At 28.8% G+C, this 72089-nt stretch overlaps 2 protein-coding genes across 2 annotated transcripts; both read left to right on the top strand.

Moving 5' to 3' along the window:
• Positions 1–9328: 9328 nt before the first annotated feature.
• On the top strand, positions 9329–18577 carry LOC123305933. The gene is made up of 3 exons (XM_044887775.1): positions 9329–9410; positions 11432–11789; positions 18058–18577. Exons 1-3 carry the CDS (start codon positions 9335–9337, stop codon positions 18575–18577), a joined length of 954 nt encoding a protein of 317 aa, XP_044743710.1. The 5' UTR covers positions 9329–9334.
• Positions 18578–29210: 10633 nt separating this feature from the next.
• On the top strand, positions 29211–56072 carry LOC123305118. The gene is made up of 6 exons (XM_044886742.1): positions 29211–29265; positions 37809–37933; positions 38284–38432; positions 42085–42234; positions 43715–43856; positions 55169–56072. Exons 2-6 carry the CDS (start codon positions 37810–37812, stop codon positions 55627–55629), a joined length of 1026 nt encoding a protein of 341 aa, XP_044742677.1. The 5' UTR covers positions 29211–29265; position 37809; the 3' UTR covers positions 55630–56072.
• Positions 56073–72089: the final 16017 nt, after the last annotated feature.

Below are 72089 nucleotides of genomic sequence, written 5' to 3'. Positions count from 1 at the left end.
ATGCTCCATCAGAATTTTTCGACTGATATTACACGGTAAAATAGATTAAATTCATTATTACTAAAGTTTTTAAAGTTTACGAAAATATTTATAATTCTAATGCTCTGGAATCTCGATTAAGATGTAAATAGAAACATTTACTTTAATTCATTTACAAAGCTATTGGTCGGGCCTAAACTTCATATTTGCGACGATTTTTAATGTATTCATTTCAAAATTAGTATGCCAATATTATTTATACCCGCATATCTGTTATTTTTGTGTTTAAGTGTTTAGAAACATACTTTAACATCGTGAGAGCGGATACCCAGATAGAGTCAATCATTAAGTAAAGCCTTATTGAAAAATTAAAAATCAGCTTATGAAATAATTTGTACTAAAAAGGAGATTTTTCGATTTGGTGCTGCGTATTTTCAATTTTTTTGAACATTTGCACTCAAATTCTTTCACGGATCTTATTTAGTATTTACTCGTAATATTTACTCCTTCACCGTCTGGCCTAGCGGGGTTCTCACCTATTATGATGCACAATTCCTCTTTATACTACAAATCCTGTAATTGAAAAAATGAGCAAATTTTAGTCATCAGGTTTCTGTTAAGAAAAGTCATTTTCCTTTAATATTAATAATCATTCAAAATATTCAATTCACTGATCCTTCAATGTCAATTTCAAGAGCAAATCTTTTTACATTTTTGTGATTGACACTAATAAATATTGTCAACAACATTAAGTATAAAAAATGACTTTAAAAAGGAGAAAAAAGTGTATATATTTATATAGATTCATATCAATTTACATAATATTTTATAGAATACAGGAAATAAATACGTGTATATTACTTAGAATGTGTTTTTCCCAAATAATGTTATTTCCTATTTGTACGAGACTTTTCTTTGTAGATTTTTTCGTATAAAAATTTACCTTTCTTATAAGTTTCTTACGAAAATTGCAAGGTAATGAGTTTGTAATGAGTCCCTTATGACATATTGTAGATTTCAGTCCCAATATTTCTTTTTAGTATTACATTGATGAGTATATTTTTGATTGACATTGATACATTTCGATCAGAGGAAATGCATTCATGTATATTCAATACTTCAAATCTCATGATTCATATTCATTGAATCGCATTGAAAAGTATTACTTAGACACTCAAAGAAAGGTTATTGAAACTTATTTTAAAAGTTTGTCTTTCAAAAACTGGTTTATTACCTATGTAGGAAATAATAAAATAAGCCTAGATGCAAGAAAAAATAATTTTATTTTCATATTTGCTATGGTATCATGGTTGCTTTTTACCTAGATTTTACGCGTGCTTCAAAATTCTAAGATTTATAAATATTATTACACATTATACAAAATAATATAATTTAACAACAAATTGGGTTCATCAACCTTGTCAAAGGCTGGGGAAAAGATGGGATGTCGAGGCTTGGCAAAAAATGCTGACTCAACCTTGGGTAAGGGCTGAATTTATTAGCCTTATCAACGTATGGGGAAATGTGGGCTCAAATTCGATTTTTTGATAACATTGGAAAATTTGATCCGAATTTGTTGGAATTTTTTTGAAACCCACTAGTTTTGGGTCATAATTTTCAGCTGTGATGTCAATTTTTCGCTAGCTATCACTCATGTGCTTACTTCCGGGACCAGGACTCCACATTCTTGAAACCTATTAGAGCTAGGTTAATTTTATTCACAAATTTGAAAAGTATGACCCAAATTTAGTAGGATTACATACTTGGTTTATCAAATTTGGATAAAATTTGGATGTGATAGAGACAAATTAATTTTTTGGATTCTGATGACGTCATTAAGTTAAAAAATTCGATTTTTTTGACTATACAGGTAAATTTGATCCGATATTATTATTATTATTAAATATTTATTGACATAAATCAATTATATTACATTTACATAATATTAATAGAATTTTTTTGGAAATCCCCTAATTTTGGGTCAGTCTTTTCAGCTACGATATCAGTTTTTCGCCAGCTTTTACTTTTATGCTTAATTCCCTTACCAGGACTCCTAATTCTTGAAAATCAATATATCTAGGTTAATTTTGGTCACAAATTTGAAAAGTATGACCCAAATTTAGTAGGATTACATACTTGGTTTATCAAAATTGCCAATATTTTAGTTTTTGATACCTTTTAATGAACAGCGAATATATTAATAATAATGGCAACTTAAATCCAATTTTGTTTGTATTACTCTGTATTATTTACTTTATTTATTATCATCAAAATTTCGATATTGGATGTTTATCAGTTCTATATGCAAAATATCCCAGTATCATTTAGGAGATTAATGAGTTCCTTTTTTTTTGCTCGGAAACGTAGATAGAAATCAACTTTAATAAGACACTCTATCATTTCAATAAATTTAAAAAGTTTATCAATTAAATGTACAGACTCTTTAAGGTAAAATGACACGATGATAGCGATTTCCCCCATTTTGCCTTTACTCTTATGTTAAATACTACCAGTATACGAAGTTTTATCAAAATAGTTAGGCCGATTCCGATATATACAAGGCGCAACATTAATTCTTGGCAAAGGCGCTATAGACCTCATTAATCTACTACAACTGTAACCACCGAAAACATTAAATGTAACACTTTGTGTCCCTCAAATGACTGAACATCAAAGGGCATGACCCTCGACAAGATAGATAGTTTATAAGAGTTTAAGAAAATATTTATTTTCAGGTAAAAAACATTATTAATTTTGTAAATTATGATAATTTATAATATAATTTTATTTATGATATTAAGGTCATTTTTGCCATTTACCTGTATTGATGTATTCTATCTTGTCTACATATTTGTTGTTATAAATATTATCATTACAATTTATTAACATTGATGTGTTTCAATTAGTTTCATTGATTATAACCTATACATACATAATAAATATTAAAATTATATTTGTATTTTTTATAGATAATAAATACTCATAGGTATAAATATTATATGAACTGTGATCAGTTATTTTAAAATATATGAATATATATAATTTTATTATGGTTTTAAAATATGGGTTGCAAATAAATAGACCATTTGTATTTTAAATTTTATAATAATTATACAGTGAATGGTCAGTAAACTTTGTTGATATTCATATTTTGTTGTAATTCGTTGATGTATAAGTTACAAATTTTATTTAACTATGTTAGATATTTGACATTCAGTTTTTTATCATTATACAGCGACTAGTCAAATTATTATAAGCCTAGGGCCATATTCGGATGGAATAATTTGATGTCATCCTGTTTGCAAATACAGTATTTGTGTACCAGACTGTGAGCCCATGATGAATCGACATTTCAATGATTATTTTTGTCTGCCTTTTAGAAGATTGATAAAGGTAAACTTGATAATAAAGAAATCTTTAATAAAGAAGTTAAAGAAGTTCTGTGGTTCAAGTATCGGATTTATGGCAATCGAGTTTTTCCATTTTAGTTTTTTTTTTGTACGCTGCCTATGTTAACAGAAAGTTATTGACACCAGAATATATGGGAAACAAGTGAAAATAAACAATTGACTAAGTTAATTGTATAAATTAGATAAATTTAAAAAACAAACACATTTATTTAGAATAAAATGTCGACCCTCCAGCTACTTTTTCGAAATTTCGAAATGTTTTCTATTTGATCCTTTTAATATTATCTGAAGGCTTTGTATGAAAGTATGGATAATAGACTCACTATTTGAAGCTATCTACAAATCAACCTTCCATCTTGTATAGTTAGTGAAATAAGAAACAAAAGTGTTGCCCTACTTTGCGCCCTTGCGGGAAAACTATGATGATTACAAAGAAATGTTTGAACCAAAACTTGTATATTTTTGTATAAAAATTCTTTTTTATATTTAAACTTTTGCGGTATCTCTTACGGTTTACTAGATGGATCCTACAGTCCAAGACTCGATTGCCCTATGTTGTTTATTTACGAGCTCAACCTCATTTTTTATATCCTGAGCATTCATTTAAAATTTCTGCTCGATATCTCTTTTCGTTCTTGATTTATCGTGCCGATATACAAACGGAAATGGACTAATGAACACTTACACCAAAATTTTGCTCGTGTCATCAATATTTCTGAGCGTTACAAACTTGATTCTAAAATTAGCATACCTTGATATATATTTCATATATACGGGGTATAAGAACGACAGGAAATTTTGAGCTATGAAAAGTGTTGAAAAATGAAGGGCACTTGTATAAACCGAAACCATTTAATCATTTTCTCATTACGTACAATTAAATTAATTTATTCTATTTTATTTTATTCTATTTTTTTCGAATCACGTAGAGGAGAACGTTCCACACGGTAAGAAATGCATGGCGTTTACTACAAAGCTGGTATGGTATAGAGACAGATACTATAGGTAGTACCTATGTTAGCATAAAGAATATTACAGCATTGAATTGGACTTTACCAGGAGTATAGTGGGATCCGCTATAACTATTGCTAAAGTTACTATTCCCTCAATACAGTACCCAGTATGGCGTTCACACCGATACTGACATAGTGATATCCACCAAAAATTTCTTATCGTGCACTTAAAAAACGCTTGATGATTATCATCTCGATAAAACCATTTAGTCTCCTGGATAAAATTTGTTTTCATAAAATTATTTGATTTCAAGCATGCCGATTAAATTCGCATCACTAAGCAAAATTGAATTTTTAATGATTGTAATTAACAAACACAAAAAAGTTATATGTATCTAATATAAATACACACCTAATGTAAGCCCGGTAATTTAAACCACATTAGTGACTATAAGCTATCCGTTTTCTTATGTACTGACGTGATGCAAGGAAATAATAATTAATTTATCATATAAATTTTACTAATATTGTATTTTAATGTTAGAACCATGATATAAAGATAATGGCTAGGCATTTTATCGGATATATCTGGATTGGACTGCAATATTAGTTAACTGCTAGCATGTCAAGTGTATTTTGAACATCACAGTCTTTCAATTACTATTAATATTTTTTCTTTACACAATGGCGCAAAATATAAAGACAAATAACCTGTCGGATTAATCTTAATTAAAGAGAATTGAAAAAAACACACATACTAATAGTCGAGCGCGGGTTTCTTGAACTCACGTTAAGTCATTTTACCAACTGGTCCATATGTGCTCTAGACATAGTGTGTTTAGTAAAATTTAAGAAACAAACAAAAATAATTAATTAATAAGTTAATGAAATGCGGATTAGACTTTCCACAGTGGAAATTTTCTTGAATTTAAAACATACTTACTTTTATAATTGGAGAAACTTCCAAAAAATAGTTGTTTTGTTCTGAGACACTACGGTCTTTTCAGCTCTAATAAAATTTTCGTAAATATAAGAAACAAATGAAATATCTAAAATAGCATACCTTTTGTCTTTTTCTTGTGGACAGTGTGTAGTGAAGGAGAGAAACTTTTAAATAATATATAGAATTTCATTATAAACCATTTAAATTATTCAATGAAGAAAGATATTTTAAATGTTGTATAATTTAAATTTTCTGAGGAAAATAATGTTATAATGTTTATAACCACAAAATGTTATGAAAGTAATATTTAGGACTTTTTAATTTGTATTCCCATGCTGTGACTGTCATTAAATACATTCATCTTTTTCTACTACAGAATGTTAAAAAAACCATGGAATCGCTGTAATGTTTTATTCTTAATTTAACACTCACTATAAATAATAGGGGTTCCGTTACAGACTACTTAGTATTAATTAATTAACCAAATCGATACATGTTTAAGTAATGAAAATACTTGCTTAAAATCGCTGAGTAGTTTCTGATTAAACTACTCAGCAATAGTTTAACCTAGACGTTACTTGATTATATTGAATATTTTGAATTTGCTGACAAATAAACAGATATTACTTATCTGATCATGGAATTCGACTCTCAAAAAATAGTAATATGATGGCAGCGTCGAAAAAACTTAATAAAACTCAAAAAATAGGGTCATTAGTATCGCAAACTTTTATTTATTTATACAATGGTGTATGTAATTGTTAGAGGATTAAAAACTCAAAATTTTCTCCAGCGTTATCACATAAATGTAACCTATTTTATAAAAATTAGAGAGGCTCAACCTGTTTAAGTGATTATTTACTAATAAATCCAAGCCAGGAGCAATTGATTGTGCTTGCTACATCTGGACTTCTAAACTAGCAAGTACGAAAGCTGAGTACAATTCTAAGATATACAGTAGAATCTCGATAACTTAAACCTCGGTAACATAAAAACCTCTGTTACTTCAAAAAATACTATGTTCCCTTCCCATCAGAGCCCAAAACCTTTATAACTTAAAAGACGCAACCTCTATAACTTAAATAAATAATCTCTGTATAGGCCCTCAGTAACTACATAGAAACATGTACATACCTCTATATTAACTAGGGTACATAGAAACATGTACATACCTCTATATTAACCTTTACCTAACATAGACACTTGATAACTTAAAACCTCTATAACTTAAAATATTTTGTGTTTCCCTTGGACTTTAACTTATCGAGATTCTACTGTATATGTTGATGTGTTTTATTTTGATTTTTTTTTTTTATTCATTTTATTTAAAGTCTCTTTTAACAACTAGGTCATTAGTGACCGCAGAGATTTATACATTATATTTTGATCTTATTTCATATTTTTAAACTATTTTGTAAATTAACCCACCTGTATCCCTCTATTGTCAGTAACTGGTTCCTGTGAAGCTATTATTTATTAAATAAAAATGATAAAAGTTTTTTTGCTTAGGCATTAAAAAATTGATAGTCTGAATATCAAAAAAAATTATTATTAAATTATTCAATATTCTTGTTGCGAATTTACCATCGGTGCCTTGAATTTGAAGAAAAATGCACGTAAGCGGAGTTCCAACCTTTGGATCAAATGCTCTAAGTAACTGAGCTATGTAGTTGCAACGTATTTTTCTACTAAAAAAAATAATACTCAAATTTCTCTAAACGTTTTCCTGAACACTGGTTTCGGTCGTAACATTGATAAAATCATTCTATTGTAGCATCTTGTAGTTTTTTTAGTTGTGTTTTGTATTTTAAATGTTTAATTTAGTTTCTGTTTTTAGATGATATTTATATTAATTTTATTATTGTTCTTATAATATTATATGAACAATTAAAAGCCACCCGTTTAATTTAATTAAATTTAATAGTGTAATAATAATTTTATTATAACGATAGCATTGTTTTAGTTTGTACTGACTGCCTGATTTATGATACAATATTTTGAACTTTTAAATTAGTTATTTGCTATTACAATCATACTTGAGTCTTGTAAAATACTTCAAATAGTTTTGAATCATCTTTTCGAAGCGTAATGTCTGTACACAGTACAGAGCGGTATTCAACCCAAGTCATAAAGTACTTCAAATTTCGAATGCCTTTTAATAAAGTGAAAGCATTGGAAAACGATTGGTATAATGGTTGCAAGTAGCATAAAGGTTTAAATAGCTTGATTTTCTGAGAAAACAAAGCAATTTTGTTTGTTTTAGAAGTGTTACTTATCCTACTTACTTATCCTTATCCTACGGTCTGAGTGATCTACATGTTTTGAAGTCATAGCTTCCAAACTATAGTCTACCCACTTATACTAGTTACTGATTAGTTAACCATGTTAACCATATTATAATGTTTTTTCATGATTTCCTTGTGTTTCACCAAACTCAACACAACTATAACAGCTGCCAAATTATCAAATAATTACAGTAGAGTTAAATCAAAACAAAATGGCACCGAGCAAGAGAGAGTGTATGATGTATATGTATGTGCACTCGTATCTATACTCTCTCTTGTTCAGTGCCACTTAGTTTTGATAGAACTCTAGTATCCAGAGCCTCGCTTTTTTAAAGGAAACGTAATGAATGCCAGATTTGAAAAAGGCAAAAAAAAATTTTATTTTGTCAAAGCAATCTGTATTTCTGAAATCTTGGTACCACCATATTATGGCTTGACCAGTCGTTAACTGTAAGGTGTAAGTCTAAGAAAAGCAACCTTTACTTTGTTTTGGTTAGTGGCCACATTCCAAACAGTTATCAGCCTGGTACTTAGTACATCACATGGAAAAGCTCTGGTTTCTAGAACAAACAAGCTGTACATTATGTAAAATGTATTTGTGCAGAAGGGCGTTAATTTCAACTGGTGTTACAACACATTGAACCGTGTACCTAACGAGCGTTAGGTTCACTATTGAATCGACGCCGATGCTTGTGTGCCCGAAAATAAAGACTTCAAATTACGAGAAATGGTTAGAAAATAGCCCATATAAAGACTGGTAACTCACAAATTACCAAAACATGTGTTCCTACAATTTGGTAAATTATGTTGGTAAATTCTGTTCTGAAAAGTCGGATTTTACACTTAGATTCATGACTTCTACAGTCAACTTATCTGACTGCAGTCTGCACGCAGCTATCTGCAAAACTGCAGTCAAGCACATTCGACTGTAAACAATGAAATATGACGATATATTCACATTTTTACTATAATTAATATATTATCTGCATATAGCTAAAGTCATGGCATGATATGTATATAGTCCATTTGATAATAGCTTTAACCTTTCTAAATATTTTGAGCTAAATAAATTTGCCTTTATTATAAATTACATTTACTGAATCATTGTAAAAATTGTGCTTACAATATATGCTTGAATTTCTTTACAGATTTCGAAAATGACCAATAATTTTTATTTGATGTTAGAAAATAGTTATTTGACAAAAATTTGCAAATAGTATTTACCATAAAGTTAATGTCATTTTTATTTTGTTTCAGGAAATACATATTAAATCAATATGATCCTTCAATGACATATATTCACATAGAATCCAAAACACCAATTAACGGACCATCACTCTAGCAAAATATACAAAAATGGCCAGAAAATATGATGAAATATTTATAAAATTTTCAATATTTATACTATTCATTCTAGTCTGTACAATACAGTTCATTAATACAGAATCACTAAATGAACAAATAAGTCAACATAACAATAATAATTTAACAATATTAGAAAATAAAATTAATACGAATTATACGCAAACAATCGAAAGATCGAAAGAAGAAATTAATATAACAAATGCGGACCTAACATCATTACAAGCTGAATTAATTGAATTATTAGAAGAATGTGTAAAAAATGATCATGTTTCATTATTTAATGGAACAATTACAATTGATAAAATTAATGAGACAAGTACGTCGTCGAATAGTTCAGAAGCAACAACAGCTTTGAAGAGTAACGAAAAACGTAGTACAAAATCATTTCAAGATATTGTTATGAGTATTTATAAGAAATATATTAAAAACCATGTGGTACGCGTGCGTGGTAAACAAGTATCCCGATTTTTTAAGTGTAAGTATAAAGGAATTTAGCATATAAGAAAACAGCTTTAAATCACTTGCGCACATAATGTATAAATCGCTGCAAAATTCATTCTTCCATTGTTTGCTTTTATCCATCACGCATTGCATATGCTTTAAATAAATGCACTTTAAAAGATATTCTGTTGTGTTTTAAAAAAATGAGCCTAAATTAGCCAACCATAAAGTTCTACTTGAGATTTGCTTTGTGTAAATTACATATACCAAGAATTGTTTGGTCCTTAAAGAGAGAGCCGCTGATAATTAGTTCAGAATTTTGTACATGGATTACCCGGAAGCATATTGAGATGCGCAAAAAGTTTGAACGTTTAAAATTACACTTAATTTAACAAACCTCTTACATTACCAATGCCCGATCGCACTTCTCGAATTCGTATAGAAATTAATATGATGGTACTTCACGAAAATGGGAATCCTAAAGAGACAGTGCTGTAAACCTTATAAATTAAGGTAGTACCAGCATGAAATCACTTTTCGACAGATTTGGCCGAATTTTTTTTCTCGGGTTTATAATAGCTTTATTTATGAATTCCTAAAATTTCATAATTTTTGACCGTTTAGATCGCGAGATATTTAAAGACAAAGTTCGCGATTTTGAGGGTCATGTCCCATTTAAAGCATGTAAAATGTCCGGTCTCTCCAACTATTTTTTATGATATTATTATATATTGAAGGAAAAGTAGAAAAAAATGTTTATACAATACAATTCTAAAAAAAAAATTTAGAAATTAATTTTCACTTTCGAGATATTAATTTTGACGTAAATTGATCGAAATTGGGACGTTGGCATAATTATTTCCCATTTGAAACGGTCAAAATTTCTGAAACTTTGGGAATTAATAGTAAGCATTATTAAATTCTTAAATTTAATTTTTCGTTAAATTCTGTCGAAAAAAAAATTGTACCATTGCTTTAACATAGAAACTGCAAATACCATGCTGGAACATCGTTAAGCAGCTAAAAGTAATTTTGTTAGCTTTGTAAATTCATTTTAAATATTTCAAGCAATACTTACGTTAGTTTTTTATATATAATGAATTTTCTCGTACAAAATATTCTATTTAATATTACTTTGAACATTATGAGTAGATTTTTAAATGAATTTTAAAGTCAAGTTCAAATTGAAGGTCCCCGTAATATGTTCCTCGAATTTAAACATTGGAGCATTTTCCTAAAAGTAATTGTTTATGAGTGTGCAATTAAAATCGAACAAGTAAGTAAGTAAACTACATCTGTTGATATAAATGTCGAACAACACTCATGTATATACGTTGATGTACTCTAATGTACACAGATGAACTACTGTACATCAAATAGTAGATGTAAGCAGATATAAATAAATCTACAGAGACGAAAAATTGTACATCTACAAAAATAGAACATGATCTAATATGATCTCAGTTTTACCATTTTTTTTATCAAAACAAATCATAGGAGATATCCTGATATATAATCCAGATTTTCCCGAATACACGCAATTTTCATACCCAAAAAATGATAACTTTCAGTCTGATGATAAATTTCAGACCAAACGCATGTGTATACTGCTTAACTATGAAAAATTTATTCAATCGATTAATAATTCAATATTCAACGAAGTAAGGATACTTATGGTTCGCTAATTATGATAAAATATTCTTGTATAGAAAAAATGATAAAAAACAGAATTTCTGAAAATACTTTATTCACGCACTTAACCTCACAAATTCATGCCTAAACATGTGTATATGTTTGAACCCAAAAGTAGTAGTAACTAACGAAAATTATATTTCCCGATCGAAATAAATTCTGGCGGTAGCACCAAAAATTCACAGTTTCGATTGGAAAAATATATTTTTGTGAATAAATAAATAATTTTATCGCAGCGTGATCCAAGTTGACATATGGGACAAACAAACACATAAAATTTCACCTTGCACCATTAACCCATTTTTCACCTTTCAGTACGTACCGGTAATTCATTTATGACGGGTTTCGGCCTGGGATTTTTAGCATTCGGTCTCAAGAAACTTCTGCTGCCTGTGTTCATAGGGGCGCAAATTGTCAAATCCGTTATAATTGCCATGTTCTTACCAAGCATTCTTGGTGGTCTTGGTAAATTAGTTGGAAAAGGTTTATCAAGTTTCTCTGGTGCATCTGGCAGTTCAAATCATGGGCAACCAATGGATGAATTTGATTTTAAAGATCCAGCAAATACAGATTTCCCACCTGATGAGCCGACGGGTACTGGTGATAATAGCTTACAAGATTATACAGCTGCTGGAGATTCCAGCTTTGGCTATCCACAACAAAGTATGAATAAAATGCAAACAGCAATGGCAATGTCTGGCTTACAACAAGCAATGAACAGGTATATAATTATAGCATGAAGTTAGTTCTAGGAAAATCATCGTATCATGACTCCCAAGAGATACAGATCATTTTCACAACCACTGGCTGAAAAAGTGATTTTTCTATACCTTTTTCTTTACTCCACTTAATAATTAAAAATTAAATATACATAAACATTCCAGATTTCTAGTAAATGAATAGACTATTTATTACGTTAAGTGAATTGATTTTCTTTCTAAAGTAGAGGGTTAGAGCTAAAACGGGGTGGTACAGAAGAACAAGTTACAGAAAAAATTTCATTGTTTTGTGAAGTACCTACTTTCATAAATGCTGTGTATTGCAGAAAATAACATTTTGTATCTACACGCACCGGGTATTCCATAAGTTTTTTCTTCCATTCTTATTTTATATATTCTTCTTTTTTGAAGATTTCCTTCCTCATTTCCAAACGAAAGAAATTATTTCCAAATCAAGACAATTCTACTTGAAATATTTCTTTAAAAATAGATTTCCGTGAGTTTTCAAAAAAAATCAATTCTAAAAGTTGTTCGAAATATTGTAAATTAAAGCAACAGAGTGTTACTTTGAATCCTACCAGTTTTTTTGGCACTAAAATTTCCACTGCCAAGAGTACTGGATTTTTTTTGCTATTTAGAAGAGAAATATGTCAGAGAAAGATAATATTTAATTGTTTACTAAGGGGCCATCCATAAATTACATCACACCAATTTTACGGATCGATATCTGACAACTCTATTGTATACCCGTTTGTGTACCCATGCGTTGGTCACAGCCTATTTTTGTCAAAATGTTTGAACGAATAAATAGTGTAACGCACGGCGAAGAAAATAATTTTAAGTGTATCACATGAAGCAGTAAATAAATTGTGTTTTTGTGAACAATAGAAATATACAAGTTATTTCCTAAGTAAGATAAAAATTTAAGAGGATATTCTTGAGCAAATAATATGAAAAAAGTTCCAATGAACAAATAATGTCCGCAAAGAATTCGTTTCCGAGTTATAGGGTGGAAGTTTTCAAAAAAAGAAAAAAAAAATGAATTTCTATAATATCTTTCAATGTGCGATAATTTTTTTATTTTTCTTTCGAACCTTTCGATTTTCTTCCAGTAACCATAGTTTGGAGCGTTTCTGATCACGTGTTCATAATAACTTCTTTTTATAAAATAAGCTCAAAGAGTATATGAAAATAGAGCATTCCCCTGATCTCCGACACTATTCAGTAAAATTTTGGGAAAATTGTGGAGTATAAGACCCGGTCCTCTAATACTTTATACGAAAACATCCCAATCCCTACTGTAAAGGGAACTTATTCACATAGAGTTACGAGTAACTTGCCCTTGAGCAATAATTTGAGAAAGAGAGAGAGTTGCACAGAGAGAGAAGAGAGAGAGAGTGGCTATTTTAATCGACCCAGAAATTTTTCTGTTGTAAAGCGCGCATTTAAAAAAAATATGTTTTGTACAAAAGTTTGGTCATTTGGAGGGGGAAAATTCTTAAGGGTTTTTATAAGTAGGCCCCGGTTTTATGATCAACTGAGTGTCAAGCTTCGTTTTTTAAATGAACACCCATTTTTTCAGATTTGTTTCGTTCATACATATAAAGAACGTACATGCGTAAGTACATACATTTCTGATCAAATAATTCAATATTTCTTATCAAAAATATTTAAGGATCTGATCACATGTTTGTATTTATTGATTTGATCATGAATATGCTCCTTAAATTTAGACTATAGGACATGATGTCCACCAATTAAATATTCTTTTTTAAATGCGAACAGTGATTAGTTTAGTCAAGTCACTTAGAGAGAGGAAAGCAGTTCACTCAGTTGACACAGTACCTGATACAACACCAGCCTTAGGTTAGGTTAGGTTAGGTTAGAGTGGCTGTCCAGGGATGGAACACACTTAGACCATACGGTCCGTTGTGATATCGAAAAAGGGTTGGCCCATCCCCGGCCACTACTCCATGAACCATTTGCAGTTGTTTAAGAACAGCAAGAGAGCTTTGACATCGACGGACTTTAGGTCGGACTTTAGGTTCGCAACAACTTTGCGAACAGAAGCCCTTGGAAGTGATATAAGATCTTCCGAACGCCTACGATTGTACTCAGACCATATTTGTAAACACCAACCTTAAAGTTGATTTCTTTATTGGTTCTGGTTATTGGAATTCTTTGTTAATAAAAAGATTTGACGATGGTGTCGTCGTAGTCATTTAGATTATATCGCGATGTTGCGATTTTTATAATTTAATTGAAAATCTTTATTGAAATTAATGGCAGCCTTATTGGAATCTGCAAACAAATTTTGTACGCTTTTAGAATGCTCGGTATAATTAAGAAAAAAACAACTGCTTCGGATTTATACGATGAAGGTAAACAAAAGACTATATACATATTATACACGCAGTTCTCTACTACTACTCTACTCTCATTGAAACTAATACTCCCACATCGGTTCATGTGTACACAACATACACCTTCATTTTATAAATACACGAAGCATATTGTTATAGTAAAACATATAACATAAAAAAAGTAAGTGTGACTTCGACTTCTTCATAGAAGATTCTGTAGCACGGTTCTGATTAAAAATTTAGTAATGAAGAAATAGCGAAATAAGTTGTAAGGTCATCTCGCAATTCTGTCACAACTCATCACCAGTTTAAAAAAAAATTAAACTTCATCAGTTTTTTTTTTAATGTGAGTTACCTCAGAACTTTCACTGGGTGAACCGACTGGGTGAGACGATGGTGATGATTCTTCATCTATTTGAAAGCTAGTGCTTCTCGTGTGGTCCCATTTCATTTTGGTCGAGTTCTGACAACGGCATCCATGTGAAAACCATAAAAGTCTTAAATTTGCATTAAGTATGCACGACAATAAGAAGACGAATAACTCAATATCACGCCAACCGATTTCGATGATTTTTTTTTTAGTAATAAATTAGTTTCAGATTAACTAAATCAGATTTACTAAAAATCACAAAATAAAAAAATACTTTTAGCAAAAAGAAAACCGACTTCAAAAGAAAAACTTTTCCAAAACAAATTAATATCAAATAAATATTGTTATTTTTGGAGTCGGTGATATCTTTTTTGAGTTGACAGACGGACAACCAAAAATGAACTAATTAGGTGATATATCAAAATTTTTTAGTAGCATCAATATTTTTAAGCGTTACAAACTTGGGACTAAATTTAATATACTATGTATATTTCATATATACATAGTATAAAAAGTAACATTTTAATAAGACATTGCAATAGCAAACATTATTGGTAATTAAGGTACAAAATCCTAGCACGAAGGTTGAAAACAATACACAACTCAGATGAAATCAGTAAAACAGAATGATAGATTACAAAATCTGAGACCAATAATAATCGAAATATACAATTTTAAAATACATTAATGTTTGCTTGTTTATTATTGACATTATTGTTGTTTATGTAAGAAAAATTCAATTCCGACAAACTGATTGTTGTAATGAAATTTTAGTTTGACCTCCAACCATATTTTATTTATTTTTCAAGCGTGTAATCAATTTTTGCTAAAAAGAATTTGACTAGAAGCAAACTATTTATGTGAGTGCTATAAAACCAGCAACTAATGGTATATACTTGTTGCTATCGGATTCCTACATAAGAAATCCCCAATAGATACGCAAATTTTAAAAGCTGATTTCTTGAACAATGTTAGGCTGACAATGTCTTGTACTTCTTTTGTTAAAGCTTCAATTATTAAGGAGCTGAGAGCGATTAAAATTGAATAGGGAATATTCATGATTTGTTTTCCGCATTTTTTCAACAAAAACGAAAATAAACGGTCCGAAACATCGGGCAAGACTTTATTATATTTTAAAATTAATATATTTTTATAAAAATGATATAATAAATTTTTTTATATAAATAATTTATTTTATATCAGCTATAGATATAAGCATGGCGGTATATTTGAAATCTTACGGTAATGAGTAGGTTTGGTAAGGGTGAGGTTAAGCAAAGATTATCAAGTTACAAAAGTTACTTAAAAAGACATTTTAAATAATATTTGATCAATTTTGTTGGGTAGGGATGATTTAACCACTTTTGACGATTTCATCCCCTCCAGCTCCACGGGTCCAGATGGGAGTTATATCAAACCTAAGACCTTGTTTATATAAACCCTGATACGAAGTTTGGAAAGGTTTTCCTTAAGGTGTGGGCCTTCTCAAATTTTCACACTTTGTTCAGAATATTGATTAATTTTTTCTGAACATTGCATTTAGATCTGATGCCCTTAACTCCTAAAAAGTTTGGCTTTGGAGAAAAAAGTATAGGGTGTGTTCTACTTCTTGTTCAAGGAATACGCTCATAAAGACTAAGTTTTAATTTTCGGGAAACCCTGTATGTATGCCCAAAGAATATAAATGATGACTAAGGATATACATGAGAATTACATTTCTTTTTATTCAACGCCACTGTCAGTTGATGTGAATCAGTGGATCACTGATCATGTTGTGTGGTAAATACAGCAGCCTTACAGTTGCATCAAAGTTTTATTTGTCTCTTTGTACTTAAACACAAATTTTTTTTAAAATTGTATTGAAGAGTGCTTATTTTTCAATGAAAATGGTTATGTTATTCAAGATACTTGTGAGACACTAAGCTAAATTTATTATGCTTAACTCAATATTCGTCATACTTAAGGCATTTATTCACAGTCTAACCTAGTTCACCGTCCAACCATAGTAGCTTTTAAAATTTTAACTCGGGCCGATGGATTTATTACTGTATGAAAGAATTGCTTCGTACAATTACGATAATATATTTTAGAACGTATTTATTTAACATGTTTAACATGTATAGTAGAGTCCCATCTCATGGGCGCTAATCACCATAACATAAGTCATAATATATACAGCAATGATTTGTAGTCGTGAACGCAACGGAAGAATTAAAAAAACTTTAAACCAATATATGAATGCCAATAACTGCAAAATTCTAGCCAAATAATGATTTGTCTGAAATTTCTTTGGCATACATTTATATCGATAGCAAATTTGACATTAAATATAATAACTTTTAAAATCAATATTTACCCATATTTTTTCTTTACTGTTTATCTCAATAAATTGCACATTATTTTTACGTTATGAACAACAAAATGATTTTATGGTGCAATTATTATTATATTACTGCTACAGAAGAATATTAGAAATCAATGGCTTAGGGATAAATTGATGTTTTCTTTATTCAGTTATCATCTTTTGTTTTTTCAGATTTTGATATTTTCTTTTCAGTAATATTATTTAATTTAACTGTTAATACAAAAAATTGAATATCTGGTTAATGTCATAGATCGAAAAGTTGGTGTATTCAAAGTAAATACACATCAGACTGTACATATCTAAGGCACAAAATAAAGTATACGTACCTCATTTTTTTTAATAAATGCGTGACAAGTCAGTTACACCATTTCTACTTTCATATCCATTACTTATATGAACTATTTAGAAACTTATTTTCAGTCAATCTAGCATTCATTACATTTCCAAGTATGTACTCCTAAAATTTTTGCAGATATCTAAATTTCAAAAAAAAATGAAAATGCATAGATCTTATAGCATAAAATATGGCAAGAAAATAAATTGATTAAAAACAGTTCACGGTTTTTGAATGGAAATTGAATTTTACTCAAAGCTTTTGAAATCATAGGTAGTTTTTAATACCAAAAACTTATTGGGTAAATGAAAAGTCAAAATTTTTGAAAATCAAGGATTCTTAGATATGAAAAATATAAGCTTTAAAATCTACACTCTTTCAATCCTGTCAACAACTTCGAAATACCTTAAAGTAAAGTAGGATGGATTGAAAATAGTTGGGGAATGGCTAATATAAAAGACCAACTAGTAGGAACAGAATTAACACGTTAAGTATTTATGAAAGGAATAAGGTACGTAGTTCCATTTACGATCTCATAGTGATTAATAAGCTTATTTCACCCTCTCGGAAAGTTCATTCAATTTTTTTTAATATAATTTTGCAATATTTTCAATATCCTTTAGAAAAATTTGATTTTCAAATCGTTTGACTATGAATCGCGTAAGGTAAGGCGTGATGCTGATCTATACAATATTCTGGAGCATGTAGATTCGAAAATGCTGTAGATTCTCAAGATGCACTTTATTAACATGATATTCATTTTGCCAATCTGTTATTTAGAGTATGTTTTAGTACGAAGATATTCAATTAATTAAATTTGTTTATGTTTCTGCTTTAGGTACAGTGCTGGCGGGCATAAAGTCCAATATTTACCTCAACAAAACGAAAATTACTACATCCATAAACCAATACGAAATACTCAACAAAATTTCAAAGTATTCCACAAAATACCATCATCTTCGCTTTTACTGACGTCATACGATCCATTCTATAGTCCATTACTATCCCGACTGGATGCGATCTTCAAGCAAATGGGTATAGGACACCATAGTGAAAAATGTCGTGAACGTATGGTATGCTTAATGTACGCGAATCCTGCAAAATATGCACCATACAGTAATTTGATATCAGCTCAACTTAGTCGAGAATTAAACGAACTTCGAAAACCAACATCGGATAACCCAGATATATTACGATTCTTCAAATATATGAAGGCGGCAAAAGATGGTCAGGATGGTAATCCTGATTGTCCACAGCATTTAGGATGTCCAGAATTAACAGTAGCAAAATCGAGTCCAGCAATGGTTACAACATACAATGAAATTAATAAACTTGTATTAGCAAGAAGTTTGAAATAACCTGGAAGTCTTACCATTTTTACTAATAATTAATAAATGACAAATTTTTTAATGGTTGGTGTTGGAATCACTGATTTCTAAAAACACCGATGTAACTGAAGTGGTATAATGGAATAAAGTTTACAGCCAGAAATATATAATGTAAATTTTGATTTTAAATATTACCACAATATTTTAGTAAAACTTAAACTAATTTTTTCTATTTGTGGCATATTGTAAATAATATTTTTTCCAAAATTTTGTTTTTGGTGTCTGTTTTTTGTACGGTTTTTTTTCAATTTTACTCTTTTTTTAAATACATTTTTCCTTAGTATTTTCTAAAGATATACTCAAATAATAATTACTCAAAAGTATATATAAAATTGCTAACTTTTACTAAAGGCTCATTTCTGAAAAATCATAGTAACATCTTCAAAATCATATACATATACAGAAAAAATCATAAAATTCCAGCCAAAAACAGCAATAGTGTCAAAATACATAATAATAATAAAACGAGCGCTTTTATCAGAAATGGCAGAATACAGTCAGCTCTATTGAATATTTAAGATAAAGATAATACAGATTGCGAAATTTTCTGCGTAATAGGTGTTTCAAAATTGTAACCAAGTATGTTTTAGGTCGAGGTTAAAAAATATCTCATGTTAGTAACTGAGGTATTATTGATAACAGATAAATAACTCCTACGACCACATACTTCTGAGCATTCAATAGAGTAGGCTGTCTCCTAACATTCAAAATTAGCCCCTAACATTAAATAGGTTTGTATTAATTTTCCAAAAGTATTATTTGTGTATATCAATTTCAATTACTTTGAGTTGAAAATGTGTCAAAAAAAGTCGTATTTTAAATTTATAATTGGGGTAGCTACTATTTAATAAATGTGACAATGCTTATTTATTTGTCCAATAATTTAATATTTTGTCTTCTGATTCTTTTAAAAATGTAAAAATTTTCAAACCGTCCTCTCTGCTTCTATTTTTGGAACAAACGATTTCCACTGATTCAAAACGAAGCAATCTTAATTTCAAATAAAAATTAAATAAATATCAATTAAACAAAACTTTTGTCCCTTGAAAGAAAGTTTATAGAAAATACTTAAATATTAAATTTCAGTTGTAAATTCGTAAAATAAACAAATTAAATAGATTCTAAACTACATTACTAAATGTGTTATGAGTCCGAAGTCTCAATTGCTGAGTTTGACAAAATTTTTTCTATGATTTTAAATTTTTATTTTTAAGTGGAGAATAATTTGGTGGAAGAGCCTTATCCAATTTCTAACTTTGTTACATTATGGATCGAAATATGGATACAGGCTTGTAATAAAGGCACTGGATTCTAGACAATAACTTTACCTCAATTTTTACTCCATTGTGATATTTTGGCAAAGGTTTTTGTCCACTTTACAGATATTAAAAATGCAGTTTTTTTCACTGTTGTTTTAAACGCAGATTAAATGGTAATTTAGTGTTATCAGGGAGGACTAAGTTTGACACTTTGACATAAAACTACTTGGAATGAGTGCGTAATTTTTTTGTATTTTTAATAGAAAGAATGTATTTATATAATTTTAAGACTGTGTATGTTTCATATGATGCTCAATAGTTTAAAACAAACTGTTATTTAAAAAATGTATGTAAATTATTTACAATTTATTTATTTATTTATTATTTTTAAGTTATTTATTTATGTAGAATGTTAATATATTAAATTTTACCTCACTTAATAAAATAATAGAAATAAAATTATTTAATTTTTATTTTATATCAAGAACCAACCAGAAGAAGAAACTAAAATTTAGATAATATTTTTGTTCACTGATTTTTAAGGCTAATTCTACGTATATCTCCGATTCTAAAATGTGGTATCTTCGGATGACCTTAAAGCCTTTTACAATTAAAGTTGTATGTATCTTGAATATCAGACTTAATAATAAATAATAGAAGGACTTTTTTGAGCTTTACATTTTTTGTCCAACAAAAGGCATTCAACTGACTTGTAGAACAGGCTTTAGATATCATATTGTCAACATACAACAAAAACTACCTACCTGTTTTAATATGGTAGAATATTTTGGTTTATTAAATGTGTAACTATAGAAATGAAAATAAGAAAAATAAATTATCTAAAAAAGTATACAAATTTGTGTGTGTGTGTGTTTTTTTTTTCTAAATTCCAGGTACCTATTGTGTTTACCAGCTAAAAGATACCCTGTCGTTTCAATAAAACCGTAAATCGTCGATAAAGAATTTTTTGTTCAAAAATCAGCGTCAATACACGTCAGTAGTTTTTAGATACTAACGTGGTATACGTTTTATGTTTCAATGTTTGTTCAAACCAGTATTTTATAGACCAACAACAAGGAAAATCATCAGTAGTTCTAAAATCTCCCAAGCAACCAGAAACTTTAAGAATTTACTAATTAATTGTTCACACGTAGGTATTTTCTTACAAGCCTTCCACAGTTTTTATTTTAAGCTATGATCTAACAATTTTGAGAGATATTGCATTTTCTGCCACTACGTCGAATTTCTTGAGAATGTTTTGTGCTTTGGAAATGTTTCTAAGCCTACCGGAAAGAATAAGTAGTTTATATAAACCTATAGTTTAACAACAGCAGCACGTAATGCATTTGAAGGACGGGTGTAAGTAAAATTAATAGAGAGTAAGGAAACAATCTATTTAAAAACTATTAATATCGAAATATTTGCTTTCATTCCTTTTGCTTTTTAATAAGTCGTTCAGTCGTCTTCTCTTGCACTTTTATCAATCGTTAGATAATTTCACAGTAAGAAAACAATTTGATGATCTACGCCTAAATCAATTTTCTTAAAGGTAAGTTAATCCGAAAGCAATCAACATTAAATTGAAAAACCTTGCAGTATAGGACCTCTTTATAATGAATCGGTAAGTTTGTGGCCATCTTGCATTTTGCTATTTCTAAAATTTTGAAATACTTTTTTAACTATGAGAGGTATTTCAATAATTTTATAAGAACTCCAAACGTAAGGTATTTTATAATATCCAAAGGAAACCTTTTCCTTATTACTGCATATAAAAAATGCTGGGGTAAAACGACTGTGAATAATGTTTAGTAGTGTTTTGGTCATTAAAATCACAATGATAGTTTGGCATGTGCTGAAAAAATGCACATGCGTAGCAATTGTCAAAATCAGTTTACATGAAAACGTCGAGAAAACGACCATTGATACTATGAGCAGTATTTGTACTCCTACTTCTTCTGCATTGTTGAGACATGGCAGAAGAAATTCAAGTTGGTATGTTTTTTAATAGCACGGGGCGGACTTTTAGATGGAACATTAATCAATATAATTTGAAAAGTCAGTTTGTTGTGTCATCATAATATTAATACTTTCTCATAAAATATTAAAAACCCACTTTGGTTTTTCATTGAAATTGATTAAAATATGTGACATATTTTATGACCATAAATTGGGTCATAGAATGTATTTGTTTCCTTTGTCATAATTTTATTATAACAACCACTGATCGATTTTAGAATCAAAAATGAAATATATTTAATGGCATAACGAGAAGTTAACGATTTTCAACAGTATGTCAAGTCAGTCGTATTATTATTGAACATAAATTTTTATATTTTATGTCATAAAATATCTCCGGGTGAAAGCAGTTTACATTACAACCACACACATATAAAGTCATAACTGATACAAATCAAAGAAAATATTATATATTTATAGTCTAAAAGCTATAAGGTAAAGCTATAAGCAAGCCATTTCTATCCCAAATTTTGAACGCAAAACATCTCTAGACCGTTTTAAAAATAACGTTTTAGATTTTTATTAAGTTTTTCTTTAAAAGAACTTAGTTTGGCAAAAAATATTTTTCAAACTATTACATGTGGATATTCTAAAAACTATATTCCCGACGATATTGGCAATGGAATCGGTTTCTCGACTTTTACCGCCCTTTAAGAAGTTACACAGAAAATGACTAATACAGTAATTAATCCACGAAAGAATAGAATGGGAAATAAAAATTAGTTCGTTTCGTTTGGGACTCCATTTTATGGTCTCGTTGAATAGGTGTATACAAATATATAAAAAAATTTCCTGCGATTTTTACCCTTTTGCAAATGCCTGAGAGGTTCTCGAAGAAGTCTATCATACATAGTCTATGATAGTCTATGTTTGCACTTTGATCCACTTTTTAAAAAACCCAATTTTTGTTTATTTATATTCTCTTTTCGAATTTGTTATCTAATTATTAAAGACTGCCAGAATTCATGGTTTCAAAAAGTTTGATTTGACTGCCAGAATTCATGGTTTCAAAAAGTCATTTTCTATTTGGATCATTCGGGACTTTTCCATACAAAAATATTTACAATGTTTTGCTACAGATATAATTTTCAAAGTCGGAAGTACGGAATATTTTTATTTTCATTTAAAGTTTGATTTTTAATTTCCAGAGAAGAATTTTTTGGTCTTTTATCTCCAAGACTATATAGTTTGTACATAACAGATTTAATGATGATTCATAGTTTGTTGTATAAATCTTACAAGTGGGTTTTTACGCTTGTCTTCAAACGTGTCGCATGTGTGTATCGTTTGTCTTGATGCCGATGAACTTTCATTCAGTTATCAACAAACACTAATCATGACAAATGATTGTTTTTTCTAATGAAAAGTCCAATTTTCTATATCTATTATTTTTTGAAATTTTCATATCGACTTTATTTGTCAATCAAAGTATCTCTTATCGATTGACCACGTACAATTTATCCTTAAATGATTGGATGAAGTAGAAGGTAGAAGAAAAGTAGAAGGTATTTCATCATTTCAGGATAAATAGGTAATTCCTTCTCATGATATTTACAGCTTATATTTTATACAGTCGGTTTTATTAATGACTTAATATACTCGGTGTTTTTAATGATTTGAAATTGGCCAGGTTTTCGAAGCCCAACTTTCGTTGTAACTGAGAACGACGAATTATTTATTTATATTAGAGTCATTCTTTATAAAATAAACAACTTTCATTGGAAACATTTATTCTTTATGCTAATAAATTCGGCTTAAATCAAATGCAAATATCTAACAACTGGTGGTTTTGCATTCAATTTCTAAGCAATGTACTTAAAAAAGTTGTAGCACAAGTCATTGCCAAGTCAAATGCGTATTTTAATGTTTCATTGGAAACAATTGAATACATCACTGACTTTCAAATAATAATCCATAGATTAAAATTTTTCTTTCGATGTGCGCCAAATTAACATGGCTTTCGAAAAATGTTTCTGATGAAAGTTTGTGATTTCACAAAGAAAAACTTCCTAATTTTAAAAATTGCCTTTACCTCCTTTCAGTTATGAACTTAAATTGAGTAAAGGATCCTTTCTTTGAGTTTTGCCAATCTGAATAAGGTAACTTTTACTAGCTTTTATAGGTTGATTAAAATGGGGCAATTGGTTTAGTAAGGATCAGAAAATACACAGAAAACGACATAGCTTTGCTCACCGTAATATAATTTTTTCTTTTTATAATTTTCTTTAACCATCTATGAGATTTCCATACAATATAATTACAAAAATGAAAAATTGAAAGACATATTTTTCTACGATGTTTTTTTAATTTCTTTGATGTTGAAAATATTTTTTTACATTGAGAAACTGAAAATAATTTATTTAAATTCGTTAAAAAATTTTATTGTGAAAATTGTAATGAGCCTAAAAAAAAAACAACTTGATGATTGTACATACATATTAACGTACCATTTGTAAAGATGCTTTGGCATTCATTAAAAATTTAAATTAGGTAAAATAACAAAAACTAAAATTATTATGGCAGTAACCAAAGCAGTTGTTTATTATTCCATTATCTTCTATAAATATATACAGATATCACATAAATAAAAATAGGTACACTCACTGTCAGAAAAAGTGCCACAGTTAAAACATTCTAAGCGTACGCATCATATGTTATGTTATAATAGTAACACTTAGAATGTTTTAAAACGAGCATTTTTTGTGACATTGAGTATACCTACGAAAACTTTTGAAATTCATAAGATAGTTCTAGTTATCACTTCTGAACTCGTAAACTATCTGTGACGTATTGATTTTTATATTTTGTCTCTTTTTGTTATACATGTTAACATTATTTATTTACATTATGCTGCGTTCCAGTTTTACCTTTGCTGTAATTTTAATGATTCACATTATTTTCTCACCAAATTTATAAAGCCGAATGGCACACATTACTCAATAAAATACTGGGAAAATTTACCTATACGGGAACTAAATGCAAGGATCTCTACCTCCTTTGTGGGGAGGTAGTTTCAGAAAACAGTAGGATGTGGTGCAAACTACGGAAAATATTCATGAGTTTGCTAGTGACTTTGTCTAGTTCATTGAGCTTCTGTTTTGCCCATTTGATGGAATCAAAAGAAAATAGATTTGTCTAAGAAGGTGCCTATACCTGCCGCAAAGAGCTTCCTTCACAGTAGACACCTTCTGGATTGAGTTTTCACTGACATCTAGATAATATGTTTAAAGCTTTGCTTTATCGGCATGTTTCACGTATCTTCCATCTCAGAAGAAGCAAAGCAAGGGAAGGGACATTAATTAATAATTACTTGTTAGGGATAATTTGATATTATTTAAATAAATAATATTAAAAGCTCATAAATATCCAATTACTGCTAGGGAACTATTATAGTAGGCTATCTGAAATCTGTAACAATATATGGCATAAGGGTAGGAAGGTTATAAATTTTGTGATATCACAAAGTGAAATAAAAATATGTTTTTCAAATGTACCAATAATTCAACTCGTCATTTTTATGCATTCCAAAAATATTTTCTCATTTAAGTTTTAAAAATTGCAAACATTAAATTATACTATTCGCTCCGTGCGTGAGTTTCGTTTCCATGGTAACGATACACTACTCTAATTATAGAATTGTATGGATGCATATATAATTGTATGGATTGCATTTAAGACTTACATTTAAAATTTAATATTCTTGTCGCACAAATTTAAATAAATAATTATGATAATTTACATTTGAAAAATAATATTTGTTCAATTTGATTTCTTATTTTCACAATTTTTAATGCATTAAGTTTAATTAATTAGTTTTTTTCAATAATTTTAATTTGACATTTCTATTACATTAACATGTAAAGAATTGCAAATTAGTCATAACAGCCCCCTTTAACTCCAAAATTTTTCACTTAAAGCGCTGGCATCGATTTTATTGTCCCTACCATGACTACGCACACAACGAATAAAGTATTTACCACAATGTGACTTCGCAGGGCTAGGGAACAAAAGGAAATGCAACAAAAGAGGAGTGAATATCCGAAAAATCTTTAAAATCGTTTGAAGTAATCTATGAAAGACTTTGTGGTGTGAGGGTAGGTATAAATATTTCTGCAATACAACATTTATTTTGGTTCTGTATTGAGCGAATAGAATAATTAAAATTAAAAAGAAAATTTTATTTGAAGCATTGATATAAAGTATTATACAGAGTTGTTCATTAAGATGTTACGGCTTATATGGTGGCAAGTAATAACAAATTTTCTATCATCTAAGTACAGTTATCCGTCAAACTTTACACGATATAAGAAGGATACTTTATTCTTCCTATCTACATTTTTTTTTATATATCTTAATATCCTGCGGTCTGATAAAACTATGCTGTTAATTTCTTATAGAAAAAAATTGTAAAAGAGCTCTTATACTGTAGAAAATTTTCTACATAGTCCGAGTAATCCGACACTCTAAGTTTAAATAATTGGAGAGAGACTGTAGTTATGTACCTAATAATCTCTTTTCCGAAATGTTGAAAACGAATGTAAATTTTATTTAACGCACATGCTAGTTAGATTTTGAAACTTGCAAGACATTTTTGAAATTGGATTTTTAAATACAAAACCAAAATTATTAATATAATAATCGATACGATAACAATTTTGGATATCCAATTCAAAGTCAATATGATTTCTAAGGTCAATAACATTATATTATTAATTTAATTCATAAACGAATTTATTATTATTTAATATATTATTTAAGGTTCATTTAATGGAACTATCTCATTTATACATATATTACATATACATAAATACTATTGAAAGTGAAATCTCACATCGTATACTTCCCACTATAATTTCAAAGTGTGAGAATACCCTTACACCTTCTATCGTTTCAAAAAAAAACTTTCAATAGTAATACCGTAACCTTGTCATCTGAAAGTACGGGGTAGTTTGCGTCAAATTCGGTAGATTTTTTGCAGACTTGTTTATCATGTTCATACAATGAATAACCCAAGTTTGTGACCTAGAGCGCAGAAAGTAACTTTGGAAAAAGTCGAAAAACCGTGAAAATTTCGTTTTTTTCCTCAGATTTTGGTGATTGTAAACCTAAAGGGCCAGTTTTTGATACCTCATTTCAGACCGTTTTTCAAGAAGACTAAATTTGCTACAATATGAGAGCAAAATGGACTCTGAAGACCCAATACTTTCCGAAATAAAGTTTTTCAAAGTGTATCAACGTAACTTTATACATAGTAGCTTACGTCAAATCCGATTGTTCTGATTTTTCGCAGACTTGTTTATGATGTTTTCCCGATAGACAATATAAGGCTGTGCCCTCGGCTCTTTTCAGATTTTGGCGATTATAACCCGAAAATTCTAGCTAGTATTTTATGGAAAAAAATAAATTTTTTGAAATTTTTAGTAGACTAAATTTGCTACAATATGAAACTAAAATCGCCTCTGTAGACCCAATAGTTTCCGAGATAAAGCTGTTCAATGAATCTTTTTTTTTTGAAGTTCGATTAGAATGTTAATGGTATTTTTAATGTAGACAATTTAGAGCAGATAAGGGAAACGGTTCATAAAATCACTACCGAGATATGCAGAAGTGTATTTTAAAATTTTTCTAAAAGAACAATTATATGTATGGAACGCGGGGTGGATACGTTGAGACAAAAACGAACTGAAGATGACAATTGTAGTTACTTATGTCAACAATAGTTTTACTACATACTTAAGGTTTGCTTATTTCAGTATCACTCGATTTATTACGTAATTTTTTCATCATTGTATTGAAGAACTAGATAACAGCTTTATGATTCTGATTCATCACAATAAGGACACTGGAGAACATTAAAATTTGAAAAACATTTACTCAAGAAAAATATGAAAATACCAACTAACCCGAGGACAGTCTATCGATATCATCTGACCGCCACCAATCAACTTTCGCCGAAATCTAGGCGACAGATACTGCACCATAATCCGCTATATATCCTTATTTGTACATGCTAAATATATCACTCAAAAGTTATAATCAACTAGTAAGTACATCTTAACAACAGGTCAAATAGTACAGGCGCTAGTTTTTTGCCTGCTACATGTAATAATATGATTTAATAAGCTAGATAGTCAGAAAAAACTAGCAAAAAAATGATGATATTTACACAAATAATCAGGAATTGGGGCTGACAGATATTTTAATAATCTTCAATTAAAGATATTTTACGATTTTAAAAACTACAACTATGGTTGTATAATAATCAATCATTCATTTTTTTTTCTTTTCGTTCACCACAATAAATCGTAGCCACTATAAGAAGTAAGGTTCCATCATTAAGGTTGTTTGGCTTTGTTGGTAGGGTACTAAACTAAATCTCGCAATTTGGGAAACGGCTCAAATGATTTCATGAAAATTAGTATGTAGGGATTTTTGGGGCAAAAAATCGATCTAGTTTGGTCTTTTTTTAGACAATGTAGTTTAAATTGTGTGTTGACGAAAAACTGAAAAATGTCATTTACTGCCATTTTTGGCGAGTAGTTACACTATTATTTTTTTTATTGGGAGCAACTAACTGCCTTATCGACATTGAAACATTAAAGATAGGTTTAAGTAAAAGGCGTTGTTACTCGATTATTATGCAGGAGATTTTTGGGACGATCTACCCAGATTTATTTTTATGAAAACGTCGTTTTTTCTCGGAAACTTTAATCTAGGAAACGGCTCCAACCACATTTGATATTTAATGCTCATGAGATCTAAGATGTAGGGAAATTTGGGAGCGAAAAATCATTTTAGCTAGATTTCATTTAAAACAAATAACGATCAAAGCTCGGTCATCCAGGTACCAAATTTTATAGACAGTAATTAATTTTAAAATCGCTTTCGGTTATTCAGCAATATCTTACATAAATAAGATCGTTTGGATTTTTGATATTTGATAATTATTTAGTAAACATTATTTGGATTCTATTAGTTTGTCACTTGAAAAACTCGTGTTTGACTCTTATACTGCAGTTATTTAAACATCTTTAAAAAAATGTCTATAACGCTTCGTCTAAAATAAAAGTAGTATAAAAAACATAACAAATGAAAGTGAAAGTCAAGAACATTATTATAATTTCTTTTAACAATAAAAATAGACATCATTTACAATCATTTATTTACAAGATCCTGTTCATTAAACTATTAACCAAACAAAAAATCCACTGTTTCATAATAAAATGGGAATCTCCCAATATTCATGTAATAATATAATGCCCCTACTTCAATTTTTTAGTTTAATATATAAACATTATTTCATTTTTTGGAGCTCATTGTTGTATAATATTAGTTCATTGGTGTTTGGTGTAACTTGGTGATTGAATATTGACATTAATCAATGTAAGTTTGAAAATAACTATTTTTACAATGAATCGTATAATCATAATTTGAAGATCAAACAATTAAATAGCTTCTTATACTTTGTTAGAAGTAACACTGTTAAATTATAATTATTGACACAAATATTTATACTTAGAAAGTGAATTCTAAATGTGTGATTTGTAAATATCATGTGTGATAAGAGAATTGAAAACTAACAGTTAACCATCCACCTCGTTGGAAAATTTCAATTTTTAAAACAAAGTCTACTGTGGTATAGCCTATATGCATTTGCTTGGTTTATACAGTACACGAATGGTGACTAAGAAGTAAATCGCAGTCGATCGATTTACCATCAAGAACACACGAAAAGTTTTTGCAAATTTTGTTAAACAAGCGATATGGCTATACATTTACTTAGTACAATTGTATAATAATAGAAAACTTCCTTACTTATATAATAATAGATATTGTGACTATATTCTAAAAACATCAACTTGCAAAAATCTTATAAAAAATGTTCAGTGAATATCTAAGAACCTAAGCTTTCAAAAACCTCATTAATGTTCAAAAATTTTAAAATTAATTTTTTTGTTAAAATTAAAACTTCATCTAGTTTTGCGAATTAGATATATATTAAAATTCATTATGAAACTAGGAAATCACATGCTTAAATGGGTGTTCTCTCATAGACATCCTCTGTGGGGGAAACTATCTAAAAAATACACATTAATTTAAAATAAACATTTCCTGATCAAAATTGGAAACCGTATTCAAAAGTAGATAAATTCTTTTATCGTGATAGACTACAGAGCAGATGGAAGTTATCCATCCTTAATAACTTTTAAAACAACCTTAAAGCTAGACATCTTCTGAAATGGCTGTCTAGTACAATATCACATCCTGGATCAAATAAGTCTCTACAATGTAGAAGTTCATTTGATTATACAACCCACATTAATAAGCTTCAGAACCTTAACTTAACCTTTTACAAACTCTTTCATTACTATGTTAAAATACCCTTAGTTTATTTTACATATTAGTATACGATATTTTTCAACCACATATTATATAAAATGGTAGCCGTCATACAATATTATATAATAATTTAATTATAAATTGAACAAAATCATTGAACGATAATAATTATCATCTATAAATATTTATAACTATGTTCTTATGAGCAAGGAACGAATAAAGTGTGTATTATATATTTATAATAAAATATATTTATATAATATATGTACATAACACGGGGTGTTTCAGAATTGCAAGGCACTAATTTAGCTCTGTGTTCAATGAAGTCTTTTACTAATTCTATGTCTATCAGTACGTAAAATCTTGGAAATCAGATCTTGAAAGCCACTGTAACAGCACTTTTATTGCTAGATTCCTAAATTAAAATCTTTAAATCTCAATTATCTTTTATCTTGGTCATAAACCAATTTGATACGTATGTATATATATGACTCTTTTTTTGTTTATTGTATCCTAGAGAGTACATACCTTTAATAGTGCCGTACAATACTGAAACATCCTATATGGGATATACAATACTGAAAATCCAAAAAGCCACCACTCTATCCGTATATACGTTTAAGCTCCCACGTGTCAAATATTAATGATATTAAATAAACTTTAACAAGAAAATAGAGCTTAAGATAGAAGGAAAAATGCAATTAATGTCTCCGACTTTTGATGGAAAAACATTTTGCAAAATGCACTTTTTTAATAAATATTTAATAAAGATCTGGAACTAAAGATGCAGAGTAATAAAACCCAAATATTCAATCTGGAAAATAAAGTTAATACTTCTGTCATTCATGATTTATTTTGAAAAATTTAATGTACAGTTAGAGTATCACAATTAATACTAGAAGCATTAGCATTTGTGAGGTTCTGCAACTTTAATTAATTATTATGTTACAAATTTCAAATATATATATATATAAAATAATTTAACCATCTTTTTGATTTCTAGTTTATGCATAATTTAGCTGAAAAAATGTTTATAAAACTATTGAATGTGCAATATGATTTTTTGAATCAAAATAATAATATCTCCACCAAAGTTAATAATTTCATGGTTGTTTTGAAACAATATTGGAAGAAGTTATTTACTTGTTTTAAGTATTAAGGGCTTAGCTATACATTAAGCCTTGGACTGTGTGTATAAATAACTGGACCAAGTAAATGAATCTACTCAAGTTATACTTTTTTTACTTGAGGAAAAAGGAAGGAAATGAAATTTGAAAAAAAAAGTTTTGTAGCAGCAAAATCCTTACCTTCTTTAATAAAGTATTAAGTTCGTGGACTCAAAAATATATTGACTTGTTAGTTATAAGTTCTTTACAGCGAACAATTTTTAAAAGCACTCTACATACGACATCATTATAACAATATATGTATGTATTTATTATTAAATCAAATACGTCTGTCTACCCACTTTATATCTGAGTGAACGCTATATGATTTTAATGTTTTACTATAGTACAGAGAAATTGAACAAACGATAATCGCCTTTTGCTTAAAGTTTTAGTACACATTTTCCAGACAATTTAAAGCTCACACAGGTTACCAAGGAAGTTACAGAAAGTCCGCCAGTTAAGTGGAAGAAAGTCAGAAACAATTCGACAGTGATTCAGTTATTTTGTTTCTGTGCTCTATATGGCTTTTGTTATATTTGAGTAGAAAAGGGGGCTGGAGTCATTAAATTTCAGTATAGAACTCCGATAGCAACTATTCATGCATGCGTGTATGTATGGGCTATGGAATTAAATGATGAATTTGCATGTTTTTTGGGGACACTGAATCCAATAAAACAGTCCCGAACTCCAAGTATCACCGAGGAGCCAAAAATTCTTAAATTATTTGTATATCGTTTTAAAAGTTTCGGTTTCTGTTATAGCCAGCTGGATAAGTTTATTGATATAATACTTCTGTCAGGCATGTATTTTGCATAATTTAGTGTCCAGTTAGAGTAACGGAAATAATACTAGAAGCATTAGCATTTGTGAATTTCTGCAACTTTAATTAATACTTTTGGATAAGCGAAGCTGACAAAAGCTGAAACAATAACAAAATAATGAAAGTCTTCATATATGAAATGGACATAAACCATACTCTGAACTGTGGAAGTAATTTTGGTCATTGTGTCCACACCACAAACAAATCAAATTGCTTACAGTGGTGATTTTTTTTCAAATACTCTTGAATGGGTATAAGATCAGATTTTATATTTAACTAATTCGTTTTGATTTTTCATTTTCTATTTATATTTAACTACAAAAATCGTCCACGCTCAATTATATTACTGCTTACGTGAAAGACTTGATTGTCATCAATAAAATACTACAACGTATGCATCACATTCTTATCTTATTGCATATTATAAGCTCTTTAATATTAAACATAGCTCTATCATCTAACTCATTTTATATCTACTTAGTATTAATTTAAATTGGATTTCTGTTTCGTATAATATGACAATAAAAAGAACAGTGTAGATAGTACATTTTAGTTTATAGAGTGCAAATTTTGTCAGTGAGTAGCATTGTCAGTGAAGCACTGCTATCAATATAATCACACATAGTAAAATTTCGAGCTAATTGCTTATTTTTAACCGACTTCCAACAGAAAGGAAGAGGTTCTCAATTCGACTGTATTTTTTTATGTTTGTTTCTTTTGACTGGGTGAACCGATTTTGATGGTTTTTTATCTATTTGAAAGCTGGTGCTTCCCGTGAGGTCCATTTTTAATTTGTTCCAGTTTTGACAATGACATTCATGTGAAAACCATATAAGTCTTAAATTCGCATTAAGTATGTGCGCGACAAATGGACGAATAACTTAGTATCACGCCAACCGATTTCGATGATTCTTTGTTTAGTGAAAAATTAGTGAGTGTACTTCAGATTTACTAAAAATCATAAATAAATAAAAAACTTTAAACAAAAAAAAACAACCGATTTCAAAAGAAAACCTATAATATCATGTAGATACAATTATTGTTATTTTTGGAGTCGGTGTCAGCCAAGTTAAAGTAGTAAACTGTTCTGTCACAGTTATTTCCTTGACTGACATCGACTCCAAAAAAACAATAATTGCAACGACATTATTTTATCGTTATTTTTTTACTTTTTAGTGCATATTGCTTTGTTTTGGAATATTTTTTATTTTGAAATCGGTACATTTTTTGTTAAAAGTTTTTCGCAGATCAGATGATGGCATAAGTTATTATGACAAGTTTTAGTAGTAACAGTGTTATTCTGAAAATTTAATTCATCAACAAATAATAATGTTATATCTGAAGGTGAATCTGAATTAGTGTCTGGATTTAATGTAGAATATAGAGCTGCTGGATTTGCATTGATTTTTTTAGCTGAATATGCCAGTATTTTATTTATAAGAATATTATTTTCTGTTTTATTTTTAGGTTCTAATTTATTTAGAATTTTATTTTTTTTTAAATTGGTATTTATTTCTTTTTTATTTATTTGAGTTCGAGGTACTTTACCTCGATATCGTTATGATAAGTTAATATATTTATGTTGAAAGAGATATTTACCAGTATCTTTAAATTATTTGATATTTGGGCTTTAAATACATCAAATAAAAAAACAGTTTTCCAACATATTTTTTAGTTTTCAAAGTAGAGAAGGAGTAGTAGTGTTACAGTTTTATAAGACTCTCTTTTGCTACTATTTACACTGAGAGTAGCAACAAATTTGTTACACAATTAAATTGCCTTTACAGTGTTTTTAATATTTTAAAGGTGTTTTCACAACAGCACAAATCGAAAGTAGAACTGTCTAACTTGTGTAGAATTGCGCGATAAAAAAGTCTTAATCATATGTATTTTGTAGAACCATTTTACATCAATAGAACTATGAAACAAGTTTCCTATAATTGTAAAATATGACGTAAGAATAGTCAGATTCGAATGAGATAAGTAGACTGTATAGTTATCAGTTATTGGTTGGTGCATCTCACTTGAGATCTTTGTATTTCTATAGTCTATTCATTTTGTTAAATTGCACTAGGTTTATGAATTGCAACAAATCTATTCAATGCTATGATGTTATGTTTTATTCGTTGGTACTTACAAAATTTATAGATATACAGAATGGTCAGAATATAAAGTTTTAACAAACAAAATTCAACGATTTTGAAAATTCAGGTTCCAATTAGTTATATGTGTGTTCATTTTTAGAGATTAATTTCGGTCTATGTACATATAATTATGTACGTAATATTTAGGTATACATTCAACAGATAATAAATGCGTATTGTATGGACTGAATACTGATTTCAAACATATTCGGAACATTATTATTTTTAAAAGCTTTTATTTAACTTGCAATGTATGTATGTATGTATGTTACGGTGGATTCTTTGAACTCAATTTTGAAGTAGATATCTTCAACCGACTGAGCTGAAATTTTGCATGCACATTTAGTTTGGAATGCATGGTATTCCTGTCCTGATTTTCCCATCGCTTACACCAATTTTATATGAATACATTTTTTTAGTCTTAAATTAAAAATTTTAATATAAAATACGTTTTAAGGGACAAGCTTTTAGTGTACTAAAAAGTAGAAAATAATTTTATCTATAAGTCACTCATACCCGAATATTTGGAGTAATTAGGCATGTGAACTAGATAAAGCGTTCCGATTCATTTTTGATACTTTAAATTAACCGCCTCAAGCTTTTACTAATAGTCAGGTATGAGTGACTTATAGATAAAATTATTTTCTACTTTTTAGTAAAATAAAAGCTTGTCCCTTAAAAAGTATTTTGAATTAAAATTGTTTTATAAGAACTTCTTTTAATAAACCCTATTTTCAAAGTTTTAGTAGTAAGTAAGTAGTAGACCGGTAGTGGTAAGATAGTAATACAGATCATAATATATTAGGGTACTTGATTTCTCGCATTTTCCTCCTCCTCAATATTTCAAAATTTTGGGTTTTTTTTTTCATGGCATTTTTTCATTTCATGGCATTAATCTTCATACTTTCGATTTCTAAGGGTTTCTTAGAAAATCAGGTCTTTATTATAATCCTTGAACTACTTGCAAAGTTTATGCCTACTGATTTCAAATGCTATCCTTCATTCGGTAAAATTAAAATTCATTCGATAAACAAATGTGTGTCCCAAAAAAACGTGGCTTTTTCTATGACGCAAGAATCTCGGAAATGTGTTATACTGGTAAATTCTGTGACACGTCTTCAAGGCAGAACTAAAAAATGGGGCACTTTGAACTATCCTCATCTTACAGTCTTTAAGAGACTGATAAATTTCGAGTTTCACTTTTTAGATAGCTGTGAAATAATAAACTTTGTATGTTTGTTCAACCAGTAGCTATACTTATTTATAAACAGTGCCTACCAATACAAATTATCAAGGGAACAAATATTTTGAAACGCAGAATGTTTCAATGAAAACTTAAAGTACCTACTCAAACATACTTTAAGTTTATTTAAAAACATATTTTATATATTAGTTGATTATTTCGAAAATAAAAAACCGGGAAAACTCGTATAAGCATATTTATAAGGGTAACGAAATTGCAGTGTTAATTTTCTTATATGGAAAATCTTCGTTTTTACACCATTTATAAATAAAATATACCAAGTTTAGTCTCAAGTTTGTAACGCTTAAAAATATTGATGCGACGAACAAAATTTTGGTACATGTGTTCATATATAATCATCTAATTAGTCCATTTTCGGTTGTTCGTCTGTCTGTCAACACGATAACCCAAAAACAAAAGGAGATATCAAGCTGAAATTTTATAGTGTGCTTAGGACGTAAAAAGTAAGGTCGAGTTCGTAAATGAGCAACATTGATGTATTGGGTCTAAGGTCCGTAGGGCCCATTTTTTTAGCAGTTAGATATATAATAAAAGTTTAAATATAAAAAATGTTCCTTGTCAAAAAATAAACAACTATTGCTTGAAACATTTTTCCGTAAAATTCACTGTTTACCCGCAAGGGCGCAAATTAGGGACATTTTTATAGTAAGTATTATAGGGGAATATCAGTTATGTGTGTTTGGTTATCTAAGATTGAATTGTCTTTTAACGTGACGAAAAAAAAAAACAAACAAACGATTCCATCATCAACACTGTCTATGGTATTTCAACAATTAACTCATCCAATTGTTGTTTTCACTTGTTTTAAATGGAATTACGTATTTTTTGTAGCAGATTATTGATATTTCCAAAAAAGCGAAGCTTTTGTTAGAAAAAATTTGACTTAATTTTTTCCTAGGCGTTAGTTTTTGCCACCTGCTTTTAAAGTTTTCATGGCGAACAAATTTATTTCAGTGAAGTTAATAACACAAAAAAATTGTGCCTCCCCCTCTGCAATTTATTGGTCGATACTTGTTAATGGAATGAAATGTAGAACAACAAAATTGGCCATACCTAAAAATTGCAGCCATTTAAACCACCGATCCAAAAAGCGTGGTACAAATTTGACCGCTATGTGTGTCTGCCTGCCTGTATGTGGCATCGTAGCGCTTAAATGGATGAACTGATATTTATTTATTTTGTTTCGTTTGAAACGTAATATAATGGGGAGTGTTCTTAGTTATGTTTCAAGTGTGAATTTAGCGTTCCTTACTTGAAACAACTAAAAAATAGGCGTTGATCTTCAAAATCGGTCCAGTTTGGAGAAGGCAAAAGGTAATTTAATGAGGAGATATGTGACAAGTGCGTGTTTAGGGTTCCGTAACCAAAAAATTTGTCGAGGATTTTTGAAATTTTGTATTTTAGTTTCGGAAAAAAGCTTTAATATCGAAAACTGCGTACATTTGAGAAAATTTTTGTATTGCATGTTCCAATTTTCTCTTTTTTGTTGGAAACCTCAAATTTGAGGGAGAAGGATAAACCAATTTTTCTAGTTCGATTACATAATCTTTCAAAAATCATTTTTTGTAAAAGAGGATATGAAAACGAATATACATGAAGATCGAAAACTTAATTGCGATATTAGAAATATTACACTTTTTTATGTATGGAAAGGTAAATTGAAAATTGAAAACAATAATAATATTTTCAAAAAAATGAAAGTTTCCCATGTGAAAAGAAATAAAGCATTGAAAAACTAATAATACAAAAATCTACACCAAGAGTGAAGGCATGAAAGATCATTTTCTACTTTATATCGTCTTCCGTGATGAAGAATACCTACGTGCTATAAGTAACATATGTGATTTGTGAAGAATGTGTAACTTATATTACCTGGGTAGGTCAAGTAACCAACAGCAGCGGCAGTTGGTTTCATTCTTATAAGTAATATAATTTACCGGTGTAAATAAAAAAAAAAAATTAACGGTACCAATGAAATAATAAAAATATTTCATTTAAAATTAACTTCCACCAGCTGACAACGATACACAAACGCGTCTTCTTCATTGTTGGTGTTGTAAAAGTTCTCGTTATTTACTTAGTTTTTGTAATGACAACTTTAAAGAGTTCTAACAAAAAATTTGAGTGTTCATTGTTGATAATTTATTTAAAACGAATCAAATAGAAATTTCGAATTTGTTTGTTAACAGAATGTTCGAGACAAAATGGTTATTTTTAGTGATAGCAACAATCCTTGCAACTTCGGTCGGACAAAATTTCAATTTCCATTCAACGTCACAAGATACTGATGATTTTGGTTCAGGTCAACGTTTAGGTAAGTTTTAATTTTTAATTAATAACTTTGCCACTTACCCTAGAGATTAAGATATGTTTGGAAAAATATTACCTTTCGGACAAATATATAAGGGCGATAAAATCACATGGTTTATGAAAACAAATAACATAACGAATTTATAATAAACTTAGAGAATTTTTAGCAGTTTAGGCCGAGCCTTAAAATAAAATCAATAAACCATGATAATGACCTAGATCCATTTTTTTATACACAAATTGTGTAAATATTTTTCAATATTATTATTGTGAAAGCGATCTCTAATTGAAAAAGAAAAAGTATAAAGGAAGAAAGATTATTTTGCATAATTGATTTTATTGTTTGTTCTATAGGTAAAAATTTATTGGATTGGGTTGGTTTGGGCACTGGACCACATGAAGATCCATATAAAGCTCGTACAAATTCAGCGTGTTTACAAGGAGATTTAGCTGAATGCTTTAAATCGCATGCATTAAATTCTTTTGAAGAATTCTTTTCAAAGGTATTATATTTTTAACATGTTTTTATTAGCTTGACCTGTATGTATGAAATGTAACGGAATCTTTCAACGTAATTTTCTCCAACTTGTAGACGTCAGATTGGCTTGAATTGAATTTGATAATACAATAATTCAATTTAGTTTAATTTAATATCCAAGTATCATGACCAGGATAGCCAGGATGAATATTATCTTAATTACTTTTATAATATTATCTTATTCTGGAAGGCTTGAGATCGAATCCCACCCAGTTTAAAAGTTTTTTAAAACAAATACTATTTTGATACCGAAACATTATTCAATACTTTACTTAGCGAGACTAAAAAATAAGAAAATCAATTATAGTTTTATAAAAAATAAGCTTCATTGAACAAAAAAGTGCATAATAATATTAAGAGGTCGATATCATTTTTCGTTCGTGCGATATAGATCAGGAAAAGAATGACCACAAAAGTCTTCTTCTTCTCGAAATTTGTGTTAATGCCTTGTTCTAAACATAAAACGAAAAGATATGCTGAAAATTTCGTTTTCGAAAATCGGACAAATTACAATAAATTCCTATACTGGGAATAAGTTGGTGCAACTAAAGACGTTTTTATACTTAGATTAGAAACTTTTTTCTATGCACAAGCATTCACTGTATTTCGATAAAACGCCCTTACAAAGTTAAAATATCGGAATTTTTCATAATATAGAAGTAAAACATTTTCGTATGAAGAAAATTGCATTGCTCTATCACGTGTAAGGCCTAAGCCGTGAGAGATTATTTCTGCACGTTCACACAAAAAGGTTCGGCCATCACAACAGTGTCCAATTTATTTGCTAGATAAAATGAGTTGCCTAAAAAAAGCCCTTGACTTGTATTTTCTAAAAAACACAATATTTTAAATGCCGTTAGTAGTTGGTGCGGATCTCAATGGGACTTTCGATTGGAAGATAAGAATGAAGTAGGATAAGATACTAATTTAAAATATTGACCAATTTATCAATTTTCAATTGAGACCGCACGTATTCAGATTCAAATAAGTAGGACATACCAGTTTTGTTCTGATATAAGAAACTCGATGCATTTCTCTATTTGTTTCTAAAAGAGTCCAAATATTTAAACCCCTTACTTTCAAATTCCTAGCCGCAATAGTATTTTATTTTACTTGCAATACAAAAGAAACTATTTTTTAGAGAATTTACAACTCGAGTTAAATCAGACAAATATACAACCTGTCGTTCTATATTTGGGTACAAAAAATATTAGTTTTTTTTATCATTTAATATTTATCATAAAATGTCCACAAATTTCCTAGTAAAGTTTGTTTCTTCGAAATTAAATACTGTATAATTCACAAACAAAATGGTCAAATCTCACAAAATACAATTTAATCCCTCCTAGATATACATATCCAAATAAAAAAGGGTTTATGAAAATAGGTATACAATAAAATTTATTCAAATAAATATTTCGAAGTAAGTTTTAGAATATATGTTTTAGAAAAATAATATTTAGGTTTGCATACAACAGCTGTCACACTACCTACTACGGTTATTTAAAGTTTTTACACATATATAAAAGATTAAATGTAAATGAAAAACTTTTCTGTTACACAAACTTTTATATAGATGACATTATTTAAAAAAACCACGACCGCATTTATACGTTTACACGTGAAAAGTCGAATTGTAAGTCGTGGCTTAGATTATTCATTAACATTTGTATAGTCAGTTATAATGCCTTTAATGTGTAAATGTTTAAATTGTTTCTGTATCATGTACGACGACTTTCGGTTATATCGTACAAGTTTTGAGCTAGGCTCACGGGCGTAGCTACCGCCGTATCAGCCGGTTCAATGATACGGGGCCCCCGGGCTACAAAGGTCCCTTACGTGTGTAAGCAAAATTTGAAAAATGCTACTAGGCTTGTCACAGTTGTCTATAGAGGCAGAAATTTTCCAATAACTGAAATCATCAGCTATAGATGATTTAATAAATCAATTTACCGAAAAAGGCAAGAAAAGTGTGTATTTAATTTGAATTGATTGGCTAGTTTAATTTCTAAGAGGAAGTGATAATCAATAAATATTTATTAACACGCTTTTATAAGCTTGGGCTGTATGTCTGTTTGTTTGTATGTATGTATGTATGTAACTATGTAACGGAATCTTTGAGCACGATTTTCACCGGTTTCTAAACATCTGATTAACTTGAAACTTTGCATACGTCTCAAGAACCGGTGACAATGCAATAATTCGTTAATAATTTCCCATTATCCTTGTTAGGGCCGCCAGGATAAATATATTATTTTCATATATCCTCTATGAGAGAAAGGGACAGAGCTAGTGCGCGATACATTTTAATACCACATATCCACAAAAACTAATTGATAAATCGTACTAAAAAGTATAAAATAAATAATAGTTTAAAAAAACTAAAAAACACGCTTTTATAGCAAATCGAACTAAAAACTTAAAAATAATTTTTAATAACAAAGAGTTTATATTACCGTAGCAGAAGGTTATACAATCAATCATAATTAATTACTTAAAAATAAAAATATAATAAAATTTAAGTTACAAACAGAATTATTAAATTCAGAGTTAAAAGCGTGGGGTGCATTTCTCTACATTTCCATAACTCTCCACTCATAGATAGTTGCCAATAGAATGATTGTACAACCTTTAATATGTCAAGCACCCCACGACTTTTCACTCTGAATTTAATAATTCTGTTTGTAACTTAAATTTTATTATATTTTTATTTTTAAGTAATTAATTATGATTGATTGTATAACCTTCTGCTACGGTAATATAAACTCTTTGTTATTAAAAATTATTTTTAAGTTTTTAGTTCGATTTGCTATAAAAGCGTGTTTTTTTAGTTTTTTTAAACTATTATTTATTTTAATTTAATGCAAGCATTTGGTTTTTCTTTGTGAGAAATATTTACTTATCATATGAGCCCCACAACTAATTTTGATACAGGGCTTCTCCAAGGCTAGACTCGAATAATTAGTTTGGAATGAAAGTCTTCTAAGGTTTATGTTCCTTGTTACTGATATTTGATGCCAAATATCTCCGAAATTTTTTTAATGTCATTTAATGTTTGTAGTTATTTGGACAGCATAACCAGATTCGTTAAGTATAATTGTGTTTCTGCATTTAAAAGTAAGATGTAGCAAGCAGATAAAAATTTGTCTCCGTGTTTCTTTGGCGTGGACCTTTAGACAAATCTCTCTGACCTTTCTTCTTTTAATGATATTAAATCTCTGACGCAAATTTTTAATTTTCATTGTTGTATTCTGATAAAAAAATTAAATAGAAAGTCAAATCTTGTGAATTTGTGTACACATGTTTAAATTAGTAAAATTTTTAATAAAAAAAGTTCTATTTTGGTCTTGAAACTTTTAGGCTAATATATAATTTTTATGATACACCAAGTATAGGATTTTTACCAAAAAAACCAAAAAAAGACAACATATTGAAGATATATTTTTATAAAAAGGATAAAGAAATAAATATGTCACAAACTATTTATTTTGCCTTCTTATTTATATAAATATTTTCTATATTCCTTCTTTCGTTTTGTACAAAAACAAGAAAAAGGAAGAAGTAAAAAAACAAAAAAAAAAAAAAAAAACTAACCCAAGATATTAAATTTATTATAGGAACGTTACGACTTAACAGAAAATGCTCGTGTTGTACGTATGCCCGTAGAACAATTACGCTCTATAGCTCAAGAACCATATGAGTATTCTTCAGAACCACGAGCTGATGATAGTGAATGGGATCATCTTGTCAAGTTTGCAATGAGAAAAGTAAGTATTATTTTTATATGATATAATCCAATATAACCAACTTTTTTGTTTGTTTTTTTAGCATTCAGTGTCATTTTTAGAACTTGATAATCATTGTATTCGGATGCTTTATCTGGCAATAAAGTAAGGTTTTCGGTATTTCATGTTCAAAAATATATATAGATATAAATCCTCTATTGAACTTAGGTATTCATTAAGAGAGTCAAATTTACAACATGATATATATTAATATCAAACTATCTCTATCAGAGCAACTATTATTGTAAAAATATCCCGAAGGAATATTCTGTATGAATTGCTAACATTCATTTTCATGAAAGTGTAAATACCTTAGAGACTTTTCACATTAATTGTAGAATACTATATATTTTTATTTCCATTTTCTAGTTCAGTTTATTAAAAGCATGAAAATGATAAAATAAGCACTGCAAAGACATGTACGTTTTTTGTACATCCCTTGAAAGAAAAATCTAGTCTACGCGCCAGAAATTGCGTACACTAATTAGTATTCATGTTGTTTTTTACAACAATTATTGCGTGGAGAAATAGTTAACAGAGTTTTTCCCTATTTGCCTTGCCTCATGTTTTCTCTCTTCACAGAACCCGAATTTAGTCTTAGTATCTTTGTTTGTTTCTAAGTTGTTTTCTGAACTAATAAATTTTCGCTTCACTGAAATAGTCATTCTTTATGAATGCAAATTCAATGCGTTCCATATATTTTTGATCAGTATAGTGTCTTCAAAATAACCGTAAGTTTGGAACTAAATTTAAATAGAAAAAGACTCAACATTTGAAAATGTTAATACCTATTTCATGAGCTTTATTTTTACATTCGATTTTGGCACCTATTCTATAACTGTGTGATTTTGCTTTTTATTGGTTTGACAGCTCTTTGATTCCGTTTTATCGATTGGTGAAAAATGCGAAACATTTGTGAGAATTTTTTTGTCGTGTTTTGCAAAAGTAGAAGACGAAAGTTGGATAATTTTCAGCTATTTTTATTACATGACCATGAAGTTGGATTAGTCTTATCGTAAACTTAAATATTTCTTAATTCCTTATCCTTTAAATATTCCTTAAATTAAAAAAGAGAGAGCCGTAATAGAACCCAAAAAATACCGCAAAGTTGAGTTCTATGCACACAAAAATGTTTTTTTTAATGAAAAAAGGGTTTTTTGTTCAAGGTTTTACAAATAGCGGCATAGTTCACCATATGACATAGATTGGACTATACCCTTAACAATTTCTCTTTATTATTTGTACATCGATATTACTTTTTTTTCATGTAAAAACAACATATTATTTACTTAATAATCTTTCTGACCAATGAAAATAAATACCGTTTGAGATCCTTTAAAAACAATGTGGCTACTTTGATATTACACAGAACCTAACATTATATCATTTTGAAGTCTGGTTTATGTTAAATTGTTTGCTCATATATATATATTTTAATAAGAAACTTTTTTTATATTGTCAGGTTGAAAAATTCTTAAAATCAACAGCATTAGAAGTGAAATTCTCTGATGAAGTAACCGAACATGGACGTTATTCACCACGTTTTGTTGATGAAATAGCTGATGAAATTGATATTATTGAAGATAAAAAGGATACATTATTTTGTAAGTTAATATGTTGGTTGGTGTTTTTAACTATTATTTTTTCAATGATTTTATAAATTGAATACAATAATCTCAGGTATTTTTTATGCGGATTTATATTGCATCATTACATTTTTAAATCTCGTTGCAGGATAAGTTTCATGCTTTAAAATATCGAATTATTATTTGATCCAAAAAGCTGACTATGGCTTTTATACCTTACAAAAATTGATTACATGTAAGGGAAAGTAAATTTATAAATTAAAATAGCATAGCAACAAGTGGAAATCATATTTTACTAAAATGCATTTTTTGCGCAGTATTTATAATACTAAATTTTTAAACGTAATACTGGCCCAACAATGATTTGTCAATATTATTTCAATAATTTTCAAAAATCAAATATTTGAGTGGGTGTGGTTTTCTTACTACACCAACAAAATTTTGATGCATATCTACTTTTTTATTATGAAAAACAGAAGACAATTGATTGACTCGACGGCACAGTTGACTTTTATAAACTTACGTATTTGTAGTTCGAAACTTTAAAATATGAATTATATAATTTTTCGGATCACGGAGATCCTCTTCTGCGTATCGGACGAATTTCGACAGTGCAGAGAATCTTGTTATTGAACTAAGAAAAAAGCAAGTATTCACCAATTTAAAGGTATAGTATTCATCCCCCAATATTGCCCATCACCTGGCATAAGTAACCATAATTTTAATTCAATAAAATCATAATAACATTATGATAATGAGTGCTAGGAATTTGGTTTTTCAAAATCAAAAAAGTTATATTAAGCTTAAAGGACTTGGAATACTGTACATAAGAGACAATTTCTTTTATTTTCAATTGTTGCATGTACCTAATAGCTGTTATAAAGACAACATTACTTTTATCTTTACATTTTTTAAATCTATGTGATTACAGAACGGATAAAGGAATGAACTTTATGGAACTGATATGTAAGAGATGTTGTTTTAACTCTTCTCTTGAACTGATTAGAATTTAAATTATGTTTTAAACAAGCAATTTTAAAAATTTCAAATTTAGGCTTTAAACAAGTAATGATAAACTGTACAGACATATTGACTACGCATATCAAACTTGCGTTTTAGAATACATGTTGATGATGTCAAATTTAGAGGAATTAAATTTCGTGCTGGGCAGTATGCTTGCGTTTATTTAAGAACAGAAAGACGTTTCATATTTTGTGCATTTCATAAATTTGGAATCACTAGGTATGCACTCTTTTTGTTAATGTGCGATTAATTAACCGGTAGATAAATAAAGAACACCAGCAAAATGTAAATTGATGAGGTAATATCTATATATCTGCTTGTTCCTAAAAGCAAACTGTCAAACAATTTGGCTCCAAATAATGTCATCAATGTAGGTACGCTGTACAAATTTAGATTAATGATTTCATGTCATGCCAATTGGCATGACAGTTTGTGTATAGCAACTGAAAGTAAATATCTTATCAGTGTATTCAGCCCTTACACATCCACCAAACCTTTGAATACCGATATTTTGTTTCATTATTTTCATCTTTGTATTGATAACTTAACAAATCATAATTAACCGAAAGTGGCATAGATTTTTGAATCCTGCCAATTTCAGCTATTAAATTTACGTTTTCAGTTCTTATATAATTACGGTTTTTTGATTTTTTAAATTTGATTCTTTATTTTACAATTTTTAGCTAGGATTCTCAATACCTAATCTATCATGCTGCACTTAACATAGTTTGTCGACCTTCAGTTTTTTCTTTTTCACAAAATAGTTACTTGAGATCCCGATATTCAATTTTCATTAATGCCATATCTTCAGTGACCCTCGCAAGATAATCGATTGATGTAAGAATAATCACATTATTTGAGAACTTTAAACTCAGCCTACAACAAATTGACAAATAAGGCCGATTCTTAATATTTTGCCTAGCGTCAGAGATGGTTAGAGTTTATACCGTTTATACCCATATTTTCATGAAAAAATTCGCATTTTTACCTTTGTCATTATTTTGATCATGAAAATGCGAATTTTGTCATGAAATTTGGTATATAGGTATAAAAAGTATTCCATACAACTTTTTTAAGCAGCTTTTTTTCGATATCTCTAACCATTTCTGACGCTAGGCAAAATATTTAGAATCGGTCCTATTTGCCAATTTGTAGTAGGCTGAGTTTGAAATTCTGATTTCGGTTAAGTATCTTAAAAAATGTGAGTTATCATCCTATATAACTGTGCAAAATTTCATTTCGATATTCCTATGCGACACACTGTATATAGACTGGTAAACACATTACCTCTCCTTTGTGTCACGCACTCGAGAAAAATTGATAATTTACTTTAGAGATACACCAATTTGAACCATTGTCCTGATTTTATCTTACTAATGGATTCAAATATTAGACTTTGATATGGCAGTCAATCACTCAAACGGACATTGATGAATGCGTATTGAAATACGAGATTGAAAAAGTTAAATTATTAAAAACTTGTGACATAAAACCCTTTTTCTATTCTACAAACATACATATTCAATTTTATAATGGTTTTGTTCCTGCCAAAAATATTCATTCACATTTGGCTTAAACTTATTTATAATTTCAAACACATTTTCTTGTGTGCGTAGCTACGTTAAAAACTTTTTATCAATGCTTCTTGCTGCTTATTTACATAAAAATAACATTATTTGATGATGTTGTAAAGTTTTTTACGTACATTTTATTCAAGATCAGTCAAAGGTGAGTGAATGGAACATGAAAATCCATTATATCATTTTATGTTCGTAAGTTCAAACAAAGCAATATTTTAAATTTTAAATTAGTGTTAAGCACGGGAAAATAAGTATAATGAAAGGAATATATTTTGATATTTTAGAGGAATAATATTTGGATTTCAAAAATACATTATATAATGAAAAATTTATTCTTTTATTTTGCAATGTACAGCTTTTGTTTTCCAGTTTTGTTTGACAACAAAACGAATGACTGTTTTGTCGTTTTTTTAATCCTCATATTCATTGTATGCAAAACTACTACTTTTACATACTACTACTTTTATGATTTTTTGAAATTATAGAAAATGCAATATTACCTCTATAAACATGCGTAATTTTTTCTGTTTTCCACAATGTTCTCAAAATTATATTACTTATATGTGTATATGTATATTCTACATAGTGGGAAATAACAGCTAAATGTTTTTTGCTCTTTTTACTTCACACCTCTAATAATAGAATTGAGTCATCGCCATCAACGTTAGAAGAAAGCATATTCGCGGACGATTGTTTTGTTCAGAATGACAATTTTTTTTTTACTTATCAATAGAAATGACTTTGTTCACTCCAAGGATATTATGTAATATTCTTCTTTTTCCTTCTTCTGTTTCTGTTTCTGTTTCTAATGATATTGTGCTTTTCGACAAAAACAAAAAAAAACACTTATTATATACTCCTCTTTATATTCTAGTTATAAAAGCCATGTATACTCCAATGAACGAAAAAAATCTAAATATAAACTTTCACGTCTAAGCACAAATCTTTCTTAATCAAATAAATTGATATTTCTAATAGTAAAAAACTTATGCACACTTTTAAATAAGAAACAGTAAAAAGTTTCGATCAAGTTACACTACTTTGAATTTTCTTTCTAACCGACTTCAAGATATGAGGAGGATTTATATTCGACTGTATGTATTTTTATCCGGCTGTTAAGAAGTGGTTATGTTTTTCGCGCGTATCTTATATGTTTGTAAATTTTTTGATTACCTCGTATTTTCTAAACGTCTCGATTGATTTCGACCTCAAAGATATCGTTATTTTCTTTCTTAAAAGCCAATTGTACTTAGATAGTAACACGTTAATAAAAACAAAAAAAACCAAACCTATCGAAGTATCAAAATAAAAGAAATTAAACGGGAATTACTAAGTTTAAATATACTATCATAAGAAAGATAAATATACTATCATAAAAAGTATACTATCCAAAAAATGAAAACCCCACTGCGTTAACTAACATCTAAAACACAGAAACAAGTCTAGTAATTAACATAGCAACTTAAACGGTCGAGGTCCATTAATATCTAGACCGGCTCAAATCTTTCCAATAATGGTTCAATTATGTTAATTGATTTATCGGCAAATTGTAGACCGATTTGGAAACCCTTGTTTTTTGCTTGAAAAGGAATACTTTCCAATTGCTCCCACAATTGTTTCAACCAAATCGGTTCAGTAGTGTTTTTAAGACATGTATAAATGATTCATTGGCGTCGGCTGCAAAGCGTTATGACCCACAAGAAAAGTATTGATTGGGGTTGGAAATTATTTTTAATTTTTGTGTAGTTTTCTATTTGTTGCAAAAAAAACGAAATTTGTTTTACGAAAACGTTTATGCGAAAATGTGTTACATTTCAATAAATTTTTATGCTTGATTTTGTTTTTAAAAGAACCTAAATTAAGTATCTGCAAGAGCTAGCCTAGCATAAGACATAATATTCAATAAACTGTGCCTTCCAAATTTGCAGCGTATTCTAGCTAATTACCTACTTAAATCTCATCCATAATGTACAATAAACATTTCTAATCATTTATGATATCTGTACCTACTCTTATTTGGTGTGTTACGACATTAACAAAATATCATTGATTTTTTTACATGTAATCTGTGTCCAACAAGTATTTTCGGAGAAAAAACCTAAATGTGTATAATAAACGATACTATTTACTAAATATATCTATCGATTAATTTTTTTTATATATATATACTAGTAGTGTATAGAACATTAAATATCGAATGTAAACGATCTCGATAAGTTTTTTTTCAAATAAAAAAAAATTTATAGCACAGGAGCTGCGTAAGCTAAGCAAATTCCCTCAGGGATTGAAAAAATAACACATTTTTCTTAGAATCGAATATTGCATTTTAATTTTTCAAAAATTTTTATTGCGAAAACTAAGAGAAAAAATCACAATAGCACCCCTTGTTTACATATCGATTTTTCTCATTAACAAACTTGACCTTTTAAATACCAAAACCCTTCTTAGGCCCAAATTTCATTCAAATCCCTGGAGAGGGTAGAAACACATAAATGTATAGACACATATGGTTTTTTAACTTGACATTTGCAAAAAAAATCAAATGCAAAAAATTGTTTCAAACATTTGAAGAAATTTTTTGAAAATGCTATCATCAGTACAAAAGCAATACCTCCAATTCATTCGGAAATTCGCTAAAAAACTGCTAGAGCTTAATATTAACATTATGTTGATAAAAGTCATAAATTATTTACTCTCATTCAAACATAACACGTATTGAAATATACTCATGTTATATAATATAGTGTAGGTAATACTGTGCATAAAATATACTCACGAACAATAAATAGGTGTTTTTAAACATATTCAGTTCGAAGTTCGAAGTTTTTAATCTATATGGGCTCATAAATACATTGCTGCTAGATTTGATCTACGTAGATTCAAAGTCTTCGTTTACCCGTTCCATTTTTAGCGGGAGCTAATAAACTACTTTATTAAGATTTTATTTTGAACAAGCTTTTGCCCACGGCTTCGCTCGTGATTATGATTCATTTTAAGGTATTCCATAAATGATTCATTTAATGAATCGTTGATTCATTTAGAGAACCAATTTCAAAGACTTAGAGAACTAACTTTAAAGACTTAGAGAACTAACTTTTCTTACATCACCTTCGAAAACAACGTGACATTCGTCCATGGAGTTCGCTGTGCTCCTTTAAAGAATGAAATAAAAAAGTGACATAGTATACTTTTCTCTCAATTGCTTCTGATATTGATTCATTTAGTGAATCATTGATTCATTTGGAGATCCAACCTTTATCATACCTATCCCCTCTATTAACTGCAATATACACAATGTCAGCTTTGAAGACCCAAATGCTACTCTTTAACCCGCTTGTCTTCACCTAGCCCGCCCCCTAAATGTCATCTTTACTTACATGCCGTTGGAAAATAAGGTGACATTTGGTGATGTATTTCGCTGTGCTCCTTCAAGGAATGAAAGAAAAGTGTGATACAGTATACTTCTTGTAATCTTGTAATCTAATTGAATTGATGTCATTTTTCTTCATTTATTATACTTTTTGCTCGTTAGTGTAGTGTATGTTTACCACAAAACAAAATATTAATTTTATTTTGAGAGAAAAATTCAGTAAAATTATTATCAATTGAATGCTGATGTTAACAGGGTATTTCAACTATGATGAGAGAACGTCTATTTTTATGCCTAGCTGTAACGTGCCGTTTCACCCACTTATAAATTAAAAAAATCACTGATTGATAATTTATAATACTTCGGTATTGACAGGGTTTCCCTAGCTCAGCGGTAAAGCCTAACGCTTATACCATTTCTCGTGAATCAGCTGAATAAAAAAATCATATAAAAAACAATTTATATTCAAATCTGGTAGTTCCAGAAATTAGTGCGTTTAAACAAACAGACTATCAAACAAAAATAATATTTCGGTTTATTATAGTACCTAGTATGCATATTTTAATTGAGATACATCTAAAACTCCCATTGGATTCGTAAAGTGCGCAGACCTCTGATCAGAGCCTGTATATAGTCAAAAAAATTTAATTATAATGACCCAACTCTTCTTTAAACAGATCTATTATTTATCTACTTATTTGTTACTTCGTCTGCAATTGGAGCCGTTTTCGATCATGTGATATAAGCTTAAACAATTTTTTGTTTGTTTCTAAATAAATTATCCCATTTTTTCGTTAGATTACGTCAAATTTATTTTAAAACACATACCTGTTCAAAAAATACTCATGGCTAAAATTTTTCATACTTTTTTTATTCAGAATTAATAAAAAAAACATTATCATTATTACATCACAAACATTATGAAATCAGAGACATGCAAATGCTGTTGAGCAACTATCTTACAAAACTTGCTAGCTCGGATGATTAAGCTCTGATCCGTAAAGCCCGTGGTTATAATTTATTATTGCACAATTTTCGCTTTCGTACTTTTAACAAAATCTGGTTGCACGATAAATCAATAGAAAGTTAGAGACATCATTTCAAGGTGTAACAAATATAGGTACTCAAACAATTTTCTTTGAAACAGTTTGAAATTTTATGTCAACAAATTTAACAAATTGTATTATGGAGTTATTGAGCCATGACATTAATTTTTTGACACCCGATTCATAATTTTGTAGAATGTAATACAATTAAGTCATATTTCTATGATTGATGATAAAACTAGAATGCATTTTTTGATCATATAGCAGTTTTTTATACTTGAAAGTCATTTACTTGTTCAAAAGTAAATTGAAATTTGACACTAATTGAAAGAATTTGATGAATGTAAATAATATAGTTTTTATGAAGAATAATTAATCAAGTTTCTATAATATGCTAAAAGCATTAGTTTCATTTATAATTCAATACAGAAAATTATTTTAAAACAATAGAGAAAATTATTGCTACAACGCATTGCCTTTATTTTTCGAAATTATAATTGTTTTATACTGTTTATAATTGTTTATATTGTTTTATACCCTGCATACATATCGACAGTGTGTCCCAGAAATCCTTAGTCTGAAACATTATTTTTTAATTCAAATTGATACTACAGAAGTTGATTATAGAGATAATTTTAGGGCCAAATTTGATGATTCTATTCCTATTTCATAATAAGATATTTTATTAGCAACCACTTCCGACTTTAAAGTTCTCTTCTACCTCTTTCATCTATCTCGGATTAAAAAAACGTGTAAATTTTTATGACCGTAAGAATCGAAATAAAATTCAAGGTCTTTTGAGTATTATACATGACATACAAGTTTTATTTGGGAAATTTTTCTTATCAAGCTTTATCTATGTATTTCCTACTAAAAGGGGTTAAGGACTTCTAGTTACTACTGTATCAGATAATATGTACCATACTATGTGAGAGGTATATAAGGTTTAGAATGATTAACTTTGCTAGTACTCAAAAGTATTGATTGTCGAAACTAAATTAAGATACAGGTGTTCATAAAATTTAAATAGTGTTGTATGAGACTTTTTTCAACATAATTTCAAACTTTATGAAAAAATCGCGAAAAACGATTTTTCGAGTACGAATATCTATGAACACGATACATTTAGAGCCTAAAAATTGAGTTTGAATTCGTTAATGACAGGGCAATTGGGTTTTGTGTCCGTTGGACCCATCTTGTAAACCGCTAGACATTTAAAAGCTAAGTTAAAAAATGTTTCTTAGAGAAAAATAAGGAACTTTTATATGAAACATTTTTTCGTAAACATTATTATTTACAAAATACATCCGAAAATTAAATACGAGAACATTATATTCAATATATACAATATAATACCTTCACCCAATTTGCTCCTACACACGTAAAACAATGTTATTTCAAACAAAAGTTGTCAAACAAACAAACTTTTTACGTCCTGAGTACGCTACAAAAATTTCAGTTTGATATCTTTTTTCGTTTTTGAGTTATCGTGTTCACAGACATTCCTACGTCAACAACTTTTGCTACTACAATCGATAGTTTCCAGATACAAGGATTTAAACAACTAAATTGTAAATTATTTTTGTTTGTACTATTTCACGAAAAATCTTAGCACATATACTTCCGAAAACCTTGCGTCTACTCATTCTGGTTTTACTTCCAATGAAATCCCTATCTTGCGTAAAGACTAATTTGGTTGTTGATAATATTATTAAATAGATGTATGGTAATTTGGGGCCTGGGATGTTCTTCATGAAAATTTTAATTTGCTATTTGATGCTTAAATTAACCTTATATTATAATAACAACAGTTATAAAAGTAGGTTTCATTACCTCTCCTTCATTCGTTCAACAAATAATGACTGTTTATATACAGAGTGTTGTAAATTATCGAACATCAGGAAAACGGCAACTAAGGGTTGGAATTGTAAGAGGAGAAGTTCTCTGGCGTTTTTCAACAAGAAGTACAACGTTAATTATCATTTTAAGAATTTTTCGGCTAATATAATACACATAATTTTTATCTATAATAAAAAAAGTTTCAGGAAATGAAACTATTTACTATTAGTCCACTTTTTGCTGAGTTTAATATTTACACACAAATTTACTTATTATTTTTTTCTAGTCAATTTAATTTTTACAGTTTGTTCGAAATAAATTTTAATTATAAAATTTAGATTTGAAATGTTAAAACTTTGAACGTAAATTTCTCTTTAAATTTTAATTTAGCGAATAAATGGTCGGCATTAAATTGTAGTCAATTTAATTTTTTACAACTTTGCATATTATAACAATTTCGGTTTTCTTGATATAATTCGAGAAATTCTTAAAAGAGTACTTGCCATCTTTGAATTTCATCCCCCGGTCATTTCTCTTATGTCAACTATTTTTAGACAATTTGTACATTGCAAGTATTTTTAAAAACTCTTGAATTTTGTTTTTGAAAATTGCCTATCCTTTAATTCTATTGATGAGTATTTTATTTTTGATTTATGTTACAAGTTAAAAGTTAGACCACAGCCATGATACTCAGTCAGCTTAATATGTAATACCTAGAACATTGAAATTATGGTTATTTGTGGTATTCAATGATATTTTATGAACTCGACGAACTAAATATCAATATATTGGTGAATATATAAACTATATTCTATAACCAACATATAAAGTAATTGAAACCCGCTGAAATATTTATTTGGTTACTGCGCCATCATAGTTATTGCAGTTATTGCCCAATTTTTTTTTATTAGGTATTTTAAGTTCTTGTGCTCTTTATATGTAGGTGTAGTTAATCTACGTATTGAAAGGAATCTAGAAATTAAGGTTATCCTGGTAGACAGAGGACTCACATGACAATGATGACAATGTTAACTAAGTATTTAGTAGAAATGCATGTGCTATGTAGAATTGATTGGAATTGTAGAATTCTGTGTAGAATTAATTAGCTACTATTTAAGGTAGACATTGCACATTGTTTCCAATATGCTATTAATTTACTTCTATAGTTCATCTTTCAAAGAACTTAAATATGCACTTAATTACAAAATATCTTAATTAATTTCTCCATCTTGATCTACGTTTCATATTGTTAGTACAAACTATTTAATATCTACTCGAAACTGTTAAATTTACTTTGAAGAAATATTTCGACTTATTGGAATATTTTTCTTTGAAAATTATTTATTAACCACTACATCTTATTTAAATATTCATAGTTATGGGTGGCTGTATTTTCACAAGAATTTATCTAAATTTTCCCCAAAAAATTTTTCTGAGAAAATACGATACATAATTATGTATTTATTTATTTTATTTTATTAATTTCGAAAATTACTTGATTTAAAAACATAAGTTTTACACCTTTTTGTAACTTAATTTGAGTCAGCCCTGATAGCTCAGTTGGTTAAGGCGTTACTAAGTCCGTTCGCGGTGTGCCTAGGGTAGCGAATTTGATTCCCGCCGTCACAACAAAAATTAATTTAATTAATAGTTGTAATGGGCTGGTGTAGTGCATGGTATATGTATGAAGGAGGTGCACTCAGCCTCTGAAAATAATTGAAGAGCTGATAAATGAATTTTTCAGCGGAAAAGGTGGTAAAAAACATATATGGTGTCATAATGGGCACTATAGCCTAAGTGTGTTGTTCGTGGACAGTCAATATAACCTAACCTAACTTAATTTTAATTACCAAGATTTGAGAGTTTGTGGCATATTGTTACCACATACGATGATAAATCTTAAACAGAAATTGAAAAACTTATTTGAAGTTTTGAAGCCTAATTTCTGAGGGTTATCAATTGTTAGCGAAACCAAAGTAATATTTGGGAGATGTAAGTCAGGAATGTAATTGCTCCCGTAAAAATCAATAAGAAACAAGTATCACCAGGTCGATCCAAATTCAAAGTCATCGTATACAATTATTTTTTAACCCCCGAACAAAAAAAGGGATGTTAAGACTATTAACTTTAAGAGTCAAGCCTGCTTATAACTGCTATATTGATTATTTCACGACATTAGTGTGAATATTAATAAAATCAGCTATATTTTCACCTTTGGATATTTTACATTTTCTTATTCACAATTATTTTAGCTAACATCTTAGAAAATTGTAATTTTATTACGTATGCATATATGATACTATAAATGAGTATAGGATATGAAACTTTATCATCCTGAGGGTTTAATACTTACGATGCATTTATAAATCCATTAACCGTAGCCAATAAATTTGATGTGCTTTCTCTACTCTCAACAGGTTTTATAAAATGCATTCAAATTTTTTGATAACTAATTTTTTCATTTTGTTGCAGCTCGAAAACGACTTCGAAAATTATTCATTCCATTCTTAATCGTCTTAAAATTATTCAAGTTGAAATTATTATTATTTTTACCATTGATACTTGGTTTGGCCTCATTTAAGAAATTATTAACATTTTTGGCAATAATAATACCAGGATTAATTGGTTTCTTCAAACTTTGTAAACCAGATTTAGGACAAAATACATATTTTGGTAATGTCCCACAATATTCTATTAATGGACTTGGACATTTGAATAGTCAACATTTATATAAGCCACAATATAATCCTGCGTATAATAATTATGGACATGGAGGATATCATAGTCAGAGTAATGGCGTAGCATTTCGTGAAGATCCAGGACAACATTTAGCGTATAGTGGTTATTCAGAATATCGTTCTGCAAAGACAGATGTCAGTGCCGTTGGTGTTCCAGAAACATCTAGTAAAAAATCAATTTTACCTGATTCATAAACTAAAACAAAATTAAATCTGCTTAATTAAGCAATTTAGGGCTATGATAAAATTATTTATGACATATCTATTCTTTTGCTGACTATTTTAATTTCTTCAAATAATATAAATCAAATATTTATAGATTTAAAAAAGTGAAGAATTTTTTAGACTACCCCTACACAATCTATTTTTTCGAGGAAACATTCAATGCCAACCTGTTAACCAAATAAACAAAACCTGCGAAACTTAACTTCTAAAACTACCCACAACACAAGACAATCATTTTTCTCTTATTTCCAGAAAATCAGTTAGAAATTTGTCCTGTTTGTTGAATATACCATTCATCATTCATCTTATGGATAGAACACTAATTTTTATAGCATTTAAATCTGTATTTTTTCCACTTGGAAAAATATCATCTAGTCGTAAGAATTCAAACAAACAAAATATCTATAGCTACAAAAACCATTTAATGTTGTGTAAAAAAAATCAATTCAATAGAAAAACCAGTTGTTTTTTCTATTACACAAATATTGAAAACATACCTTCACACATATTTAGAATTGAAAACAACGTATTTTTCCAAAGAATGTGTATGTTTCCTACATTTATTTCGAAAAATACTACTAATACAAACATAAAAATAACTGAATATTTCCAAAGTAACCGTTTTTTCCTTGGGAAATAATTTATTCTCAGTGTCACTATAACACAATATGTAGTTCAGCAAAGAAGTGGTGATGTTTTTTTGTATTCAATTTAATTTATGGAAATTACATATAAATTTTTGATCAAATACAGCATGAACTAGTCAAAAGTATCATAAGAACTTTTGGGATTGTTGGCAATTCCAAATCATGCCATCATTATTCGAAACAAAATTTTTTTTATGACAACTAATTATATTTTTTTTTTGTTTATTTTTTTATTGTACAAACTACAATGTAGTATGTTAGAAGTATTTTATTTTGATATTGTAAATTTAAATGATTAATTGTATTAAATTATTAATTATTACGTGTAATGTTTACAAAAAATGTAAATAAAATTTGTACATTGATTTTTCAATAAACATATATATTAGGACTTTGAATTTCTATTCGCTTTTTTGCCAAAAACTATAAAAAAAAATGTATACTTCGAATACTTATATAATTTTGAAAATTAGTATGCGGTGGGTGTTGGGGGGGGGATCGATCTAGCTATAGGTTTAGTTATTGAAAAACGTCATTTTAACCGTGTTTTCAGGAAAAACTGAAACCTTAACTGCAAAATATGACACTTCCTGACATATATTGGCGCCGAAATAAAGTACACTTCCGGGACATTCAAATTGGTATTTGTGTGGAGACATTTTAAATGATTCTTATATTACTGATAAAATTTGTGTATTTTTAACCAAAAATAGTGAGTTAAGCTCTGTCATGTAGATACTTATATTAAACAGAGGTTTAAAAATAGGTACATGATTTATTACTTTCCATGTTGTCATTAATAAAAGCCATTTATTTCATTTTAATTTGAATTTTTACTAACTAATTCGGGTTGATACTCATTCCACGTGACCATTTATGCAAACTTTAGAAACGCTTAATTAAGGATTAAAAAGAGAGTTGATTTTGCAGTAATAATTTATTACTTCAATACTCAAACTTACTATTTATTTGCCCAAGAATTGTAATTCAACATTTGTTAGTCAATTATCTCGTAAAAATTAATTAATAATTAATATTGAAAACAATATTAAGGATTGTCAAATTTCATCGTACACATTGTACTTTTATTCTTTTATTCAGAACGACGCGGCTTCCTATCAAAATTCTTTTCAAAACGAATAATATGCAATTACATCGTCATTTCTGTTCTTGAAATTGCCTATAAAGTGACCGTTTGTGATCGAAATATAAAACAATAAGCAGATTATAACTTAGACATTAATAAATAATTGCTATAATTTTTTATTTGACTTCCTATCATTCTCTCATATAAGTTTTATTTTATTTGTCATTTGATTAAATGCTTACGATAAAATTTTTATTACTATCATAAAAAACGATAATCATAATTAATATTATTAGTAATTGTCTGACCAATTATTTTTCACATCACTGGAAAGATTTCATACAGAAATAATCGACCATAATAATTTCGTTGAATAAAGAATATCTAGAACACAATGTCTTAAATAAGCTGAATTTCTGTTTAAGTTGGAAAAGTAAATTTATGTTTACAATGTTGATTGGATAATTCTTAAACACTGTTGACATTTCTACAGTGAGGTGCATGTCAAATGTGTTTCTAGACTATTTGGGTTTACTCCCCTTATAATTAATAACATGTCCGGCCTTAGCTAGTTATATTTATTCCAAATGAGTAATGGGTTTATGAGCTATTACACTTCTTTAAGTTTTCACTACTATCGGCAGTTCTCTTGACTGCTAGTGTAGGCGCTGAATGGGATTCGTATGCATTTACAGCTCCTTCTAAACAAGGAGTGTATTTCGACGTATTTTGACTCGCTGAATTTTCAACTTGCTCATAGCTCAGAGTAGATGGATATTTGTTGTAAGCAAATTACTTGCTTTTATGCTATAGCTCCTAAACTGAAAAGAAGAAGTTTCGCAAATTGGAATTTACAATGTGGTGAGTTTGAACAAAAATGCTACTAAAAATACCAAGAAATTTATTATGCTATGAAAAATATATTTGTCTATAGTTTGATTCGACATAGTACTATTCCACACTTTATGGACGTGTAACGTTTATTTTTCAACGAGTAATATCATCAAATTATTAATCCTATAAAAGTAATTTCATCAAAGCTTCTATATTCTTATGAAAGCACGAACAATTTGATTTTTGGAGATAAATTATTGGTACAAAAGATCAAGAGTTTCAATGTCCGACTACAATGCTGGTTGATCAATGTTAAGTTAATTATTACTTTCATTTAGCTCACAAATCAAGCAATGTATAAATATAAAGATATCAAACACTCAAACAATAATAATATGTTACACTAATGCTTAAGTGTTGAAAAGAAAGGTCAATATTTATTTATAAAAGTTTCTCACGAGATGCATGCATGGGTTTTGATAGTTCTTACACTCAACGTATGTAAACATATTAGGAAGCTACTAAAATACACAATAACAACACCTTTTATCAAAAAACATTACATTCATACCTAAATAGATTATTTTGTTCGTAAAAAAAAAAAGTATAAAATCTTCACTTCACCTCTATGTTTCACTGAAATTTACAAAAGGTAGAATCTTTGGCAAACCACAGTGTATTTTACCGGGATGAAATTTAAACAGACCTTTGTGATTCATTCATTCCAAATTGAGATCGAGCGATGCAGAACAACAATTTCTAGAAGAAATTTGGCGAACTAAATATTTCGAATTGCAGAAGAAGAAAAAACTGTTTGCAAGGTTCATCAAAAGTCTCAAATTAATCTTTACATTATTATGAAATGATATTAGGGAATTTAGAAATTTTTTAAGTATTTTCTATGTAAATATAAGTCTTTGAAATTATGAAGATCTAACTAATCAAGGGGCACATATTTTAACTTTCCAGTAAAGGAAATTTTCGGGATACCTTTACGTTTCATACGTAATTTTCTTAAGGGGTACGTACCCTTTTGGAAAAATTGAAAAATAAACAAATTTTTTTTTTTGGGAATTTTCCAAAGTTAGTTTATATAGTAATTTAACCAATAAATAAATTAAAAAATTTAATTTCAGATAAAAACGATATCTTTGGTAGATTTTTGAAATTATTTCGAAAACTACTTGCCTAAATGTGAAATCAACCCGTTATTTGGTTTCTTTGGGTCAGAACTACCTTATAACATGAATTTTATCCAAAACGGAAACGCAAAATTTTTCTCGATTTTTTGTAATTTTTTTATGGGAAAAAAATATTTAATTTAATGCAAGCATTCTTGTTTCATTTGTGAGAAATCTTTATCCTTAATTCGGGCCCCCCAACTAATTTGAATACAGGGCCGCTCCAAGGCGAGCTACGTCACGGGGTTTACGACTTTAACGGAGAAACTTGAACAATGATGGAAAAAGGAAAAATGGTAAACTACTATTATGGTATTTAGTGAGACCACAGATAAATTTCAACCTTTGTTTCTACATTAAAATTTTAGATTAAACAACACAGAAAAGCATTGTATCGAAATGCAAACAAAAAACTTTATGAATGAGGTCCATGCATGCATTTTCATTTACTCATTATTATTTCTCCAAAATATGTTTTGGTTCAAAGCAAAATTATTACCTATAGGTAATAATCTTCCTTCCTTCCTTATATTCCAGAGAAATTTCAAGAACGATTTTCCCTGACTAAAGCAATGTAATTTTATGGTAACTGCAGCAAAGAGCAAACTACTTTGTTATCTTTAGACGGAAGTCATAAAACGATAAACTTTAATTCTTCAAGTTCAAAGATCATATTTTTATTTAATGGTTATTTTAAAAGTAAAAATTTGTGTCATGATTTCCGTTTCTATTTTTGGTTATTTATTTTTTTAAGAGAAAAGAGATGTATATAGATCTATTCTTAATCCGGAATTAAAAGATCTATAAATAAAAAAGTAATATCAAGTTTACTAATTCCGTTTTAATTATCATCTAATAATATTTTTAATGCGTCAATCATCAATAATAAAAATATTTATTGTATGTTGTATTAGATACGGTTTTTATTTACAGGGTGGATCATTTTTATAGATTCTTGTAGAGTATATTAAATTTCCAAACAAAAATTATTGAACTCACAAAAGGTCACGTTTTTAACTCCTTGAATTTTATCTTGATCTTCTGGAGCATCTGAAAATTATCAATTAGTTACTGATAAACATCAAAGGTGACCTAAGATAAAAAAAATTGTTCCTTTTATAAAACAAACATTCTGAGCTATTTATTTGAATTTGAAATCATTTTTTCCGGGAATAAATAGTTATGATATTCATAGCGAAAAGAGAAGAATTTCGTTAAAAAATAAAATTCATGGTCTGAGACGATTAAGGTTTTTCAATAAAAATGTGCCACTCAGTATGTTATATTTTTGTTATATTGGTTTCTTTTTATTTATATATTTATTTTTTTTTTTTTTTACATCAATTAAAATGTGTTTATTGTTGAAAAAATATATGTAACAATAAATTAGACAAAAATAATAGCTTTATTATAGGATTCCGTAGGTATTTGTAATAAAAACCCAGCAAAACCAAAAATTTTATTTATGGATACCTGATCTTACACATTCATAAAAAATTTCACATTTTAGTGTCTAGTTTTGTTCATTACTTAGTCATTATTGTAAAATCCATCCTAGAGCGATTCGTGCGAAAATGAAACCCGTCGATATGTTACTCATTTTAAAAGCTGGTTTATTTACGCTTCTTATATTAGAAATCATACAAAGCATGGTGGTATTGAAAAATTTGCAACCGCCGACTTCCACTTAATTAAAAAAAATTTTTTTAATTAAGTCCAATGTACATTTTCTGTCCTCAAATCCTATGCACATTTTGATTCGACTAAAATGTTTAATTTTGTTAATAGAATTTTGTAGTGTGTGTCATATCTCATGTATTTTGCAATTGAACAATTAAATTGATTTTTGTACTTGAATTTGTATTCTGAATTTCTGGTTTTCCATGACAATTTTTGTACTTTTGAGTTTTGATTTTTACATATTCTTGCAAAATTCTTAAATTGTTGTAAAATATCTTCAAACAAGTATTTGACTTTTAAAATTAGTACCTTTAATTTTCAGAAAAATATCTTGCAAATAAAAAAGTAAGCACTACATTATTAATGTACCAAGATACAATAGGGGTATAGTTCCTACCGGGTGCCCATGACACCTCTAAATCTTTTTGTTTAATTTAAACCAAAAATCTCAAAAATTTCCCCATCAGTTTCCAGCTGGGAAAAACTGAAATTAGTTCATTTACTTGTGTAATGGGGGTGAATTTTTGGCTGGTTCGAGCGTGGAAAAATTAATATATATTTGTTATGATATGCGATTGATAACGTTATGATATTATGTTCCTAATTAGGCCCGGCTTAGAAATTTTGGTGACAGATTACTGTTTTTGCACTAGGCAGTCTCAAGAAGTTTCCATACATGTTTCGGTTTCGAAAGGCTTATAGGCTCCCCATGGAATTCAAAGGCACTGGCTAAATTTCCATTCGAAATTACTGCTGTACTCCTATTTTGTATGCCTGGATCTTTCTTGACAACCATTTTTGTACATTTATTTTATACGGTTAGTAGTTTCACACTTTTTCGTATGTATGTTTATCAAGTGTATCGTATATATAAAAAATTATACTACATTAATTATTAAACCAAATAATTAATAGCTAATCATTTTTTATTATATATCTAGAATAATAACATTTTAGGAGGTTTGTTTTGCGTGTAGATGCTTCCTACAGTTAGTTAACTAGCAACTTGGAGGTAATATTCATACTGAATCATTAAAAAGTATTTTTTAAAGATTATTTTATTGCCTGCACACGAAATAAATTTTGATCAATTATAAGAAAAAGTTTAATTTTGTTTGGTTCGTATAATTCTTAATTTATTTCTCAAAAATAGCAATTTAGTAGGATTTTAACCTACATACAAAAATGTACACACCGTGTTCTGTTATTGACTGCAAAAATTCAGCTTACCAAAATAAGCCAATCAAGTGCAACAAAAAACTCTTTTCAAAATTTGGATCTGGGGCTTCATTTGGGAGATACGGGAATGGAAAAAATTGATAAATTTGTTCATTCATTGACTATCATTCGATAACCATTCGGTAGCCAATGATAATCAGTAGATATTTTTAAATTTCATTTAATTATATTGAAATAATATAATTATTTAGTCAAATTATTCCACTTTTTATATTGTTATAATATTGTTACAAACTATATATACGTATTCTGGAAGCTAATTTTGGCAAGTATGTATTCCTGATTTCCAGGGATCTGTCGAATCTGAAAAGTGTCTTATATAAAAATTTAAATATCGTAAAATTGAGACATGCACACAGTAAACAAATTTTGTGGATATCAATATGTCGGTGTGAGTGCGAACGTCATACTGATTTGACCATTGAGGTATTAGTAACAAAAGCATTCATATCGGACGAATATATCCAGCGACAGGCCCATACAGGTTAGCAATATCACAATACTTCTGGTGAATAGCCCTTTTCAATACTTTGATGTTACTTATGCTTACATACATACTAGAGAATCTGTCTCTATACCATACCAGCATTTAAGTATAAGTAAACGCTAAGCATTTCTCACCGTGTATTTAGTAAATTCATTGATTTTTCGATTAACGACATAATTCCCTATTTTACCGTCTTTTTCACTTATCCAGTTTTACAGTACACAAAATTCGTGTTAAAATAATAATTCACAAAGGAATTAAAATTTATTCATATGATGATATAAATGGATATAGATATAAAAATATTTTTATTACTTTACAATTTATTCAAAAAATTATTCATTATTATTATGTAGTTATTGACCATTATGGTTTAAAATATTGACGTATTCAAGATTTAATAAATACTTCCATTTTTATTTTTAATATTTCAAGTTTTAAGGAAAATTTTTTCTGATTTAGGGGTAAAATGTAATTGTCCTGAAAATAATAGGTTTCGAGTTCACGATCTTCAAGAATTTCATGTTGCGAAGTTTTTTAGATTTATTTTTTCATTATTGTTCATGTTGTCGTTGCGTATCACACCTATTTCTTAAACACGCTACAGGCCATACTGTTTAAACTGTCGACAATTTAATTCATATATATATATATATATATATATATATATATATATATATATATATATATATATATATATATATTTTTTTTTTTTAAAGTTTGGAAAGTTTTTCAATTTTGAGTCTCCTGTAAACTACTCCCCTTTTCTGCCAATTTTGTTCAAACACAATAAGGCTCTTCGTTTCCTTACTTATCAAATATAAATATGTCCCAGAAACTAGCTTAGTACTTGTAACGACAAAACAATTGGACTTTAGACTTTAAAATTTAGACTTTAGACTATGATTATGGCACAAAACAAATTATGTATGTTATATTACTCACATTTCTATGAAGAGCGCGTAGCTTATTGGATAGAGACGTGACTCTGTGAGATTTTGATTTTCACCACTTTTCTACGAAGTGTGTTATTCTTTTTTAGTCACGAGTACAGGGTAGCCATGGGTAGCGGTAGCCACGGAAGCGGAATGTCGGACGGTTCGAACTAGTACATATAATTCTTGTTCATTATCACGAAAGGGGATAAGCGAGAGCAATCTTTATCAATCTTTACTAATAAACCCAATGAACCGGGTGGGTATCACTCTAGTGTTTCATAAAATCATGATTATAATTACAGAAAATTAAAATTATATAATTAAATATTGCAAATTTTTTATTTTTGGTACACAAATCACTTTTAGAAAATAGACAAATTTCAATCAAGTAAAGACATATGTCATATCGTCTATCTTTGTCAAAAAGCGCTATTTGCTAAAGGTAAAATGTATTCAATTTCAGCAACAAAAAAAATCATCAGTCGGATATTTCAAACTTTCAAAGTTGGCGCCACATCGCACGCAGACACTTTAAAAATAAATTATTTGTAAAAAAGAACTAACAAACTTCAAACGGAAACATTGGCGAACTAGTTCGCGTAGTTTGCTAAGAGGAGCGCTCTTACGAACTAGATCCTTCGCGAACTACCCAAGACTAAATTAAACTTATTTGGCATGCTTTGATGTATAATGGTTGTCTACGCAAGTTTTCTTTTATAATGATTAACAAACTTTTGAAATACTTTGCCTCATGTAGATTGATTACACTTTTAATTAATGTTTTGAGTAAACACCGCCTATATGTTCATGTACGCTGCACATATAACATCATGTATCTAGCTAGATACATGACTTTAATATTAATTAATATATGATATTCAGTACAGACCTTCAAACATTGATACATACAATACGTACACAATGTGTATTTCTCAAAATAAAATTAATCATAAATTGTACGTGCTCTTACTTATTCAACTCTATGAGCTATATTGACGAAATTTTATTAAAAATCTTTGCGTTTACATTTTACTTTCGTCAAATATTGTCTCAATCATGTCAATTAACATTAAAATTAAATTTTAAAGTAAATGTATGGAATATAAACTTGAAATGTGTGTGTAAGTTCAAGGCCAGTCAAGGTTATACGTATTCTTAATTATAGTGAGGAAGTTCGTACAATATTATTATCTTAAAAATATAGTGGGCTGGTAATTTTTATTTTAAAACTAGCACATGCCCGCCTTCTAGTCTTCTTTAGACTATCCCGTCATAGCCCTCACTTATCCATCCTTTTGTTCGCAATTTTATGGATTTTATTTTTTTGGTGGTGAACTTTAACTTTTTTGAAAAGTTTTGCCCATGATACTCGCTGACATTGTAACTTTTTTTTAGATCCAATCATTAAATTAATCTGATTTTGATACTTTTTGGATCAAAACTACACCATCCACAAAGTTTCATCAAATTCCAAAACAAAAAATTGCAAAAAAATCGAGAAATTTTGTTATCCCCAATTTCGATAAAACTCAGTAAACAATATCATTTTGGTCTAAAAAGTACAAAAAGTTTTCATACAAACTATCATCCCCTTTTCACCACCAAAATTACAGAGTTTCATATAAACTTTCATCTCTTCAACTTTCTTTCTTCATTTTATGAAGAAAGTAAAATAAACTTTTGTCTCAAACCATGAGCTCATATATCAAGTTTTACATTTCTAACTTCAAAAATGACATAGTTTCATATTACCTTTCACCCCCTTGAAGAATGAATTTTTTGAAAATAGTAATACAGAAAACTTTAGTAGTGAACCATGCTCATATATCATTTTTTACATTTATAACTACAAAATTCACCAAGTTTCATACAAACTTCCAACACTCATTTTAACTTTTTGAGGGATTGTTCCAAAAAGTGTTATGCCAATTGAAAAATCTTAAAACCTTTAAAAATTTTCTTGTTTCGACGTTCGAATCAACTATGGTAATTTCCAATATGAGAGATAATTCAAAATCTCTCCAATTTCATCAAAATTTAATGAATTTGGCGTAAATTGAAAATCATTCTGTAGATTTTCAAAATAATAATCAACTTTTCGTTGATTCAGAGATCAGAAATATTGATGATGTAAACACATACAAAATGAATAAACTTTTGTTTAATATAGAAAGTTGTTTTTAAAATCAATGGACATTATTCCTAAAATCCAAATCTTACAGTCTGTGCTAGGTAAGAAATTTTTTGTGGATGTTACTATGTCAGTATCGGTGTGAACGCCATAATTTACTGTGTACTGTATTGAGGGAATAGTAACATTAGCAATTGTCATAGATAAGTCAATACAGTATGATTGCACGGCCCATGCTGATAGTGATAACCACAATACTTTTGGTGGATAGCCTGAAATATTACTTCATTACGCTAACATAGATACTGAAGTATCTGTCTTTATACCATACTAGCATTGTAGTAAACGCCACCCATTTCTTACCGTGACCTAGGAGTTTATCGGTAATTTATAAATAATATCGAAGTTGATTGATAATATAAAGCGTGACCTAAAATCAGGCGTTATGAACCATATAAATTTGGCATAACCAAATGTCTCTAAATAATTTTTTTGTACTGGTTGTATTGTCGATTGTTCAACGAGTATCGTCTAATATAGTTATAGTACACGTTTGTTTTTAAAAAAAGTTATGCACCAGCTACCATTTTGAAAAAATAAAAAAAAAATAAAAAAAACAGAATAATAAATTCATTTGAATAATTTAAATTGAAAAAAATAATTTTTTTTGAATAGGTGTAGTACTTACCTATGTACAGGTATGTTGTAGGTATATAAAAAATTATGTTTTTTTTTTTTCGTTATTATTATTCTATCATTATTAATTAAAAAAAATTAATTAATAGATAGGCTATGTAAAGAATAGGAGTCAATTCAAAATTATACTAATTAAAATATAGTTTATTTATTATTATACACTAAACATACTTGATGCATGTACTCTAGTAACATTCCAATGATAATTGCAAATTTGTTCATTACAATAATAAAAATGATTTATCTGGCATAAAAATTGAACTGCTTTTCTTTTCTCCAAATAGCGGATAATTTAAAGCATACCAACTCAATTAATTTTTTGAATGTTTTTATAAATTGATTTTATTCATTATTTGGTAAAATTAGTGACGAAAACCTTATATTATTATCCACACTTTATATTTAACAATAAAATGGGGTTTTCGCTATCACTTCCCTGGAAGACAATAAGCATGCAATGATTTTATTTGTACAATATATAAGATATTTATCATAATGTATGAGCATTTTTTGAAATGTATAGAGAAAATTTCTTGTTAGAATAAAATTTGATGTCAATTCCAGTGGGACCAAGCTAGTATTTATTGAATCACAAATTCGTGATTGGCTCTCTTATCTTTTTCTCGATTTGCTCTTTTAACAGGAATCGATGTTCCTACTCATGGATGTAACCATTAATAAATTGATTAAAGTATTTTTTTAAAAAAACTTTCTTTGAAGAACAGTTTGTTTAGGGTTTCTTCGTTTAAATAATTTATATTTCGCTGATCTAAAATTAAATTCTAACAAGTGAAAACAAACAATTGACTGAGTTAATTGTTGAAATACCATGCATAGTCAGTGTTGATTTCTTTATTACACATACAAACATGTGACACATACATAACTGATAATCAAGTATAGTACATATGTAAATGACTTTATAGTGTTCTGCATTACCGACCGACATTTAGTGTATAGTTTGTACACATATTATAAAATTTCCGCCTAATTGGCGCCCTCACGGGTAAACAGTGATGTTTACAAAAAAATGTTTCAAACAAAAGTTGTTTAATTTTTGATTAATAACATTTAAACTTTTGTTCTATCTCTAACGGTTTATAAGATGGGTCTTACGAACCCAAGACCCAATTGACCTATGATGCTCCTTTACGAACTTGACCTCAATTTTTACGTCCTGAGTACGCTGTAAAAATTTCAGCTCGATATCTTTTTTCGTTTTTGAGTTATCGTGACCACAGACGGACGGACGGACGGACAACCGAAAATGGACTAATTAGGTGATTCTATGAACACCTATGACAAAATTTTTTTCCTAGCATCATTATTTTTAAGCGTTACAAACTTGGGACTAAACTTATAATACTATGTATATTTCATATATACATGGTAAAATAAGAAAAAAATTGTCATCACTTTAGTCACTGGCGACGTTTGTAGTTTAATAAAGTTTAAATACCTAAATAAATGACCAAAAAATCTCTATTATGACTATGCAACAAATAGTAGCGATGTAAAAAAAATCAAAATTCTTATTATAAAATGTTACTTAGGGAATGCTTAGTCACATGTGATATAAATTAAACCTGATTTATCGATACATTTTAAAGAAAAAAAGTCCAGCCCAAAACAAAAACTTAGTAAGTAGTAGGTAGTTCTGACTATTGGTATACACGGAACACATTTTTTAGAACTACATAGCATAATTTTTCCTTGAGAAAAACAAAATTATAATAAAAAAAGATTTAAAAAAAATCTGTCTCTATATTTTAAAATATAATTCACATAATTAGGTAACTAAAAAAAATTATAGAAAGTTGTGTGAACGTAAAGTATCGAAATATATACCTAATTTATTCAACAAAAACTGAAAATCAAAATAACCTTGTTTTTCTAAAACGCTGTAGGTTTCTTAATCATTTATTATTATGTAACTATTGTATACCCAGCTGTAAATAGTAGGTATTTATTGCTATATTAAATATGGATTTCAGTTCCTAAGGCTTGATACATACTATGGTGCTATTGCCCATATGTCGTGATGAACTCATGGTTCGATGTTTTTATCACACCGAGAACGACACAAGATAAATAGTAATTACCAAAACTGATAATATAAGTTACTCTAACCTACATTCGAGGAGACATTAAATGAGTAATTAGTTGCAATATTTTAGCATTTCAAACAGAACTTTTTTGTACTTCGTCCTATCGGGACAAGAGAAAAAAATGTTCCGAAAAGTGTATACATCAAATGGGTTTATTGGCCAATTTCTACCTCAAAAATGGATTTTGAATGTATTGATGATGATGTAAAATGGATTTTGAAAATGTATGTGTCTCTGGCCCATTGGCGAGACACATACATTTTCGAGTCGCTGATCACTATTACAAAATCAGAATTTCGATTTATTCCCACTCTTGAGGTAATTCGATCTGTTGATCCAAAAGAGCATATTCTGAAAATATTCAACAAAATGAACCAAAAACAGTATACTTGAGGGCGCGCTGATTATCGATTTACAGAATTCCGATTTACTAACCCCTTCTGGAATAATTCGCCCCGTTGGCCCAAAACAGAATATTCCGTAAATATTCAACAAAATGGGACAAAATAGGCGAGTTTACTCGAAGGTTTTTGGGGTCGCTGATCATAGTTCCGAAGTCAGAATTTTGATAAACAACCCCTCTCTTGGGGTAATTTGCTCCCGCTGGTCCAAAACAGCAAAGAGCAGTCGTTAATATTCGACAAAATTATGAATTATGTCAGAGGAAGGGGGGCTGATATCGGAATTCGGACTCGAAATCGTAATCACCGTCCCTAAAAACTGCCGAATATACCTTTTTGGCCAATTTTATTGAATATTTGCAAAATATTTCTGTTTTGAACCAGCAGAGGATTTGTCGGATTTTACTGTGTGGGAAAATACGAGTATTACAAAATGGTGAGTATGGTCGAGATCTAAGGAGTGAAGCTAGTAAAAACATAATTTGAAAAAAATTGATTTCGTTTTACAGCGTTCTGAAAATAGCACGCTTCTTTGCTGCACCATATACATACTGTCGCAATACAATTAAATATTACCATATTGTTATGTTATCGCTATCAGAAATATTATTAAAACAAATGTTAGGTAATTTAAAGATAAAGCCAAAATAGTTTTTTTTTTAATTTCTGCCAATTATTTCGAAAGTTCCTTTGTTAGTCTGGTAAATCATAAGCCAAAATATACTGCATATAAAAGTTATTTACTGCCTAAAACACTGTATTAATACGACAACTAATGTATGTACAATTATATCTTTCTTTACCCAGTTTTAAATCTAGAAATTTAGATTCAATACTCCGATTATACTTAAAAATATACACATAGATATTACATGTGTAATAAAAGTAACGGGCAATAATGCCTAAGGAAATATATATTTACTATATATTCAAATTTTTATACAGATCTTCACACAATTAATTTATATACTTAAATATGAAGATGATATTGGGTACACACATGTAAGAATTAAAAATAAATATGTTTATACCGAGAGTTTATTGAATGATACAGAAATAATATTGTGTATGTTGAATGCTTACAATTAATTCAATGACTGGGAATTTCAATTTTTATATTATACTAGAGTGATACCCACCCACTTTGCTGGGTTTAAAAGTAAAGATTGATAAAGATTGCTCTCGCTTATCCTCTTTCTATAACACTCGAAATAATGGTAAGGATTGTTTTACACAGATTGTTTTATAATAGTAATTATTCATTGAGTATATCAGAAAGATGGCTGTGAAATATTTTATATTTACTATTTTTACAGAAATCTGTAATTTATGGTAATGTCAAATGACTACTTTTACAGAAATCTGTAATTTATAGTAATGTCAAATTCAATTAATTTTTAAATTTTTTTTTTTTTTATTAATATATCTTTATAAATTATATCTCATGTGTTATTCTGATATATCAGCTATATTGCTGTACAGTTTCATTAAAAACCATTCGTTAGTTTTAGCGTGAAAGCGTAACAAACAAACAAACAAACAAGCATGCTTACTTTTACATTTATAATGTATAGAAATTCACTCATAGCGAAGTTTTTTATTCACCCACATAAAGTTGCTAATGGTACGAAAATGCCTTCGCTACAAAATATTTTGATGATAAAAATAGTCTGCTCGTTGAAAAAGAAAAATTATTTTGGAAAACGACATATTCTTATTATTCACCCATGGATTTGTTTGATATCTATGGTAATTTAAAAGCAATAGCCAAGAAAAGAGCTATGCACTGATCATGGTAAAGAAAGTCTTAGCGAAAATGCCAGAAAAATTTTGAATGTCTTCGAAAATAACAAATTTTCAGATAATTGCGTTGAATGTGTTGCATTTAAAGTGTTGATTTTGTTAATTTAAAGTGACAATTCAAACTTCTAATTTAAAGAGGTAACACCTGCCATCTTCTAATGAAACTGCAACAATTTATGTGTTTAAGAATTATGTATCAATTTCCAACTGTGAAATATGGTGTTTTTGTGACAATATAACGTTTTCTGATAAAAAAAAAACACGGTGTATAAGTTCTATTTTTTATTAAATATATTTTTATCAAATATATAAATAAATATTTACATGAATTTATCCAGTTTGACAACAAATTCATTTTATTCTTATTATTTTTAAATAATTAAATATAAAAAAATGATAAAAATTTACGATAAAATGTATGTTTATTTTTTCTTACCACAACTTTACGGTAATAAATAACATTTAACCTAAAAAAAAAAGGTAAAAGTAGGTATTTACAATAATTTTCTGAAGAGAATTTATTGACTAAGGTCAGGTTCAAGTACGTATGTATAGTTTAATAATATTTTACAGTAGTTAATAATAAGGGTTATTTATGAAGACTTTCTGGTGTTAAATATCACAAAGTCGGTTTGAGTTGTTTCAACAAAAAATTCGTTTTAAAACCTTTCAACAGACCTATTATAAAAGATACTTTTGTGTTTAATTTTGTGAAATTTGATGTTATATCTGGGTACGGTAATTTTTTTAAAGTTTCCACTCTTTTATTTCAAAAACGGAATGGAACTAATAGTGCACGAAAACGTATATTGTATCTGCGTGCTTTGAAACGAATTTCTAGACAAACAAAATTTCCACCTGAAAAGTGGCTGCTTTGATCCCTGTGGTATTATCGGATGGGTCTTAATTAAAATCAATGGACTACCTGCTTGAAGTCCTCAAGCAGGTCTCAGTTCTCAAGCAGGCCAGCAGTTCTCTCCTCTTCATATTTTCATCTCTTATTCTTTTATAATGGTGAAGAAATGGAAACTAATGTTTTGCTCAAATTGGAAGCCGGGAAAAAGTGATAATTACGAATAAATCTTGCTTATCTTCTATAAAGAACATTTTTTACACTTGTGTTACTTTATTTATAGTTTACATGATAAACCTTACGGACATTTGAACTCATTTATATATGTTGCACGTTTGCGAACTC

The sequence above is a fragment of the Chrysoperla carnea genome, chromosome 1 (genome assembly GCF_905475395.1).
Source record: "Chrysoperla carnea chromosome 1, inChrCarn1.1, whole genome shotgun sequence".
NCBI lineage: Eukaryota > Metazoa > Arthropoda > Insecta > Neuroptera > Chrysopidae > Chrysoperla > Chrysoperla carnea.
This window is presented reverse-complemented; position numbering and strand designations above follow the sequence as displayed.

What these genes read in the sequence shown, in the direction of transcription:
- LOC123305933 (XM_044887775.1), top strand. Translation starts at nt 9,335, where the DNA reads ATGAGTATTTATAAGAAATATATTAAAAACCATGTGGTACGCGTGCGT. An exon ending in AGTATCCCGATTTTTTAAGT is followed by an intron (nt 9,411 to 11,431) that starts GTAAGTATAAAG and finishes TGGGATTTTTAG; the next exon opens with CATTCGGTCTCAAGAAACTT. An exon ending in TTACAACAAGCAATGAACAG is followed by an intron (nt 11,790 to 18,057) that starts GTATATAATTAT and finishes TTTCTGCTTTAG; the next exon opens with GTACAGTGCTGGCGGGCATA.
- LOC123305118 (XM_044886742.1), top strand. Translation starts at nt 37,810, where the DNA reads ATGTTCGAGACAAAATGGTTATTTTTAGTGATAGCAACAATCCTTGCA. An exon ending in TTGAAGAATTCTTTTCAAAG is followed by an intron (nt 38,433 to 42,084) that starts GTATTATATTTT and finishes AATTTATTATAG; the next exon opens with GAACGTTACGACTTAACAGA. An exon ending in TCAAGTTTGCAATGAGAAAA is followed by an intron (nt 42,235 to 43,714) that starts GTAAGTATTATT and finishes TTATATTGTCAG; the next exon opens with GTTGAAAAATTCTTAAAATC.